This window comes from Tympanuchus pallidicinctus, unplaced genomic scaffold, assembly GCF_026119805.1.
Source record: "Tympanuchus pallidicinctus isolate F22 unplaced genomic scaffold, pur_lepc_1.0 scaffold25, whole genome shotgun sequence".
NCBI lineage: Eukaryota > Metazoa > Chordata > Aves > Galliformes > Phasianidae > Tympanuchus > Tympanuchus pallidicinctus.
Window position 1 is genome coordinate 7,206,584 of NW_026294742.1, and position 71,876 is coordinate 7,278,459.

General features: G+C 41.7%; 1 protein-coding gene across 4 annotated transcripts; it reads left to right on the top strand.

Annotated features, from left to right (window-relative positions):
• Positions 1 to 1,574: 1,574 nt before the first annotated feature.
• Positions 1,575 to 46,190, top strand: LOC128083779 (core histone macro-H2A.1). Of its 4 annotated transcripts, none has more exons than XM_052689326.1 (9): positions 1,575 to 1,714; positions 9,534 to 9,734; positions 23,038 to 23,144; positions 24,638 to 24,835; positions 27,175 to 27,282; positions 33,486 to 33,576; positions 37,374 to 37,463; positions 40,316 to 40,490; positions 45,472 to 46,190. In XM_052689326.1, exons 2-9 carry the CDS (start codon positions 9,563 to 9,565, stop codon positions 45,635 to 45,637), a joined length of 1,107 nt encoding a protein of 368 aa, XP_052545286.1. In that variant the 5' UTR covers positions 1,575 to 1,714; positions 9,534 to 9,562; the 3' UTR covers positions 45,638 to 46,190. The 4 variants fall into 4 exon arrangements, with proteins under 4 accessions (XP_052545286.1, XP_052545283.1, XP_052545285.1 ...); XM_052689323.1 differs by lacking the exon at positions 33,486 to 33,576 and adding an exon at positions 31,944 to 32,043 and having other exon boundaries at positions 1,576 to 1,714; positions 27,172 to 27,282; XM_052689325.1 differs by having other exon boundaries at positions 1,576 to 1,714; positions 27,172 to 27,282.
• Positions 46,191 to 71,876: the final 25,686 nt, after the last annotated feature.

A 71,876-nucleotide genomic window follows, 5' to 3' on the forward strand; every position in this document is an offset into this window, starting at 1 on the left:
ACACAGACCTTTGCAGCTTTTTCTGACAACAGAGATATTTGGGTGTCTTTGGTTGGTTTGGTTTTTAGTAACATTTGTGTGGGTGACAACAAAATGGGGTGGGGTGAGGCAAGCACCGCAGGAGCTGTTCTGCTCTGTGCTCTTGCAGCCTGCAGGAAGAGTTCTGTGTGGGCAAGGGAAGGGAGTGGAGCTTGGCTGCAGTGTGAATGCAGAGGAGGAGGTGGGAGATGGAGCATGATGGGAACATGGGGAAAGCAATGTGCATCCTCAGCTGTGTGCAATGATCCCATGGTAGATGGCCTAATAAGGAATGTAGTCACATCTTTAAGTGAAGGGCAGACAGGGTCTGCTCAGTGCTTTACTCAGCAGAGAGTCTTTGTTTAGCAAATCTACAGGCATTTCATTCAGCCTGCAGTGAGTGCTCAGGGCACACAGTCACACCATGCCTGCATTTGACTGCATGCTGCACTGAAATGTAATGAGGGATGTCTTGGGAGACCAGGAGTTTAGCTGCACTAAAAAGCAGACCAATCCTGGCCATTTGTACAAATGAGAACAGTGAAATTGTAAGAACTGAGCTCACAGAACTGCACACAGCATGCTTTTGTAGGCCTGCTGTAGCACTGTGCACAGCTCAGCCTGTGCTACGCCTTCAGTCCCTTTGTTTCAGAAGCTTCTTCTGAGTGATGTTTCTCAAACCAGGTGCAATGCTAACCTACATCTCTTTAGTACGATCTGCCTTCTGCCCCTGAATTTTTTACTTCCTTGTGCCACCCTTTTTCTTTCTGCTTTTCTTTTGACATGACCAAGTAATAATAAGGAGAGCTGGAGTGTGAGTAGATGAGACAAACCCCTTCCCTCTCCCAGCTGCCCCTCAGCCCTTCTCGCCAAAGGTTTAATAGCAATGACGCTGTGTCACAGTGCTGCTGTCACCTGCCACAGCTCCAGCCTGCAAAGAACAGGAAGGAGCACCGGGAAAGGCTGCAGGCTGCGTTGCAGAGCGGCAGCAGAAGAGCCTGGGAGCAGCTGGGTGAGGACAGGAGCGTGCTGAGGGGACAGCGGGCCCTGTGCTCTGTGACTGTGTGCTCCCAGCACAGCAAGGTGTGCTCAAGGACATCTGTGCCTCCACAGCATAAATTCCTCCCAAAGCTCCATCTGGGGCCTCTGCAAAATGGCAGCAAGCCATTTTTGTACAGCGCGAGGAGCAGAGTGAGCAATCCAGTCAGGGCTTCTCATCCCCTCAAACGCCGCTCAGGGAAAGAACGCGGCCTTAACCCTCCGCTTTGTCCGCTTCACCCTGTGAGGATTTAGGAGCAGAACACATTTGCGAGAGAGGAGCGGCTGTAGATGCAGGAGCCTGACTGCCCCCAGGGCTGCTTGCAGCTACGGGAAGCCTCCCAGAGTCACCGGGCTGCTGCTTGGGGAGAGGGGGAAGCGGGGCCGGAGCCCCGAGGAGGAGGCGAGGCGGAGGGCGGGGCTGCGTAGGGGGCGACCGTTACAGCATCGGGCCGAGGCGGGGGGGCAGAGCCGTGGTGAAGGAGGAGGAGGAGGAGGAGGACTGGAGGGATGTGACGCCAGGCAGCGCTCGGCATTGTGGGAGCGCGCCGCCAGCCCGTCCAGCCGTTCCCGTTGGCCCCGCGGGCGGAGCGCAGGCAGCGGGAGCGGGGCCGCCGCCGCCGGGAGACATCTTGGTGCCGCCGCCGGGAGCCACGCTGTAAGTGGGCGCCGCCCGCCTTTCGCAGCGGCCGTTCTCCGTGCTGAGAGCTGAGCGGGGCGGGGGGCGCTGAAGGGAGAGGGGTCCCGGCTGCCGCCTGGCTGAGGGAAAGGCGGAGCGGAGGGAGCTGTCTGCCTTTTTTTTTTTTTTTTTCTTTTTTTTTTTCTTTTTTTTGTCGTAGTGGCAGCGGGGTGTTGTTTGTGCTCGGAGTGTGCGGCGAGGGGTTGGAAGGAAGCCCGAGAGCGGCCGGCTCCTGCAGCCAGCCTGCCTGCCTTCCTCCTGGCGGGGAGCAGCGGGGTGCGCTGTCAGCGCGGCGCCCAAGTTCGTGCCAGACGGTAAACGGCTCCGGGAAACAAAGCCCGACGGCGGGTTGAGAACCGTTGGCAGAGCTGTACGAAGCATCCTGGGATGGTGAAGATGAGCTTTAAAAAAAAAAAAGAAAGAAAAGAAAAGGGAGGGGGTCTTGGTTGTGGTAGAGCTGTCAGCCTGCGGTGTGTCTGCCTGCAGGGCCGGGGACAGCCGTAGTGCAGGGCGGGGGATGCGGTGTCCTCCAGCTGCGGGCAGGCAAACGCGGCTGTGCCGGCAGGAGAGGCGCTAAGGGAGCCTCTGCTCCTGTAACTTGTCCCGTCTGGAGTCCTTGGGTTCCCTTGTATCTTCAGGAGCCAGGGGCAGAAGGCTGCATCTGGAGTTGGCGTGGTAGCAGAGGTGCTTTGCTGGTGTTGGTGGAAGGAGACGCTGCTGTGAGGTGTCTGCAAGAGGCTTGTTTATTTCTTGACTGCAGAAGTGAATGATCGTCTTTCCCCCAGAACTGTGTGAGGCTGTGACTTAGCAACAGGTCTGTGGGGAACTTTGAGGATCCGCCACCTCTCCCCCAGTCCTAAGAGTCAACAGAAATAAATGAACTGAGGAGTAGGGAGGCAATTATTGAAAGCAGAACCTGGGATTGTAAGCGCAACAGGGAGCAGAAAGAATTAGGCATAAGCAAGACCACTGCAATTGCTTTGACAAACATGAGTGCTGTTGATTGATGTATTTTGTATCGAGCAGCCTTTAGCCAAATCCTGGTTGTATCTTTAGAAGTTGTCTGAAAGAGTTATACTGTGTTTTTCCCAGGCAGCAGCTTCAGGTTGTTCTGATGCAGTGTTGTTGTTTTTGTTTGTTGTTTTTTTTTTTTTTTTTTTTTTTCCAGGTAGTGTTGGAGGCTGTTTTGCTGTGTTATGTGTCACAATCTGCCACACCAATGTTTTCTTGACCCATTATGGTCCTGCAGAGTAACTCTGTTTTGTTACTGAGAGTTTTTTTGTTGCAGAACTGAGGCATACACTTCTGATCACCAGTAAAACCAGTGCATAACTCTTGATATCCATAAATGATTTAGAAATTCATAGCTAAGACTAGAATTTGGCTTAATGACAGTAAGATAGGAAGAGTACTTAAGCACTGCTTATTTCATAAATCAGCATTAACGAAAAGAAAAACCCCAACTGCAAACTCGCAACGTAGGGATAAAGGAGCAGAAAGATATCATTGATGCCACGGGAGAAAAAGGAGCCTCTAGAGAGAGCCTCCCTTGGGAGAAAGGTTATTGACCCAGCAGCCAGTTCAGGGAGCATCAGGTTTTGTCAGCTCCTTGCTTCCTTGAGGTAGATTTGGGGGAAAAGTGTGCTAGATGCAGTATATGTAGGAAAGTGCACTGAGGGGATGCATGCAGAGAGGCTTGGGTGCCTTAACTAGAAGAGATGGTGTTCAGGATTCAGCTTGTACTACTTTACTTGTTCCTAAAACAGCGACGCAGTGATGCTCAAAGCACATCATTCAAGGCAGTGGGCTGAGTTCTTGCACTCTCTTCCATCAGCAGTACAACATCCATAGTACACTTCTGAATTTTCCATTGGAAGCATCTGCCTGAATTCTTTGTATTTTTGCTGTTGTCCAAAATGCCAAGCAGAAAACAAGTTCTCAAAGTATTCTTTGAAACAGTTTTTCTTCTGAATTTATAAAACAGCCTCATGGCTTGTATCGAATCCTGTGCTTCCTACCTAACATACAGAAAGCTGCAACACATAAATGTGTTATTTTCATGCTAGTGCTCCCAACTGGTCAGCAAAGACAACTGTATTTACATTTTCCTGTCTATTGGTGGCAGGGTGCCCAGCTAAAACTTCTGTCATCTCCCATCACTGTTCATAGTGGGGGCTTGCACATTAAGGAGGTATTTGTTTCGGAGTTTTGGTCCCATTGTGGGAGGAAGGGACTTCTGCCAGCTGAATAAAATTGGGCAATAGTATCCTCTTCTGCACATGGGTTTGATGAAAATATTATTTCTCTTTTCACATTGCCATGATGGGAGTTCTAGTCTCCCTCACCTTCAGTAAAAAGGACATCTGTAAGGCATTTGTAGATGAGGAATATTCTTTGATTTGTTGGAGTGAAAATAAATGTATACTGCTGCCTTTCCAGATAAGAAATCGATGTAGTGCCAGAGCAGCTGGTTTGCAACCAGTTTCACTCCTCTTTTTCAGACCACAAAGAATTACTGCTTTGATAAAGTGCTTAAGCTAAAACTTGAAATCACACCAGACCAAATGATTGCTGAGTTGCTCTTCTTGTATTACTGTAGTACCTGGAAACCCTGGTCACAGACTGAGACACTGTTGTGTTGGACAGGCGTTAATAAAGACAGTTTAATGCTGACTCTATAAGCAGTGAACTTTATAAATATGTCAAACAAAGTTTCTGATCAGCCAAGAAGAGAGCAAATGAGTTGTCAAAGCAAATTCAAGCGCATCTTTTCAAAATGAGTTCAGTGAGCAGCTATTATTATGGTACATAAATAGATTTTAGATGGAGTGGCAGCTCTTGCTTGTTAATCTTTTGGAGCAGTGAAAAGAAAATAGCATTGCTGGTAAGCTCCTGTGATACAAAAGTGAACTTTTCAGCTTAGTCTTCCTCCTGGAAAGAGGAGGAAAGGAATTGCTCAGTGTTAGCATTTTTCCTATTGTAGTAATGGTGTACTGCATTCCACTGTACTTACAGATGTGATCTTGTACATCTAAGTGCAGTTAATGCACTCAGGTAACCCTGGTGAGAGCAATCCCTATCTGACAGCAGTAGAACTTTCAGTAGTTTGTTAAGTTGTTAAGAATTGGTACCTGAAAGCTGTTAGTACTGTTGTTTTTAATTATTACTACTGTTTGATAAAAGAGTCACACTGACTGAGCTAATGAAGTGCTGGCATTTGAGCTATTGGAGATGAGATATTTTACCAGGATGTGTGGTCAAGGACTCCAGAACTGTATGATGTTAAGCTTTTTGGAAGAGCAGATGCCTATGATCGCTTTAGGAAAATGGCATTTAAAAGTAGAGTATCTATCTTTGTACAGAAAGCTGTGGCCAACAGCCAATTTCAACCAGGAAAATATCAATTACGTTGATTTCGTTGCTATACCTGATCATTATTTTGTTTCTTGGAATACCTATTCCTGGCTTGCAAAGATCTGACAGCAGGCCTTGTAGTTTGAATCTGCACTGTGAGTGAATATACCATGGCATTCTCATTTCTGTGAATCTGGGAGCATCAGAAAGCAGTGTGAATCTTGCTGCAGTCCTGGAGAGCTTTTCAAAAGGCCACGAATCTGGTGCTGCAGATAGGGCAATCTGTGGCCCAGCACGTACGTATACAAAGTGTGTGTGTGTGTATATATATATACACATACATATGCACTTTTAAATACATTGAGAGTATTTTTCAGTAATTTTCTTGCCAAGGCAAAAGAGGAGTAAGAAAGAAAAAGACGGACTGTGATTTTCTTTTTGTTTTGTTTTTCCTCCTGCCCGAATGCAGTCTGAACTATGGTAGATGTGATAAAGTTCCCTTTGGTGAGCACTGCCTTCCTCATCTGCAGGCTTGCAGTGACTCAGCAGACAGCTCTGGTTCATTAACATTGGCCGTGATCCAGAGTTCCTGGTGTTACAAAGATAAACCATTTGAGAACATGTAAGGCACACAGTTTTCTTTGGTTTTTGATCTGTTGCCATGCTCTTTACATCTAACTTCAATACATTTCTTTGTGTTTGCTGCAAGTGACATCCATGTTCTTTCTGTACCTTTTGCCGTGTAGAGAACCAGAACTAAAGAAGACACTGAGAGCTCCTTGGGCCATCCAACCCTTTCTCAAAGGCAGGACAGGCAGGTTCTCTAAAGTAATGATCCTGAATCCATAGTTAAACCCCAAGAACTCCCATTCCAGGTTTTCTTTGCCCCTTCTCAGTAAGGTGATCAGCAAAATGAAAAGTGGTACTTAAAACTTAATTAGACTTCCCTCCTTCCCCCCAACATCTAAATTTCTGTGTGTTATAAGAATGGGATCCTCGAGACAAGAAGCCCTGAAACACATTTTATCACATTTACTCGTTACGTTAAAGTTGCAGAAGTGCTTGCTTTGTTCAACATTTGAGACTCCACCTTTCTGGTTTAGATAAGTTTTCCCTCATAAATAAGATAAATGTGACAAGCAGTACGAAATAAAGGGGGGAAATGAACCTCTTAGACATTGCAGAAGTGGTAAAGTAAGCTTATGTGAAAATGCACCCTTTTATATATGTGAGATAATTCCAGATGACAGAAGGTTTGAAGTTATCCATTGGAAGGCAGGATGTTAAAGGGAAGAACATCTCCCGAGCGCCAAATCAAAGATGCTGCAAAGGAACAGCCAAGTGTGTGCTGATAAGGGAGGATGGTTGGTTGAGCATGGCCACAGCAATAGGCAGCGTGTCAACAGCAGAGCTAGCACTGCTTTGTGATACAAAGCCAGAGACAGTGATACACAGTACCCGTTTGTTTCTGCAGATGAAGGAACCATTTCCCTTACTGCACTGTGAACAGTCGCTTCCTTAGGACTAAAAATAAAAGGGCAGTGCTCTTTCATCTCTTTCTGTTGTCAGCTACAGCACGGCCATTCCATTTGGGCCTTTAGATTGGCAAGCTGTATTTACTTCAGATTCTTCAAAGCTGCTTTGGTAATGATTCTGCATTGCCACATATTTTACTCATGCTTTGATCCAAATTTTGTAGCAGAATACGGCTTTCCTGGAGGGGAATAAAAACAGTCAGGAGATAAGAACTTCCATATTCTCTTCCATTCTATTCTGACCATCCCATATTCAGTGACCTGGATTTCATAGGTGATGACCACAGCTATCTGCAGAGGTGTTTTGTGGGAGCTCAGAGCTGCACTGCTCCCAGGGAGGGCTTGATCCAGCAAGGTGTTCCTTAGGCTCTCTTCCCCCTTCCCTTTGACTGCGTTGCCCAGCATGGGGAAGCAGGGATGGGCTTAGAACTTTTCCAGGGAATTTCAAAGTTATTTACTTCCCTTTCCTACTCTACTCTTATCTTCCTTTGATGTGGAATGTGCAACTTTGTGTTCTGACTTTGTAGAAAAATGCAGCCCAGAATGAATACAATCCCATTTGAACAGTTCTCCTGAATATAATCATTTCTTCCCTTTTTTTCTCTTTCTTCCTTTTTGCTGGGAGTGCAAAGTAGTCTGTTGAATTGCTCCCATCCCAATGATTAGACTCAAACCAGTTAGAAGGTAAGATCTGTAATTAACACAGAGCATCCAGTTTCAACTTTTGGTTCCCCACACCATCCTGCTCAGCGTCAGTATCCTTGCTACAGCTGCGGAAAGTAAATTGATTTTCGGGGGAATTAATTACCTGCTTTTAGAAGTGTTGTGTACTACAAAATGCACCTTATTGTGACAGTTAAAATCCAGTTTTTGTCTTATAGAGACACTTCATTATGAAATGCTTAATTTAGCATTCAGTGTAACGCACTTGATATGCGGATTACTAAGATTTCTCCGTATCAATAAAGAACCTAATTTTTTTTTTTCCTATTAATGAAGTTTGCAAGCTACCTGAGATTCTCACAAGTTGCTATTTATATATGCTAGCATAGAGCAATGAAGGTGTATCTGAATGGGACTTGCGTTCTGGCTTACATGGCATCCAAAAAGAGAGCCTTGACCATTTAGGCAAACAGTTCATACAATTCTACCATTTAAGTGTTGCAGGTTTTCCATGGAAAAAAATCTGGATTTCATCATTCTGATCAGTTACACAACAGAGGAATGAAGGGGGAAGCTAGAAGCATGGATATTTCTTGTGTGTGCTCTCGTGCTTAAATTCAGTGAAATTCTTAATGAGATTAAACATCTGTGGCAATGATGACAATGGAGTGCAGCCTATGAGAATATTTGCAGGCAGAAAGCCCATAGCCAATTGAAAACCACACCCAGCCATCTTCCTAACAGTGACAGAGCTCAGATGGAAGGCTGGAGCTACATTGGAGGGTTTTAAAATCAGTTGTGCCTTTCATTTCCTCAAGGGAGGAAAGTGGGCATTTGTCTTCTTCGCAGTGTGGCTGCAGAGCTGAGCTCACAGCGAGGAGAGGGAAAGCAGTGCTTTCAGTGGCTCCCCTTCCAATTTCCTGTCTGTTTGTTGATATCACTTTCATAAATGTGGTCTGACTTTTGTCTGGCTAAAAAAAAAACTGGGATTGTTTTGTTTACCTGTAACAATCAATAAGCCAGCTGACATTCTCTCGCTTAACGAGTTACACACTTACAGAATGTTTGATGAGCATGGAATGGAAGTGGAAAGGAAAAGAAATGGCTGGTTTTTGAGTTTCTTTAGGTATCCTGAATGGTCCTCGTTTGATAGTTACATAGTCTGTATCTCAGGGACTCATTGGGGTTTAAAAGACATCAGGACACGTCGGTGCAGATCAGAAGTTAGAGCAGAATTTGTGAAAGTAGAGTTGGTGAACCTGTTTGGCCTAATTCTGAGCTCACTCAGTCATGGAATCAGGTGTTAATAAACACAGTCAAATTCATAAGGAGAAGGAGAGAATTCAGTATGGACATGAGAGAAAGATAAAAGGGAAATGGAGAACTGGTATGATGGGAAATGAAGCTTAAAGAGCTTCTGTTGAGGAGTATATAATCACATTAATGACTTTGCATTCTCCTCAGTTAGGGTTTAGATATGTAGAAAAGTGCTAGGATGTACCAGTGATGCATACTTCTGGTTTCTCTGGAGCTCAGACATGATGAAGGGAGGGAGGGAACATTTGGACAGTCTCCTTTCCCCCAAGTTAATTTTAAAACCCATTGCATGATGCTGAAAGCCTGCAAACTCTCTTCCTCTTTGGATTTGCCAGCTCATATTTACAGCCTAAGTAGAACTCAAAGAGAAAAAAAAAATCTATTTGACAGCTGAATTAGCAGGAGGTTTTTTCACGGAGATGAACAGAGATACAATCGTCAGAGGGCTGCTGGATGTTTAGACCACTGTTATGTCATGGAAGGGTTGAAGGCTTCTGATGGGCTTCAGTGTGAGCAGAGCTGGCTGCTGGCAGGTTCAAATTGCAGGGGGTTCATTTTGCTTCCTTTTGAAAGACACATTTAGTGTACAGGAGATGTAGTTTACCTTACGTAGGTCTGTGTTCTGTAAGTTCATTCACACTTGAAAATCCAGATTCTTAAGGGAGAGTAATAAAATGTACAAAAGCTCTAGTGACTTCAGTGCAGAAAGCAGGCTCTGCTTTCATGCTGAAACTCTTGTTTTACATGTTAGGTAGTTACCACACTTCACTCCACTAACGGTGCCAGTTTTAACATGTTAGGAATTCCAGATTAGTAATTTCAAAGCAGATCTATGTGAAATTACTTCCCCTATTACCACTTGAAATTATTTAAATGCTGTACTCCTTACTGATTAAATTTTTGTCTTTGTTTTTCCCCCTAATATACAGAGTGCTGTTCCAGACCCAATACAGACAAAATGTCCAGCAGGGGAGGGAAGAAGAAGTCAACCAAGACTTCACGCTCTGCAAAAGCTGGGGTTATATTCCCTGTTGGAAGAATGCTCCGTTACATTAAGAAAGGCCATCCGAAGTACAGAATTGGTGTTGGTGCTCCAGTGTACATGGCTGCTGTACTGGAATATCTGACTGGTAGGTATTGCAGAACAACATGAAACAGCAACAGCAATAGAAAGAAGACAAACTGAATTTGCACAGTGGAAAAGCTGTAGAAGATCCTTTGATTTATAGGAGGCTTTTGAATGAATAAAGAAGTTATGGCTTAAGTAACTGCTGTTGTTGACACATCTGAGCCAAAAGTAATATGCAATCATCCCCACTCTTGTCTCAGATAGCTTTTGTGCAGTTCAGTATTTGATTTGCTCTGACTCTTTCCATATAGGCAGTCAGAAGGATTCTTGCATCAGTGAGTATGGCTGGATCTCACATCACTGAACAGTAGGTTTTTTTTACCGTGCGTTTGTTTATGTTGGTGTTCGGTTGCAGCAGATGCAAATGTGCCCAGGGAACAGTGATCTTTAAGCCGTGATCCTGAGCTGATTCTCTGAGGAACAATTGAAGTTCGGTCTTCTATTTTTTCAATCTGAGGACAAAGTAGCAAAGCACGTGGTTTAACAAGTGCCCTGATTGACAACTATGATTATAGGCATTGAAGGCTATTTTAGATACAACTCATAATAGATATTGACAAGGAAGGACAGAAATAGGCTGATCTATTTTTCTTTTTTTTTTTTCCTATAAACCTTCCACCCCTAAAAATGAAGATTGGTAACAGAATAATTAAGTGCTTAATTTCTGTGAGGTACTCCTATTGCATAGCTGAATTTTCTGAGCCATTAAACTTCGTTATTTTCATTTGTTCATATTCACAGTTTTCCTTATTTGAACCTTTTCTTTAAAAGAATGCTTTTAAACTTCATAGATGGCCTTAAAAATTAACATTTCCTTCAATGGGTTTCCTGCTTAGAGCAATAACAACTCAAATAAAATGCCTCTTGACTGAATGGGGCTTTGAATGCTGCCCTTTTCAAGAAACAGAACAATACAGGTGAGCTCAAGATGCTGCTAATGAGCAGCACGTGTTGTTGGTTTACTGACTTAAAGGTTTTCTGAGGTAGTGGCAGTTTAGGCACAGAGTATAGGCTTGGGAAATAAGTGCTCCTTTAACTAACATGGATCCAAAGGTACTGGTTCAGATATTTTTTTTTTAAATGAATAATTGCACACACTGCTACTTTAAGTAATAATAAAAGAGGTGCAAAGGGGAGAAGGATGAAGGAGAGCTTAGGAGGAAAAGCATCTTTACCTCTCAGAATACCTGTAAAGCTTTTGTGTTGTTTTTTTCCCCCTCTGTATGTTGGTTAGCCCTCATGACATGTAAGTCAAGATTATCTTTATGAAGATAAATATGTCCCCAAAACAAAGATACTCTTTTCCTTCCCTTACTTAGTTTTGTTCTATGACTTTTTCAGCCTGATGACTTTTTTCCCCACTTTTCTGTAAGTTTTCTTGCACTCTCTAAGGCAAAGGTTTTTTTTAATAATTAATGATTAATATATTTTCTCAACTTCAAGTTTCATTGTTTTTCAGTATGATTCAGAAATCTCCTGGAATGGGAAGCAGAGAGATTTTTGTTCTGTGTGGTTTTTTTTTATTGCTTTTATCCTGTTGGCAGTTATTACATTACAAAATTGAAGTCTTGATTTATTTCTTGAGGCTCTTAAATATGTTCACATCTGAGACTAAGTGAAGTTTGAGCCATCTGAAAAAGCAAAGCAGGAACATGACATAATGGAGATACGACGATGATAAACTGCATAAGTCAGAAGACATCCAGGGAGGAGAGGAGAAAAGTAAAATATGAAACACAGTTACAGGAAAGAAAGTCTTCAGAAAAAAACTGAGATGAAATGGCAGAAATGTGAGCTAATGGGAAGGAACCTACTAAGGTTTGAAAACTAGTTCATGTGTGTGCAGCATCTCACTTCAGTCCTTTGGAAGATGAAGTGCTAAATTTTGCTGGCCTTTGTGAAAGTTCAACTCTGGATGTAAATCTGAAATTAGGCCATAACGTGATCAGATCTGGGATTTTTGATTTAGCTTGGGATTTAAACTTCCATAATGCTTCCAGCTGTTCAGACTTGCAATTCAGTTTTGGGTCCATCTGTAGTTATGACTTTATCTGCTTTTACTTTGAAGGTACCTGTTAAGATGTATGTGCTCATCAAAAAGTGAAAATTCTCTAACTACTTACAAATGGGCACATATGCTGTAATTTAAGCTCTTCTTCAGTCTGTGCTCAACAAAGTTCTTTTCAATTTACATTTGTGTTCTTCCCATGCTTTTCTATTGGGTTGTGTATCTGCTCTTAGCTCCAAGAGCAGGAACATAGGTGGTTTTAGCACACAGGTTACTCTGGCTGCTTCAGTTGCTGTGAACTAAATGCTGTGTGCATTTGCTGTGCTGATTTTCATTCTCTTGGCTTCTGATGGCTTCTTCTGCAGGAGCCAGAATACACCTTCCCTGTGCTCTTTATTGTAATGACTCTAAAAGTAATAATAAAACTTCCCATAATATTAGCAGCCAATAAAGTGATTTTCCTTATCTCACATTTCATCCTATTTTAGTATTAAAGAGTTGCAAATTTCTGTTATTACCTGTAAAAATATTATAATTCTCTCAACAGCACACCAAGTGTTCACAATTTGCTTTCTGTAGGCATATCACCTGCTTATTCTTTCCTCCTTTTTATCTAAGGAAATCCTATGCATCATCCACTGTAAACAGGGTGCAAGTGTGTGTGCAGAAGATATCACTGTGTTTTACCAATAATGAAGCAGTGGGTATACTTTCTTCTCTCTGGAGGAATAGTGTGGATGAGGAAGAACTGTAATTTATGGGTCTTATTTCTCTTGATTAATATCTGCTTAGCTGCAGAACTAATTTTAGGCATTATTAACTAGTTGGAGCTGTCAAGAAGTTTGATGTTACTAATTCCTTCTGTCATCTTTCCTTATTGTGGCTCTTTTGTTACAGTAATTTATTGCTTGTCTTCACACGAGTGGAAAGCTACTCTCCTCATTTCGTCTGCAACAATGTGCATCAGGATCAGTTTGTATCAAATAAAATACAGAGTCAGGCAACAAGGTTGCCTTTGGCTGGGGCATTGCAGCCACTCAGATGGCCTTGCGTGGTTTGCATTTGTCCAAACCCATCCAGCTGTATTTGTAAACAGTTGTTGTCTCTTTTGATCTGCAGCTTGCACAGGTTACAGCATGGTCCTTTGGTTACAGTGTTTGCCCTTGGAAAACACTTGCCCTTGGAAAGCCCTTGCCTTCATATATACATAAAAATCTCCTGAAGTGTGTTTAGAGGCAGCAAGAACGAGGCCTGCAAGCGATATCTGTTCCCCCTGCTCTCGTCATCTTCTCGTGTTGTAAACAAGTTTCAATTGCTAAAATGTCATAGCAAATGAGGGAAATAGGAAGTTTACAGAACAGGAATATGGAAGAAATAAGGCTTTGATTTATTCTTGTTCTGTACTTACTGAAGTAAGGTAGGAAAAAAAATGTCTGTTTTCTCCATTAGGGTTTTTCTTTTCCCCCCCGTGAGATTTTATTGCCCATTGTGTACTGTTGACCATGTATTTTGTTAAAATGTGCAGTAAGCACCTCTTCAATCCTAGGGCTAGAACTGCACCTGGGGCACTCTGCTGCTCACCTTAGGTTTTGTTCTCAGGCTTTCTGATGTCACCAGAATCCCTTAATGGAGGTTCACGTGCCAGAGTTCAGTTCATTGCGTTTTCACCTTGATTAATTTTCGATGTGGAAAACTTTCTCAAGCCAGCTGCTGATTGGCTGCAAAGGAGAAGTCCTTCCTGAAGGCACTGCGTTTAACCGCTCACTTCAGATGCTCACTTTCCAGAGTGCAAACTGATCAACTTGAACTGCTGGTCACCTCTCACGTTCTGCCTGCTGCTGAAAAATTTTACAGGGTCACAGAGGAAAACAATGATTTGCCCTGTTTGTTGAAGCAGAAGTACTGCTGAGCTTCTGCTTTGAGGCAGAGGGGTAGCTGAGAGGTCCACAATAAAAAAAGCATTAGGTTAAAAGCAGATTGAAGTTCCAGGCATTCTGAGACTGCCATAAATAATGATCCTCAGGGAATAATGAAATTTAAGAAGAGAATTAATTGACAGTATCTTTTTGATACAGTTGAGACGTATTCACTACTGTGATACGTTCCTTCTATTTAAGCAGACAGCTTCAGAAACACTAATCCCTATTACAGTGTTATGCCACAAACTGTGTCCCAGAAGAGGTTTAAGGTAAATTAAAGGGCTTGTAGGGCCTGTGCCTTATTAAAGCAAGCATGAAACTACCTCTTCAGCTCCAGTGTGCTTTTAAAATGGATTAATACGGGGCCTAAAACACATCACAGTTGTTTATGCAATAGCCTTGCAGGCAGAAGCCTTTAAAAAATAGCATCGCAGCAAAGCACTTTTGTAACGTTCTTCTTTTACATAAGGCTTCAGTCTTTTCCTTAACAGAAGTGAGATTGTCACAGCTAGAAAATGCAACTCTTTAAGAAGTGGCAACTTAGATTTGAAACTTGGCATCGTTATAAGTTGAGTGGCTAACATTCTTTGCGAATTAACACCGGCATGAATCAGTGTGCTTCAAATGTATGTAAATGAAGAGCTCTCTTTCATCGATTAGCCCTTCCTTGGCTCCTACCTTGTAAACCCTTAAGTGTGTTCCTGTCTTAACTTGTTGTCCCATGAGCTTCAGTGCAGCCCTCCTAGTTACAAACGCTAAGCTAATCAAAGCAACTTGCCAGATTGGCACTCTGCTGTATTCTGCAAGCCACGCAGATCAGGTTTGATGACAAACAGTAGAAGTGAAAGCATTTTCACGTGATAAAAGCCCTCACAACACTTACTGGTTGGTCTGTATTGATACCTACTTCAGAGGGGTACTTTTGTATCAAAATTTGCATTTGTGCCATTCTGAGATAATGTACAAAATGAGACGTTGGAGTTGTTGGTGCTCATTTGATTTTTGTTTTTACATCATGATTATCAAATTATTGTCTCTCACTGACAGCTGCTAAATTCAAGTTATATTTTAATACTCTTAATATAGAATTGTGTTTCCTCTTTATTCTAGTTATGTTCCATCTCTACTTGCCTGATTTACAAGTAAGCAACGACTTCTGTTATAAGTTGCTGTTCAATTTAATAGTCTTGAAAGTTTGGCTTAAAGGTCAATAATTATTAAGGGGAACAGCATTTCAGTAAATATATGATAGACTGAAGGATAGAGTAGCAGTTCTTTGTGAGTGCTGCTGTTCAGGTATTAGGTTCATAAAATTTCTTAGGGCTGTGCTTCATCACTGAATACCGTAGGCAATTTAAGCATCTGTTGGACTTTTTTTCTCTGAGAAATATGTATTGTTGTTTAGGTGAAAATAACTTGGGTTAAATCCCATGGTCCCATTAGACAAGAGAGCTGCTAGCATGATGGGTCACTGCTACAGGCCTTACTGCTCTCTCATAATAACCCTATTATCCCTGCCTTGCAGAACATGTGAAAGAATGCAGGACATCACTGGGGTAAGTTAGCAGTAATGGCACACTGTGGAAATATCAAACGTGGTATTTTTAACATTTCAGACACTGCAGCCCATGCATGTAAATGCTTTCATTACTTCAAATTATCAAATATTTTATCCTGTCCTCGGACTGAGGGCTGCATTTGTATTGTGTTCTTAAATGTCCATGGCCTGTAATAATGTTTCAATTGCAAGCAGGCCTGGTCTGCTTGTATGGGATTTGTATGGAGGGTTTTCCAGCAATTTGAAGTGATCCTGGCTCAGTGCTGCCAAAACAAATTTTCCACAATGTGTAGCAACAGGCTTTTATGAATTTTGATGGAGAGTTTAAAAGAGTAATATTAATTCTCACTTTAATATGTCAGATCTGTGCTTTGGGGAGGTTGTGTTTTTTTTATGACACCACTGATAAGAGCCAGTTTCTTTCCTCACATTTTGTCTGACATGAAGGGAAGAAAGCATTCTAACAGTGCTTTCCTTTATGCCATAAGGTTTGCTTAAGAATGCTTGAATTCTGGTTATGCAGTGTGTTTGCATTGGATCTTCAGTCTTTTTTTTTTTTTTCCACTCTACATTTATCCCTGATTTTCTTTCAAGGGTGAAATTCCTCACAGATTTTTAGGTGCAGCAGGATGAAATGCTTCATCCTCAATGTAAACTTCAGTGGGGAAGAAATAAATTGAGGGGACATGCAGTGAAACACAATATTCTTAAAATAAATAGGCAGTACTTTTCCTCCATTACAAAAATGTCTGGGTTGCAGTGACACTTGTTGCAAGATACGTGTTCCAGAAATTAGAGTAACTTCAGAAAACTATTTTGCACATCCACAGAAATAAAATCCATTGGGAGGCTAAATGGAAAGATGGCATTTCTAGCTTCAAAAGCCAGTCTGTAAGTTTCAAGTGGCTGGAATTGGAGGGAGTACTCTGGAAAAGCAGCATTTAAGTAGTGGGAAGAGTATTTCAAGCAGTAATCCTCTGGAATGCTTGTTGTTGGGCATCGGTTGGGGACAGAATATCAGTTAAAACGTGGTTTTTTGCTCTGATGAAATTGTAGCTACTCTTTAAATTAGACTACTGCTGAATACCCAAAATAATAGAACTTCTTGCACAGTGTGTTCTGCAGACAGATTTTAAACTAAAGCAAAAAGTGCTGAATGTCTACTAGCCTCTCCATAACTGCCTCTGTAAAGTAGCAGTTTGTATTTGTAAATACATTTACAAAATTCTTTGTAAAAATGTTTCTAAATGTTTTTCTTCTAAACAATAACAATTGTGTTTGCCTACAGACACCTGTATTTATTATGGCTTTCATTGCAATCTTAGTGCTAAAAAGGACTCGGAGTTGTAGAAAGACTTAGAGACAACAGTAATTTAATGAGTCATGATGTTTTCAGCAATAAATTCGGAATCCTGCTTGCTTTGCTGTCAGAGGTGGTAGCTGATAAAACCATTATTGCCATCTGCCAGATCTTTAGAAATGAGCGTGCTACAAAAACGAGAGCACAGCGTGCATGGATTGTGCATGGATTGCATCAGGTCATTGTTCAGCAAAGGCTGTGCTGTAACCTGTGTGCTTTGCTTCTCTCTACGTGGGCATGGCTGCAATGTCCTTGAGATACACCTCTATTTCCTCTTTCTGCCCAAGTTTTGGAGTCACTTCAGCAAACTGTAGAATTTCAGTACGAAGTCATCTCCTCGTTTTCCTTGGTTAATCATGTTATGAATGTTTACTGAGTTTCAGTAGATGATTGGCATCTGCCACTTGACTTCTTTGATGTTTGGACGTGCAAGTTTCTAATGTGCCTACAGAGGTCAAAGACTGAGTAGGACAAGTCAAAGGACATCAGCAGTCTCCTGCCCTCTGTAACAGCCAGACCAAAGCACACATGCTGCACTTGATCAAGTAATGTCTGGCAGCAGTTAAATTAATCATGTCAGAGTGTATTTCTAAAGCATATGTAAACTGTTAGGAGTAAGAGCAGAGTGTAAACTGCTGGGTAGGGAAAGCTCCAAAGGAAGAGAAGAAAACAGGCAGAGTTAGATGGGAGTCTTTAAGTCAGTGGAGGAGAAATAGGGGATCACTTTTGAAATTAGTACTTGCAGTGTGACTGTGGTAATAAGTAACATTTTAGATTTCAGAAAGTTCCCTCCTAAGTGTCACCATGAAGTGAATTCATATACATTTTATTGACAAAGTTTAACCTGAAAATTTACCCAAAAAGTAGTGCGTTAAATAGCATTGCATCTCCTAAAGGAAAGGAGAAACAAAAAAAGCGAAAAGTTTCATATGAAGTGTGGAAATATAAAAGGAGGAAATGAAAAAAGAGCTGAAGAGCAGTGTGAGTCAGATCAGAAGGCTCTAAGTGGAAGTGGCTTTTGTGGCCTGAACTCGAATTCTATGTAAACAGCAGTTTGTCATCTGCCTCACAGAAACACAAAACTTAGAATAACTTGGCAAAGCCCGCAGTTTCTCCTCTAAGGGGCCTAGTTTTGATACAGCTCAGAGACTGAAGCCTGAAAGTTTTTTATCGCATCCTAAGAGAATGATTGCCCTGCTGAGAGTTGAGGTTTCACCAAAGCTTGTTCATGGCAGTAAAATATCTTGAATTGATTTTCACTGCATCGAATTTCCATGACTTTGAACCAGGGCTGAGAACTGTTTTACTGGAATGCATAAGAGGGAAAGTGCTGTTAAATGATTCTGCTTCCACTGCTGGGACGGTGGATTCCAGGGGGATTGGGTGGAATACACAGAAAGAAGAATGCAGGAAGCTCGTAATAATCTTTGATGATTGGGGTTGATTGGGTTAAAACCTTCCGGAATGGTGCAAGATGATTCTGAAGTCAATAAATTGCTGATAGAAGATTGATTAATTTAAAATACAATGAACAGACTCCTTGTCATATAGCTGGCTCTGTAGCCAATACGCTTTTTCTCAATGGAATTGTGTCAGCATTCATTTTTCTTTCATTTCTGGATATTGTTCTCCAATATTTTATTGTAAGGAGAGGCTTTGAAATTTCTTTTGGAAAAAGTTCCTTGTTGGAGCTCCAGCCTTCAGAAGTTGGCTTCATGTCAACGCATCACCTGTTAGTTGTTAAGAGTTTAATTTTCAAAGCTATGATTTCATCTCCCTGAAGAGAAGGCAGACAAAAGGATTCAATGCAACAGCAGATTTTGAGTTTGAGACATAAACAACAAGAAAAAAAAACAAAACCAAACCCAAAGCACTTTTGGGATGAACTCAGACATGATTAAATCGAATATTTACATTTAGAAAGTACGACAGCCTGAATGCATGCTAAGCTAAAGGCTTTGTCATTTAAGCTCTAAAGGAGTTTTAGTCAATAATGACCGGTAATACTTCATTAGGGTAAATGAGCTGGTGGGAGTGGGAGAAACACACACTTAATTTTGTTTATATCCAGGTCTATAGTTACTACTGTGCCTGATTTGCTTATGTCCAATAGTGATTTGTTTTATTTGAACCTCGGTGCTGAGTTCTTGTTTCAAAATCTGCAAGTGTTATGAAATACCCAAGGCCTGGTACTCAATGAGCAGCAGTGAAATAAATGCAGGTAATGGAACTGGGAACTTTGTAGGATGTCCAAGAGAGGATCAGAGCAGAGAGGTCTCTGCAAGTGAAGGATGAGGAACTTACTCTGGCAGCTTGCTCCAGGATGAGGTTTCTGTAGAGACTTCTAGCAATTTTTGATAGTGTTTGAATAGGAAAAGCCTCGAGAGCAGCCTTTCCTGTGGTCTTATCTCAGGCTTAAGTACAAAGATATACAACCTGTTTTCTTTTCTCCTTTTAAAATGTTGAACTGAACTTTAGAAACCTCAAGAGGGAGAAAAAATAAAAACTAACCAAAAAATAAAAAAACCCTGGTGCTTTTCTTTGAGTGCTGAGAACAGGCTTAGACTAGTTTTCATTACCAATATCCATTTGCCTAGTTGCAAGCATTGCAAAAGATTTTTTCACTTGTATAAATTCAATGAAACTGTTAAGAAAAGAAAAAATTTCCCAACTTAAGACTTTCTTAAATTGTGCATTTTGAATCAAACCAATGTGTTCATGCTGTAGTCTGACTCCTAACACACCCACTGCTACAGAAAGTAGTTCATACATCAGTGTATCACATGCAGGCATTCCTATTTAGTTTTTTCTTTCACAATTGTTTGCTTTCTTCCACTTTTTACTGGTAATGTGTGTTGTTCTTGTTTTTTTTTTGTTTGTTTGATTGGTTGGTTTTTTGTCATTTGAAATGCATTTAAAAGCACGGGGAAAATCATAAGCCAACCAGAAAGAGCATCTCTTCCTAGTAACCTAAATTCCAATATACGAAAATTGAAGAATTATATCTTTGAAAGCTTGTCATGATGAACAACTTGTATACTTCCCTCATGTTAAAAAAAAAATACATTAAAAAAGCTCCTTTTATAAAGTATGTGTCATAGTTGCCTTTGCCTGAGTGGTGGCCATGGAATTATTCTCTAGGGTGGAAATAACTTGGGTAAATATATGGCAGAAGCGGAGCAGACATTATGCAACCTACTTTCCTCCTTTCTGTGAGCCCTCATTTTTGCAAAGTGATCTTGCTTTGTTCTTCTGGCTGGATATGTGTGCCTGGTGAGTCTGATATGGAAGCTCGTAGGACTTTATTTATTTTGCCTCAGCCAAAGTGAAGCTTTACATCTTGATTCTGTTGAATTGCATGGATATTCCTGAACATTCATTTGATGAGAGCTCTCATAGATGATCATTATTTATTTACTTGTTCACATGCTCAGGCAGACTTTGATTGCTTTGTGTTCACAAATGAAAAATTTAGATGTAATTAAATCATTAAAACCTTTACAGTATTAAAAAAAAATAAAAAGTATATATCTGTGCATTAGGCCCTTCATTTGGTTGCCTGTGTTCCAGCTCCATGGTGCTCTCTGTAGGGATGCTGCACATCATTAGAATGTTACCTTTAATGAAGCAGAGCTTTTCGGTGACTCAGCCCCTTGAAGCTGATAGATGGGTGCTTCCAACATTGCCCCAAAGAAGGATCTGACTGCAGAATGGGAATCAAACCACAGTTTTAATTACCTTTTCCCACCTACTGCTCTTTCACCACATGCCTAAATTCGGAGAGATTGTTCTGGAAGTGTGAATCGGCTCCCTTACTGACAAGGCTGGATTTTGCCTTTAAGATCAGCTTAAAACATGGGATGAAACACCCTTTAAATCTTACAGATTCAGAGTAGGATAAAGCAGCTATGAAAGGAAAAATGGCTGCAAGCAGAATCCAGCCACGTATTTTGGATCCCATCTGGATCCAGAAGGTCTCCATTTCCAGGAGGATGTGTAAGGGCACTGATCTGCTGGCTTTGGATTGGGTTTGTCTCTGTCAGTTCTAAATCAAGAAGTTGTTCTCTGTATTGGCCCCATCCCCTTTGAGGGTCTCCTCTTTCTGGCCCTGTGCGCACAGCAGGGTTGTGCAGCTCCCTGTGCTGCAGGCTCTCTGCATGTGCAAGCAATGCCCGATTATGGCTGGAGCTGTTAGGAGAAGGTCAAAAGAAGAAATCCACCCTCCATGCCCTCCTCCTCTCCCTGAGCTCCTCTTTTGAGGTCCTCAGCAGCAGTGCAAAGCGTTCTGTTCCCAAAAAGGAAGCGGGGTACCTCAACTTCCCTAAAGGACCATTAGAAAACTGTAATTTCAAAATGAGTTTCCTGTCCAAGGAAGAGGGCTTAGCACTTGCAAGAACAGTTCTCCACTGTACAGGGCAGACATTTGAGTTTTATGAGGAACAAATAAAACATTCCTCTGTGCTTTACAGGCATAACACTTTCTTAGACTCTTTAGTTACAAAATGACCTGCCTGCATAGCTATGCTGATGGGTTGCAGAGAATAACACGGCCCAACTGTTCAGCAGTGCCTGACGCAGTAAAGGAGCGGAGGTGGGGGAAGTTTGTTTTTTTGGCAAACCAAAAAGCATCCTGCTGCTTGCAGCCGTGCTTTTCAGCCAGTAGTAAACTCTGAGATACAAACCAAACGATTCCTGCTCTGGAGAGGTGGAGGTGGTGGCATTGCAGTGCCGAAGAATCTTATTGAGGTCAGTGGGAATGCGCAGGGTGTAACCAAGAGCACAGCTTGCCCTTTGGAATGTGATACAGGTCCTCTGTTACAACAGGCAAGGCAGGCTAAACCACAAATGTCTGAGCTGTGGCTTATGAGAAGTACGTGGAATGGATTATGCCAGCTTAATTCTGTTCTTTGGAGGTGTGGAAAGCATAGCCAGGTTGACCTTACCCTGCTAATCCTGCTTTAAAAATAAATTAATTGTTGTCAGCATGAGATGTTATAAGAGTTCCTTTCCAGGGCTTAAACTTTGTGTTCTGTCTTGCCCTATAAAAAAGTAAATTGCCCACTTTAAAGAACACAAAAGTGGTGAAAGTCCACCAAAATCCTTGATGAAACTTCACTGCGGAAGCAGCTGTACGTTTTCCTGTGGATGTCATTGTTAGCTGCTTATGGGGCTTGTGATGAAAAATGGTGGAGAATCACGTTCAGTCTAATGAAAAGCCAGTCTGTGCTATGTGGTATTGCTTAACAGTTACTGTGTGCTACAGTAAAGGCATGTGGTCACGCGACCCTTGATTTTGATCTTTTTCATGTTAGGATTACAATCTTAATTTACTTCTATTTGCCTCTAAAGCAAGTTTATGGGAGTGCTTTCTTGATATAGTTTCTCATTAAATAGGAAAGTACTCTGATACACAGGTTCTAATGTTAAATTTTAGCATGTTTTCTTGTTCTAGGTGTATAAAAGGCATTTTTTTCTTTTGTTTCCCTCCTAACACTTCCAGGTTTTAAAGAGGGTAGCATTCCAAAAGCAGTATGAAACAGTCTGTGCACAGGGAGCTGAAAGTTTGGATAATGAAAGTATGGATAATGAAGACAGTCATAGCTTGTAACTGCAAAATCAGATAAACATATGATATTTTTTTTCTTGTTCCCCTGGCATTGTTTTAATTTATGATGTTCTTTGCCTAAGGCTTGTTGAGAGGAAGACAGAGAAGTTAGCAGGTAAGGCTCCTGCCCTGCACTTCATGGATCTTTATAGGAAAGCAAGTTAATCTTTCCTAATTCCAATAAAGGTCATCATAGGCACAGCTGTTAAGTGTAATTTGTAAGGGCTGGAAATTTCTTTTAAGAGGATGATCTACTAGGAGCAAACAAACATCATTTATCAGTTACCTTTTCTGGCCAACTTCTTAAAGAGACAAAAAAAAAATAATCATTAAGTGTAGCATCTGCATAGCTTGTATTTGCAGTATCCTAACTTGGATGTGTGCTTATATGCTTCCATAGCATTACAGGTAAGGAACTGAGAATAGCAGTTTCTCCAGTAATTAAAAAAGTGGAAGCCATGCAAACCAGAAATCATATTTGTGACAGGTTTTAGAAAAATCTACCTTTGTGCATCTGGTCCTGTGCCACCTTATAGAAAAGGGAACTGGGGGAAATAAACACACAATAAACTTGAGAAGGACACAGAAAAGTTGAGAACTTTATGAGGACGACGAAGTAAATATAGTTTAGACCACAGGTCTTCAAATGTGCATTCTGCCTTCAGTGACTGCACCTAGGAAAGCATACAGTGATTTTAGGCGTAGATGTTGAGGTTATATGACAACAGTCAGGAATAACATTGTAGTGTTCACATTTATTTATTTATATATATTTTAATGGATGCTAAATAATACGTTGTGGTCATTAAGAACAATCACTACGTAATTAAAAGGGGCTTACTTTTTTTTCCCAGCGGAAATTCTGGAGCTGGCTGGAAATGCAGCAAGGGACAACAAGAAGGGTCGAGTCACTCCGAGACACATCCTGTTGGCTGTAGCAAATGATGAGGAATTAAATCAGGTAAGAAAAAACCCCACCGTGTGAGGGCCAGGATTTCCTTCAGGGCTTTTAGAATTGTCTTTCCATATAGCTGAACTGTAATTCAAGACCTCTGCTTCTTGAACAGCCCACCACGAAACAACCAATTCGCTCACCAGCACACCGGCTGTGTAACAAAAAGCACTCAGCTTAATTATGTATTTCAGGATACTTCCAATGTGTGAAAATACACAGGAAATGTGGTGTGACATTTGCTTGCCCTGTTGCAGTCACTGCTGTTGAAGACAAGAGCATTATCACAAACTCTCAGAGGGCTTTTTTGTTCGTTTATTTTTTGTCTTCCCCCATAACAAGCTTAGGACTCCATGGGACTTATCCTGTCCCCATTGAAGTCTGTCTTGGCAACCCCAGCATGAAGAGCTCTGGAACTCTTGCAAGTCTTTACAGGTTTCAAGATGTCTAATTTAGCAAAAAAATAATTGGGCATTGTTATTACAGTGTTGTGGTGTCAGCCAGAGGCACTGGCCACAGTTAACGTCCCTTTTTTGGAGGTGCTGTAAAACAACATCTGATAAGATATTGTTCCAACCCTGTGTGTCGTGATAGAACCGAAAAGAAATCATCCTCCTTCTGTTTTTGTGTGGGAGTAAATAATGCTTTACTTTTTAATAATATCTCCTTTTGTAAGCTGAGAGCCCCGCTGGGTTGTGGTTGGGGAGCAGTAAATGTGAATCAGAAAGTGGGAAATACCTGAGAGACTTTGATGTCACTGTTTCTATCTTCCCTAATACTTAATTAGTCCCAGTAAGGTGTTAAGAAAAAATAAAAGGTTTAAGTGGCTTTAAATACAGACCACGATTTATTTCACCTCTGCTTTTAAAGGCCTGAATGAACTGCACGCTTTTGAGTATTGATCTGCTTTTCTTCAACTACATAAAGATTTTTCTGAAGAAAGACTTCCAGGTATAGAGATTTGTACAGATGTTACCCTCCATTGGAAGTTCCTTTTTCTAAAAAATAATTTCTGTTTAAAAAAATGTCTGCCGATGGAAATTCAGCAATGGAGACACACGTTGTGTCTCACACAGCGTGGTAATTATTGCAGTCCTGTATCATGGACTTTGGGGTCCCATTCCTCGAAAAACAAAGAATCCCCAGCCACAGACATGAGGGCTTTGCAGGGCAGCCTGGTTTCTGGTAGCTGGGTAGCAGCCTTCATTGCATGGCTTCACAGCTTAATGAAGAAACAGCTCTTGTGAGAGCTCAAGTGACATTCACAGTAACAGCGTATGTGCAAGAAGAATACGTACTCCCTTTACAGTCACACTTCAGTATATGATTAACTTCAGATCTTTCATGTGCTTCGTGTTGTCTTATTCAAGATACATGTTGAAAAACATAGCAGAATCGGTTAAAACTCAAGACAGTGTATGAAGTTTGCAGTAAAAGCCATTTTCTATTGTTGGTGTGTAAATGCTGGAATTTGTCATCTGCAAATTTATTTTTCTTATTAGCTGTTGAAAGGGGTCACCATAGCCAGTGGTGGAGTATTGCCCAATATTCACCCAGAGCTGTTGGCAAAGAAGCGAGGCTCAAAAGGAAAACTGGAAGCCATCATCACTCCACCTCCAGCAAAGAAGGCAAAGTCTCCATCACAGAAAAAAACTGTATCAAAGAAAACAGGTGGAAAGAAAGGAGCAAGGAAATCCAAGGTAGAGTATTCCATTTATTTTCAACCCAAACAAGCTGTAGGGAACATCACCTAGAGAAGTTTAGCATGTGGTTAAAGATAGTGATTTCAGTACTAGCACGAGCAAATGCTGAGGGAAGAGTGCTGCCCAGTCCCTGCAGTATGTGGAAGAAGTGGCAGGCAGGCAAGTGATGAGTGCTTTAGTCTTTGTCAGGTTGTTGGGTGAACACTGCTGGAGGCACCAGCAGGCAGAAGTGGGATCTCACATAGCAACTGTAGGGATCCCTTTGCTGTGATTGCACAAGTGTCTGCATTGCATTAGACAGAGTCAACTTGGTTGGACTTTGAGTATATTCTAAAGTTGTAAATGCTGAAGAAAAACAGTACTCTAGGTCGCTTGCATTGTAATAATGTCAGCAGCTATTAACGTGTCCGTTGTGTTTTCAGATGTTGTTTTTTTCTGTGGTTTCTGGATTAATCTTTTTGCTCCAGGTTAATATAAGACTCCTCTTACTGCAGTTCATTTGCTGAAATTCAGACAGGGTGAAATAGTCCTTCTGAAGTAGGATGCAATTCTCCTGGAGCAGGTAGTTCAGGCTTCTGCAGCATCAGAGAAATTGCATTAATTGTGGTCACACACGATTTCTTTGGCTCAGCTGAAGACTCACAGTGTCCACCTGTTAGTATGTTATAAATGAGATTCTTCCATGTTTACACTTAGTGTTTTACCAATGAATTTAATTTAAGAAATTAACTCAAAAGGAAGGTGGAGGAAGGTTGAGGGGAAGAACAAGAGGTCCAAAATATGATTTTCTTATGCTAGGAAGCCAAGAAAAACATGTAGCTGCCTTTTTTCCAATTTTAGTTTCAGTTTGCAGGAGTAGGGAGTCTTTCTAATGTGTGCATGTGCAACCAAGGAAGTTTTTTTCTGCAAAATAACCATTGTAAATCAATAGATAATGGAAGTAGGAGGAAAAGTACACACACACATTTTCCTGAAATAGACAGTGCATTTGAAAATGTACCTTTCTGAGTCAAACAGAGCTTCTGTATTCATCCTGTGTGTCTCTCTTGTTTACTTGGTCACTGTCTTTACCATTTCACTGTGTTTTGAACTGCTGAATTTAATTCTCCCTATTAGAACACCTACTAGCTGACATTTCAAGTGCAATGCTTCTTATAACTGTGCACTAATAATTTTTCTAAATCTGGGTTGTTTTTTCTGCTTGATTACAAAAGCAGGAAGTCTGTTGCGGGTTTCTGTTTTTCTTCCACACAATAAATTGTATGGTCTCCTTTCTACATTGGTATTCAGTTAACAGTAAACTCTAGGGGAACTGAAATGGGACCCATGAAAATGTAATTTTCAAAACATTTGTGTAAAGAAAAGCATGGCAACAGCTTCTAGAAGCACAAATACACCTTTGTATCAGTCGTCTTAGTTGTTCAGCTGCAGATTTAGTTTATATGCTTTGGGAAGGAGTGATAGGAGAAAGGTGGCTGCCTAGTGTTCCATGTGTGCTTTCAGCTTCAGCATTTGTAGTGCTGAGGCAACAAAGATTTAAATGAGCTCACAAGTAGTAATTCAGTTACAATATGAAATGATTCTTGGTACCAGTTGAGTCGATAGCTGCAGCAGTCAATTCACTGTCCTCATGAAGCATCCTTTTCAAAGTGTTCTTAATTCTCTTTTTTTATTCAGTAAGTCAATTATGTCCTGCAACTTATCATTTTACTTCAGTCATATAATTGAAAGGAAGGAATAGTGATTGAGGAAACTGCCTCTCCATAGTTTTACTGGAGCTGAAGAAAAATGACCAGACAAGACAAAGACAAGTTCAGCCTATTCCTTATGGGTATGCAGGCAGAAAGCACGATGTACTTCTCTGCACTGTCCCTAAGGGAAGATGCATTTCAAAACAATATTTCTAAAAGGTCTCCTGAAACCTTTGATGACAGTCCTTCACAGAGACAAAATGTGCTCTCTGACTAGCCAGTTTTTACCTTAAAATGAATGTCTGCCTACACATCAATAGAAACAGAATTTTTGCACACAAACCATTAGAAAGCTATTAAAAGTTCATTTTATCTTTCATCATTTAATGCATTCGTCCCCTCAATTGTGTGCAATCATAGGCAAAAGAAGAACATAAAGATATGCAGACATTGAGGTCATTTTTGCTGTGATTCTTTCAGCTTTTATCAGGCCACTGCAGACTCACAGATAAAATCCAAACGCCAATGTTTGTAGTAGCATTTTATTGCTGGTAAGCATTTGTGTGTGTCATATTTGTTAGTGTTATTAAACGCTGTTTTACCCTGAGTCTTGAGTTAATTAATTAACTCTGTTTTTGGAAGAAGAAGCAGGGAGAAGTGAGCAAATCAGCCAGTGCTGACAGCACAACAGAGGGAACTCCTGCAGATGGCTTCACGGTCCTGTCTACAAAAAGTCTGTTTCTTGGCCAGAAGGTATGCTCATGCATTTGTGTAGATGAATTCTTATTTGTCTGTGCTGCTTAGGGAACAGCCCTCCCACCACCTCCTACCCCCAGAACATCCAGGTACAATTGACATTTCTCCACTGTGCGTGTGGAGGTGTATGAAATCAGTTTACAAACACAGAAATTCTCTGAAACAACTTCTAGAACGTTTTAAAAATACATAAACGAGTCTTCATAAGCCTACATAATTAAATATTCAAATAGAAAGAAAGCCTGTGTGCTTGTAATCTATCATGCCTTACCCACAGACAGCACAATTGCCACAGCTAAGCTTTTGCCAAAGACAAAACTACTGTAAGAATAAAATGGCTTTTCTGAAGGGCATCCCACTTCGTTGCTGTTGTGGAGGATGTGCAGTTCTTAATCAAAACCTCTTTTAGACCTTTGTTTATAATAGATGCCTCGTGTTCTGTTCTATTTTTTTTATTTTTTGCGATAGTTAATGCTGTGTAATAATGAATGATGCTTTTATGAAAAGCTGGAAGTCCATGATCTTTTTTTCTCTGCGAATATGCTCTGGGACATGGGGTGGTTTGATACAAACACATCTGTTTAAAAAGACAATTCATTTGAAGAGACAGTTGAATAAGTTAATTTGGTCTTTTATCTTGGAACCTGCCTTTAGTTTGCAATACTAAATTTTATTAAGTAAAACTGCATCTTTCTTCTATCATTCAGTAATCAGATCATTGTGTTGTAAGTCATAAAAGATGAACCATTATTGTCCATTGTGGGATGTATCCTCTGACCCGTTTTTATTTCATATTGAGGATGTTCTCCATTTATCCTTCCACAATGTGTTCGCTAATTTTAACGTGCATGAAAGTAACATTATTTCTTGTAAGACTTGTTTTCCACTGTTAATTGTACACTGAGAGCCAGATTATGAGATCAGTAGGGGTTTTTTTTGTTAGGTTTTTTGTTCTTTGACTACCTCTAGGGGAGTGGTTTACAGTGTAATTTTAAAGACTTGCAGATGACTGAATTAGAACCCAAAACTTACAGACTAAGTTGCTGTATGAAGAAGGCTAAGAGTGTAAGGCTTTTGGGTCTGACTCTGAGCTCCTTGTAGTTACCATCAGAAATCTGTAATAGGAAGTGATGTCGTGTTCTAACAAGACTGGCCCTGCAGATCAAGGGGGCTTTGTGACGGGGCTCAGAGGAAGAGAGTTGTGAACTCCAGAACTGCTTTAAAGCAGTGATGAGCAAAGCCTCTGTCTGTTGTGGACTTTCCAGCAGTACCTTGTATGGGAAATGGGCTTTTTGGCTTGCTCATACTCTTGTGAATGCAGCTCCAGATCACTGGTGCTTTGTATCCATCCTCACACTGGTTCTTCACCTGTTAGTGCTGCATTTTTTACCACTGACACTTCTAACAAATGTAAGAATGGTCAGTATCTTGTTATGTGTCACTGCAAAATGAAGCTCTTTGATGCTCTGATGTACCCCCAAAATAGCATGTTTAGACCAACCTGAATTCTTTCAAGCACTCTTGTTAAGAATGAAAAAGAGAGAGCCTAGAATACAAAATCCTTGCCCTGTGGTGATCAGACATCTTATTTAGCACACAAACCAAAAGACATTCCTATTACGCTGGCTTATTCCTAGAAGTATTTTAAAAGTATTCTACAGAATACTGTGCACGACAATAATAATTGGGAAAATTATTCTCCAAAGATGCATCTTCCATATGATCAAAATATTTGTTTTCTAGTGATTTTAAAAAAGAGCAAAGATAAAATATTCAGCCATGGAATCAGTGGGACTGCATTGCTCCCTGTCCCCTAAACTTGGGCTGGGCCAGAGCATCTGCTGCCATGCAGGTCTGGCAGTCTGGGGTCTCACTGCCAGTTGTGGGGCTTTATAATTATTTCTGACGTGGAAATCCCAGATAATTGCTTATTTATTTTGGAAATTTAGAAATGAAATGTAGCAATTATCTTTAAAAACAGCCGTGACATTGAATCAATTAAATGCTTCTATGTAGCCACTGCTATATGCAGCTGATGTTTAAAAAGATAACATAGACTTTAAAATGCCTTAAATTAATGCCACATGATTATTCATAAGCGTAACGACGAGAATTTTCCTCAATAGCTGTTGTAGATGACAGTGCTGTGGTTTGATTCCTTAGGCTCCTGCATGGTGCTTATTTTGGGAGCGTGTGAGGACAACAGGTGACTGCCTGGTTGCAGGATGACCACTCAACATAACCTCACTGCTAAACAGCATTTTGAGGGAGGGAAAAGCTTCTGGCCCCTCTGGGGTCCAGAAGACACCAGGTGGTTCAGATCAAGGCCTGGGATATAGGAGTCCTGGCTTCTGGATTTGGCCAGCTAAGAGACACAATGAATCACCTCTTCTCTCCCTGTTGCTTTCCTCATTTATGGAATGGAGATACAACTACACTCCTGACACGGATGGTAGAAAAGCTTAATGTGTTAAAACATTTTGAGCTGTTCAATTTGAAAGTAAAAATATTCCTTCTGATCATAGCTGGTTAATTAGTCTTGTATTTCTGTTCTGTGTGTTCTTAATGGGAAAGTGAGCTACAGCGCGAAGTGTCAGACCTCAAGCCTGAGCATCAGAGTTTGGGCTTTCAGAAAAACAGCAGCATGTTGGGCTGCAAAATCCATCCTCACTTTGCACTATGAAACTCATCCTAGGAAAACTTCCAGTCATTTGAAAGTTGCACATGGATGTGCAAGTAGGTTTTTTTAAGGGTGGCCCTTTAGAGATTTGTTTCTTCTGTCTCAGATAAATGCTTCATACTGTTAAAAAGTAAAATTAAGCAATTGCTCTGTTTAGTTCTATGGGAAAAGTTTAATTTGTGCTGTACTGTTTGACAATCGGCTAACATTGCATTGAACAGCACGTGCAGAATTGAACAAATAACACTTAGCTGCAAACAAGAGTCATCAGTAATGGGCAGCTTTGTAAGCATTTCATTGTTCCTGTTAAGTTGAAACTTTAAGTAGCAGCTGGTTGCTCTGTAAATCCCTTCTGTAAGTAGGTGCAGAGATAATTTAAGGTCTGAAACCAGCACACTGCACAGCTGATAAACCTGGGGTACAAAAATTTGTAGAACTTGATTAGGGATCAAAAAGATTCACCTATAAAATGGATGAAATGTGCTTAGGAACATACTAAAATCTCCACAAAACAGTCTTTTGGTGTGTGCATGTATTTTGTTTTTGGATATTTTTTATTATTACGATTTCAAAATTCATAGTTTATTTAATATTTTGGTTTGGTTTTATTTGACTTCCTTTTCTTTTTTTTTTTTTTTCTAAACAGCAGTTGCTTGTAGTCAAACTCAAGACTCAAACTCCAGTATGAATAACTCACCAGGTGTGAAGTATTAAAGGACTCTCAGCTATTTGGAAAGCAAGCTTGCTTCGATTTTTATTACAGACTCCCAGACAGACCCATACTTAAAACAGGGCTGAATTACACTCATTTTTAACCAGAATCACCCTATTTTGATGGAATGCAGTTTACTCAAGGAACATATGCAAATTATATCAAATTGCTGACTTTTAAAAAGAGAAAGAAGGTCAATTCATACAATCACATGAATGAAACGGAAATGTTTTCTTCAGAAAACTTAAATGGATGAATGTTGGCCTCCTTGAACGACCCATTCATTTGTATTGGTTTCATGAATTGATTCATGTTCCCTATTAATAAAATCACATAGACGTGGAGAAGACACAAAGAGTTAAGTTTACAGAATGAGGGTTACAAACCAAGAGATGAAATTCGGTTTTTGATGAGATTAATTGCCATGTTTGACTGTATGTCTTATGTTTCATATGTTGAGGATGTGGGCTTTGAGTTAGAAGGAAAGCCTCCCTTAATTTCAGTTGGCTTGAAGACTTACATAAATGAATAAGAACTTATTTTTTGTAGTTGCTTTCCATGTGCCCCAATTAGCTGGCAAAGCAATCATTTTAAAGGTGTATACATATTGTAGATATAAGTTATGATGCAGTTGTTCTATTTGACGTAACAGTGCCTGTTTACAATACTGGATCGGGATGGCACCAGCAGAACTGTGTGTGAAGGCCAAAGTGAGTGCAAGGCAGGAGATGGTGACAGGAGCATGGAAAGAAAAAAGAAGTGCAGCCTTTTATTAGGGTGGAGTTGTCTCTAAAGACAAGCGCCTCCTTTCCTAAAGACGTGCTCAGGCTCACTGGCTTCAGTAAAGAGAAGCTGTGCCTTTCATCCAGTTTGAGAGCTGAACAGCCACGGCACATCCCTACAATGGGTGCATGAGAGATGATCAGGGTGTCTTTCATCTGTCCTCCAAGAAGAGACAAATACCTTTTTTATGATGCTGAAATAAGAACCTCCAATAGAACTCAGCACAAAGCCAAAATAGGGCCTTGTTGGTAGGTACATTTATTTCCTTACAGTGTCAACAGTGTTTGAGTCTTGGGCTTGATGTTTTCAATTGTTTAATTATTTTTTTTTTTATAACAGCCCTCCTTTATGACTTGCCTTTTATTTTGCATATTTGTTTGCAGTGATGCTATCTCCATCTGTGTTGCAAAGCTCACTTTTCTGCAGCTTCTCTGTGATTTCCCAGCTGTCCTGTTATTTCCCACCTCATGCTTTTCTTTTCAGCTGAACCTTATTCACAGTGAAATCAGTAATTTAGCCGGCTTCGAGGTGGAGGCCATTATCAATCCTACCAATGCTGACATTGACCTTAAAGATGACCTAGGTAAATGGGGCATGGGTTGACACAACTAATGGTCACATGGAAATTATGGAACCCAGAATTTACTCTCTAGGGCTTCATTCATGAAATAAGAGCCAAAATTCTAATCTTCCAGGTTCTCTCTTGTTGAAGAACTGTATTCAAAAGACATTTTCACCAAATCTGAAAACTTGCAACAACTGCTAGCCTTCAAGTTGAATTCAATTTAAAAAATCATTTAAATTCTTTTCCATAATGATCATATGTGACTGTTAGCTATTCTGGGGGGTTTTTATGTGGCTTCTTTGAGGACTAAAATACTTTTTTTGTCAGGTTGTTTTCAAAATAAGCAGTTTCTCCATTCTGACTGCAATCTCTGATGTTATCCCTTTTTCTGATACTCAGAGTAGGCATAACGCTTCTCAAAGAGGAATGATTAAACTAGACCCAAATTTTCTGTATCTTAATTTCATGTGTGATTCAGTCAAATTATTTGTTTCAATTCTGTTTAGGTTGCTCCCCATCCCAATCACATTCAGCTGAAAACAAAAACTGATAGTATACCAATGCTGAACTTGCAGATACTATCATTGATGTTGTATCGCTTTTAAACCTCCTCCTGTTCCAGATTCATCAACTGTCTGTTCTTCAGCAAGCATAAAAGAAAAATTGACTTTCCACACATTATGTACTGCACTCTACTGTTATTTGATTATACCTGCAGTTGTTTTTTAAATGGAATGCAACCCATAATTCTGCTGCTGCATTTCCTGTATGTAATTTAACAAGAAAAAGATTCAAGAAGGGTCATTTAAAACCAGTCTTTCTCAGGTACATGTATGTTTTCACACCTGTGTCTCATCCTTTGCAACACATAATTCGAAAATAGGCTTTACCTTTAAAACATAAACTCAATCATTTACACATTTGAAATCAAATTCAGTAAAATCCTGCCATACATTGCTTCCTACATATGAAGGAAAACGTCGGTTTTAGTAACCAAGTAATGAATTGCTATGCATATGAAGATGAGTTCCTGTCAGCTTATTGATGCTGACAAAATGGAGAAACTAGTTATTTTGTTTGGCTTGACAATCATGAATTTCTTTTTTTAAACAGATTCCATGTTTTAGTGTCATGCTCTGTGGGGAACTAGTTGTTCTAGGATGCTGCCAAGTGAAATGGGGTGTTAGCTGATCTTAAATCTTTGGAAATGATCTCGTGTGATTGCTCTGACTTGTCATTTTAACATCTATTTGATCATGTCGTACTCAATATTCCTCCTCCTGTTCCCTACACCCCTTTCTCTACACACACCTGCACACACCACTCAGCATTACTCCTTTGGCGCAAGGTTTGGAGATGTGAAGGTAGGAAAATAATGGACGTTGGTACATGTGTAAATGTAGAGCCTGTGCTGGGTCTCTGTCCAACGTGGTTGATATACATCTGTTTACCTGTTGTAGTTGCAAGTTGTACAGGCTGACATTGCCACGATCGACAGTGATGCTGTCGTTCACCCGACAAACTCTGACTTCTACACCGGTGGTGAAGTAGGTAATGGAAAGTTCAGTGCTGCGGAGTTTGTATGTGTGTGCATGGTCAATCAGCAGCCACAAGCTTGTTGTAGCTATGCAGATTTGCATTTATTTCTCACTTCCAGCAGTCCTGACTGATAACAAAAAGCAATGAGTTGTTGCAAACTCAGTAGGCATTCCTGATTTTTATCACCAAATCAGACTTTCAAAAGTAACGATAGAACGCACTGCCAAAATTTGAAGTGCAAGAACAGCATATGTACAATGCAGGCATGCCACCAAGGAAAATGAACTACAACACTGTATGACATGGAATACAGCTTATGCCTTGATCTTTAGAATTCTGGCCAGTTCCAGTACACTCTCTCCATGCCAAGTTTCAGATGTTCACATCTGACATGCTGGATCTAGCCCACCTTATTTTCTGAGCACTTTTATGATGGATTTGCTTTTTCATGTTTTAACTCGTGGACCAATTAGCTTGTAGCCCTGCTCAGTGGTTGCCTGTGTCACCAGCATATGGATAGACACACCAGGCACATTTTTCATACAGTTAGTCATCTAAGCTGCACTGATGAGTTAAGGTTTTACATATTACAGACGTCTTCAGTAGTTATCTCTGCTTTGCCCTGAGTAACTCCTCTCTTGGTTATACCTTTAATTGAAGGATGTTACATACAGGTAGCCATGCTTTACCTGATCTGCCTTAGTAATTTGAGAAGGCAAAATCAGAATTGGGCTGAATGTGGAAGTTGCTGATTAGGGCGATGACACCACACTTAAATAAATCAACTGCACGATCCCAGCCTCTTACATTTCCATCAGCCTCATCATCACTGCACAAAGGGTCTCCCCTGTGGAGGCCCCTTGTCCCACTGCAGGTCAGCAAGCCTTGCAACACCCACTGTTTCTTAAGGAGCTCCGTTCTGAGTAAGGCACAGAAGAACGCAGCCCTTTGTGGCCTGTTAGAGCGGGAACAGCTGCGACTTGGCTGGCTAAACGTTATGCAGAGACATGAAAAGAAGAGTGTCATAACTCCCTTTATCTGAAGAATACGTTTCTAAAGCCTGTCAGGCTCATTTAGACAAGGTGCTCGTGTCCTGCCCTTTGTCAGAGAAACGCTCAAGAAGCTGCTCTACAAAGACAATTTTCTCTCAGAGCTGCGCTGCTCGTACCTTAGCGTAGGTTCCTGTTGCCTCTGACTGCTGTAAGAAAGAATAGAAGTGCACAAATGCCTAGCTTCCAGTGATTAACTTTTACCCATCTAAATTCATTTATTTTTTAATTATTTTTTTTGTTGTTGTTGTTTTTTTTCCCCTAACAATGTAAGTGTACTGGGGGCTTACCCTGAGAATTTTAGAGCCTAAATTTCTGCTAACGCTGTTTTCAACACTGATACCAATGCCTGCTTCAAAAGCATGAGATAATGACCTTATTCTCATGGGAGTGGCACATATTTATGCCTGTGAGCAAATAAGCTACTAACCTTAAAGCTCTGAAGCGAGACTTCCGTTCCAGAAAGTTGCTAATGTAGTGGAAAATGATTCAAGGCAGTGTGTTCTTTCCCATTGACAACATAGTCCTGAAATATCATTTCAATATAAAATGAAAGATGATTTCAGTATAAATCCTCACTATTAATCGGAAGCACGTAACTGAGAAGTAAGTGCAGAAAACACCACTGATAGCACATATGTTCTTCTTTCAACCATATCTGCAGGAGCTCAGTGAGATGAGCTGACAGGGTTGTTCGTTGCTTTTAATTATAAATTAATTCCCAGTAGAAGGGAAAAAGCTGATCCTTTTAGATTGAATTAGAAAAAAGTAGGCTAAATTCCATTAAATGTACAACAGCTTTGCAATGGCAAAGAGATGACCCAGTTAATAGATCTTTTCTGTTCCTAGGTTCTGTTCAAGGCTTAATTATGTTTCCCCTTGAAACAAGAAAATCTAAGGATTATGAATGTCATGGGTTTAAGGACTGATCTGAGTTCATGGACTCAAGGGGAATATAACTGGAATGCATATACAGATCTGAGCAGAAGGGATGAAATACATACAGCAGAAATACAACTAGAATGGAAAACTCTTTCCCTCCCTATCCCTTCCCTGTCAGAGGGGTTTTACAGATCGCTCATGTCAGCCACATCAGGTAAATGGGTTCAGCCACGGCTGCTGTAAAGGCAGTGCTCCTCTGAGCCACCAGTCCTGGCCACAGCTCTCTTCATAGCCTGCTCTCCTAGGACACCTTGCTGCTGCAGAGGAGCCATTGCTGTCTCATCTAAGAGATTTGCTAGATGGTGCCTTGTACACAGTTGCACAGCTAACTGAATTTCATGAAAGTCTTAGTGTGGAGTTTGTCTAAAGTTTAGACCAAAGTATTTACATAAAAAAAAGCTTAACTGAGTCCAAGGAGCAAAATTACACTCTGACTTACCCAGTCTGATCTTGCAATTCTGAATTAGTTATGAAAAAAGCAAAACATGAGACGTACACTTCTAAATTATGCTCAGCTTTTGTATCCCAAAAGCAACAAACCAGTAGGAAAATAGAGGCAGGGTCAGTTTTTGAATGAGCAAACAAACGCCTTCTTGTTTTCAAGAAACTTCTAATAGTCATTTTGGAAGAAATTTAGCAACGAGGTCGAAACGAAAGCATCTGGCAGTCCTCTTAGTTCTCAGAGCTATAACTCTTATTTATTAAGCTGAACCTTGGAGGAGGGGCTCTGCTTCATGGAGCATACAGTATGTGCACTTCCATCAGAAAAATGAGTTTTTTCTTTCTCCATCAGTGAAAGTAAGGGGCTTCACTAAATAAAAGCCTAAATCTTTAGAGATCCTAGTTCTGAATTTTTGGAAATCAGTTTGGGAAGTAATATGTGAAATCAGAGCCTTTATGATACCACTGCTTTTTACTTACCTGCCTTAATAATTAATATGCACAGCGCAGAATTATTTGGGATGCTTATGTAGTTAGGAAACTGCTTTCTTGGGCTGTTTTTTTCTTATACATATATTTATACCTAAAACTAGAGCTGCAAAATAAGATCTAAACCATTTAGTGATGGACTGCCTTTGGTAAAAGCATACCTTTTGGTTGCCTTGAAACACTGCACAGCTCTTCTCCTCCCAAAATGACTTTGTCCAGCTCCTTAGCTGTAGTCAGAGAAGTTCATTGGAGGAATATGTTCCTTAGAGATTCTCCTTATTTCTGAGGCTCTTCCTCTTGGTTAAAGGTGGCTCAACAAGCTGGGCAGTTACCAAGTAAAGCAGCCCGCTGCACTCACGAGACTGTTTCATTCCTGGTGCCACCTGTTGGGGTCAGGGACCAAGATCAGGTGAGTTTCAAATTCTTATTGTGGCAAATGGCTCTTTAAAAACATTTATAAGAGAGAGGGGAAATGAATCTTAAGGGAAGGAATTATGGAATTTCAATCACTTTTGAGCTAGCACATTCTTCTGCAGCATTTCACATTGACAGATGCTCATGATAAGGAAGGAGACAGGGATGTCATGTCAGATGTTTTGACATTAAAATCAGTCTGAGGATGTTAGCAAGGGATACAGATGGAAGGTTTTGGGGTTCTTAGGGTTGTCTTTTTGTTGTTGTTTTTTTTTCGTTGTTGTTGTTGTTATCATTGTTGTTTTTAATGAATAGCTAACTCTGAAGTCCCAAAAGGTTTAGATCTTACTTTGCAGTCCCCAAAAAAAATGTTTGGGCAGAAATACGTAGAGCGATGTAATCACAAATAATGATAAGTCTTCTCTGCTGTGGGAACCTGAGATGAGAGGAATAAAATAACAATTCTCTGTTCAGGAAGCACTTTGGAAAAGAAAGGTGGCAAGGAGTTTGTGGAAGCTGTCATTGAGCTTCGGAAAAAGAACGGGCCCTTGGACATAGCTGGAGGTGAGGCTCTGCGCTTCGGAACCACGTGGCTCCACCAGCCACACATCCTGCACTCTGCTTGGGTTCCTGCTGTCCCCAGGCATCACTGCTGGTTGCACTGTGAGCTGTGCTCTCCAGAGTTATAATGCACCTTAAGTAGCCATTATCAAAGTAACCAGAAAACGGCACAGTGATGTAATATTACAACTAACAGCAGGCTGTTCACAGATGCACACATACATGAGGAGAGTTGATCATCAAGGGTACTCTTCATAAAAGCAATTAATTGGATACTTATTAATCAGAGTGGTTGAATTCAACTCTATTAAATGTCTGCTTTGCCAAGATGCCACTGACTTTCACCAAACTTAAGCACGTGCTTAAAGTCAAGCACCCGCTTAATACTTCATTTCATCAGTGCCAGCATCATCACTGTAGAAGCTTATGATTTTTTGATGTGTAGTTATCAAATTTTAAGCAATATTTGAGAAAAATCTACCGTAAGAGTACTAACATTTGGTAATGGCAATTTGACACCATCTGTGATGTTGCTGATAGGTGCTGGTTCATATAGAATGTTGGTTCTGCCATCTGTGTTTGTGCTATAAAAATAAATACAGTACCCGCAGTTTTGTAAGCCAGTTTTGACTAAAGCTGAGGGAGAGATGAAAGACTTCAGCTATGACAGAAGGAGTTGTGACTGTTTGCTTCTGGTGCTTCACACAGATTTCTTCCTTGCTTTTTAAAAACATTACTCAGTTTTTCCTTGGAATTTTTGTTTTGCTAAAATATTTGGAACCTCTCTTTTTTTCCCTTATCTGCATTACTCCTTATCTGCTCACCAATGAACAAGACAAACTGTGCTCACAAACAGATTGCAATTTGGAGGGGAAAAAAAGAAGATGTTTCTCTCAGACAGCAGTGCACCCCTCAGATCTGAGCATTGCATGGCAGTCTCACCCTGTGGAGAGACACATTCTACCCCAGAGAACCTGACTGATAGAAAAGATTGGACAAAAGTCAACGTCCCCATTAATGGATATGCAGTTTTCAGATTTCTCAGTAATATGGGTTTCCCTTTTCATAAAATAACCAGGACCCTTACCTGGACCATGACTGTAACTAGCACAGAACGATGCAGTGGTTCTCTTTGTTTGTTTCTATAGCAAAACTTATTTCCCCTTTCAGAACATTTGCATTTCAAGAAAGGGACAGCTGCTCTGGGTAATTAACAGCTGTCTTCAACAGAATCCTAATTGAGTTAATGACTACTCTCTGTCACTCCCTGTCTGAGGAACACTAAAGTTGGTGATGTATATCAATATGGCATTTTATCCTTTCAGTGTGAAGGAATTACCAGCATTTCACATCTGACTTGAGATATGTCAGCTGCTTTGATGAGATTTCTCTTGGATTTATGATGTAGTCTGGAGCTGCCAACATTTTAGTTGCCTTTAAGGACAAGTTAAAGTTGCCTGGAGTTGAAGCTATGGATTCGTAGATTCTCAACACATTGAATAAGAGCATCAGCCCTTGTGCTTCCATTGTCCTTTCAAATGTATTCTTTTGATGAGTCACTCAGAATGTCACATGGCAAAGTCTATTTTATGTGATAGTAGCACCCAAAGTTCTCAACTGTATTTAAATTAAAAAAACCACTTCATAAAGATTCCAGAATGAAGTAGAGGATGCCTGGCCTCTCAGCACCTTTACAAATCTGATTTTTGTCAAGGTTCCTGGTATTTTTCCTACTGTTTTGGAAGATGCAAGCTTTGGTTTTTAACCTGTGTTTTTGCAGTCTTATATTTTTGTATCCCATAGTCTGTTAGAGGGCTGAATCTTGGCCAAGGTTCAATGCCTGGTCCTGTAAGACAGTGACAAGTTTCTAATTGCAGCTGCAGACCTGCGAGTTCAGCTGCCATTTCTGATGCTCTTACCCAGCTTTCTGGAGACTCACTGGCTGTCAGTGGGCAGCAGGCAGTGCTCCTTTGCCTTGGTAATCCTTCTGTGTCCCTGCCAGCATCCCGGTGATAGCATGCAGCTGGTGTGGTTAAAGTTCCCTGTACATACAAGGCTTCACCTGTTGGTGTATAAACAGTGTGAATCCAATTTTGTAAAACCATTACTGCATCCTGTCCAACTGTCTGTCAAAACTGTGGAAAAAAGAGTCACTTCAAAGTGGCATTGTGTAAGCAGTCTCAGATGAGCCATTCACAAAAAAACTTGAATAGAGCTGGGCCCAAAGTTATGAAATGGCACAAAATATCTTCTCTACAATTACTCAGAAACAAAGCTGGAAGGAAAAGCTTTAATTTACCTTTTTTCCAGCCTTCCTTACCAATTTGTGGAACACTACAAGCTCCAAACTGATCCAATTTGGGTTTCATTATTATCAGAGGCTAGCTGGAAAAAAAAAAGTTTAGCAAGAGTAGCTGAAGGTCACACAAGTCATAATTCCAGCTGGGCAGCGTCCTAATACTTATTGTAGCTCTGCTTTAAACTCTGAACCAAAGCAAGATCATCCCTAGAACGGATTTACATTCTAAGAGATTACTGCCTTTCTTCTCAGACATTACACAGATTTCCACAGTCCCCAGTATAAATGTATTTCCTTTGATGTCAGTCATGAATTCTTGCTCTCCAAAATAAGCTCTATTATAGTTATGATGTATAAATTACCGTGGCAAAGTACAGCTGGAAATAGGAAAGTCTCTGTAATCATGTTGTTATATTTTAAAACTGTGTGATTTCTAATCTGAAACACTCAGAGGGGATAAAGGAATATCTGTCAATTGTTTGTTATTTTAATCACATATGCATTCTTTGAATGCTATGAGAGGAAAGAGTCATGTTTCACTTTCGTTTCTTACTAGCTGTTGTCAGTGCTGGCCATGGATTGCCTGCAAAATTTGTGATCCACTGTAACAGCCCAGGCTGGGGCTCAGACAAATGTGAGGAGCTGCTGGAAAAGACAGTGAAGAACTGTTTGGCTCTGGCTGATGAAAAGAAGCTGAAATCAATTGCGTTTCCTTCAATTGGCAGTGGCAGGTAAGGCTGTTACACAAGCCTGATGCTTGATACTGACCACGTTTTCTATGTGTTATCATTCCTGTCTCTTCTTACATACAAAACTCATTTCTACCATGCTAACTTCATTCTTGTTCATTCATTTGAGTTCCCCAAATTAAGTGTTTCTTCTAGGTTCCTTCAAGCTGCACGTGGAGCCTGTAGTGTTTTCCCAACTGTGGCACATCTAGCATAATCCCTGCAGTCTTAAAGCATACAAACAGATTAAAGAGCAAAAGTGCCTTTGAACAGTGCATCAATTTGAGATATAGAGGAGAGCATGAAGAAATAAAGTCTATTTTACCTGGCTTTAGCACGTAACTAAACCTACTACAGTTTTGGGATGGCTAAAAGACATCTTAGCATTTGTGTAAGCAGCAGACCTGAGGAGTCTTGATTCTCAGGATTTGCAGGGTCACTTCAAGCTTTCACCCCAAATCCATAAACTAAACTCCACAAAGTTTACATCGTGGGGCTCTTCCAGAAAAAAAGTTATCTTAAAAGTCGTTGCCAAGATTTTTAAAGCCTAAGTCTAAAGTTCAGTTCTGTAGTTTTGTGCAGGATGCTCAGTGCCATTAGGAAGTTGAACAACGTCCTTAAGAATCTAAACGTAGACTAGAATTCTGATGAACTTGGATTTGAGAAGGGAGGTTTGAATCATATGGCCTTTGCTGGCTCACTGTGAAGACCTAATCTATGCTGAATTACACAGCAGTATATTTAACCCTAAACAACTGCCACTTTCAAAGTTGTCATGAAAGAAGTTGGCTGATCTGCAAGAATGACCTTCCCATCTTGTAATGCTGAATTCACCTGTGCTGTTCTTTGTAGAGCAGAAAACACCGCTTGAGCTTTAGGGTGAAGAGCTATGGAGAAGCAGAAGTTTCACTAGGATGGTTAATACAAGTGTCTTGCATCAGAAAAAGCTGCAAATATGGCTGTTTCGAGTGGGTGTCATTTTACAAAGTTTGCTTCTGTTACTTCCTTAAAACCGTGCTACAGTGGAGGATCCATACTGACCCATTGAACTGATAGCTGTTGGTTGAAAGGCTACTCAGTGAAATGAAAAGTTTTCTGCAGAATAATCCAAAGTCCACAAGCTAGGCTGTTCTGTGAACTGCCCTTCTGGAGAAACTGTGCTGTTCCACAGACTGTAGAGTAGCTAAGGAATTCAGTATGTAGGTGCCTAAAAGTGAGGCTATGAGAAGTGTGTTCCACAGAGCTCTCTTTTCTGGAGAGCTCCCATTTCAGACTGTTGTTGCAAAGCAGTTAATTGATAGTGGGAGATGATGAAGCCCTGAATAATCATAAGATCCACGTTCTGTTATGAAATCCAGTTACTGACAGGCAAGATCCGCAGCTGTGTTAACTTGGCGCATGCATGTTGCTCTCACTCAAGCCAATTGAAGTGGTGCTTTTAAAACATGGAGAGAAATCAACTGGCATGGAGAAACATATGTTGTTTATTTTCCCTTTTTTCTTTAATTAGAAATATTCAAGCATAAATTAGTTTTTGAGAAAACAGAGTATATTCTGCCAGTACTCTTTACTTATTTTTTTATGAAGTCAGAAGTGTTAAAAAAGTAAAGCTTTCAAAGACAGCAAATACCAAAGACACCACATGTATGCAGCTGTTCTAGTACAGACATCTGTCAAGCAGACATCACCCAATAAATCCACATAAACAGTTTCATTCTCTTTTATAGTTGAGGAATGGGATTACATGAGGGCAGTTCAAATAAATCATGGGGGAAAATAAAATAGCATACTTGTAGCATTCAGTGGGCCAGATGCACAGAAACAGCCAACTCGTGGCAAGCACAAACTGAGTGCTGTACAAAGGTAGCCTGGAGTTCAGTCTGGTAGGGCCAGCAGTAGAACAGAGAAAGAAGAGTTTGAAATTGAAAATAAAATAATCCTGAAAGTGGGGATTTCATTCTGAGGCTCTAATTTTGGACAGAATTGACACCAGCTTGGCTGAATTCTCAAACAGCCTTTTCACAACACCGTAACTCAGACCAGGGGGTCATTGTAAGAGGCTTCTGTTTCACCTTGCAGCCCATATGTGGCCACTGGTCAGCATCCTACTTCTGATTTCCCCCCCCCCCTCCATTTATTTCCCCTACAGTGGTCCTGAACAACTCATTTTATTCAGCTCCCCTGTGTGCATGCCTCCCTTTGAGGAGTCTCCTCTCTTTCACCTGTTGCGACCACTTTGCAGGAGCATCAAGAAGCTGTGTGACTTCAGAATCCACTTTAAACAATTCAGAAACAGGGTATACCTTGATTTTTGTGTTCTCCTTCATGACTGGTCCTTCTTAGGAGCAGAATTCCTCAGATGTCTGCTCTCTATATATGCCAGAATGCAGCATTCATAATTAACTAGCAGACAATCAGATGTGGAGGCATACTGACTCCATGCCCTTTTCTCTGAGTAAGCCAACAGTAGGAAGTAGCTCTGGTGTCAAAACTGCTGTCAGATCACACAACTTATTCTCACCAGCCAACTCAGTCAGCTTTGGAAATGTACAAATGTTTTCAGAATGTTTTTTTTTCCCCCTTCTTCTGCTCCAATAAGGAAAAAAAAAACAAATAAGAGTTTTTTTTCAGAAAAGAAAGAAGCAGATGTACTATTCCATGTAATCATTCCTGAAATATCACATGTACTGTCTTCAGGTGGCATGAATAACATCACATTATAGGCAGCAGTACTACAGAACTCCTCATGGAGTGTATTTTGTGGTAAGGTAATGTGCAGTGAACTGTCCACGACGTAGGCAATTGCCTTTCTCATTTTATGTCCTACTGCCTATAATGTTTTATTATCAGTTTGGTGCTTCAGTGGGCAAATACTAAGTCACGATGCACCTGTTAATGGCAGAGGTGAATTGAACCCAGCTTCTATTCTATGTTTCTTTAAGGTTTTGAGGAAACTGAGAAATCCATCTGTGTGATCTGTATGTTATTAATATTGCCCTATGTTATGTGTCAGTATAACACACCTCAGTTGGCTCAAATGAAAGACTGCATTAAAGGTCATCAGCATTCTCTATTTTACTTAACTTTCTAAAGCTTTCTGCAATAGAGAAATGTGATTTTTTTTAATTTTTTTTGCTGTTTGTTCTCCCTTGGAGACTCCTCACACACTGCTTGAATTCAGCAGCAGAGCTTCTGCTGACAGAAGAGTTTAAATTCTGGAATTCTCTTAAGTTGTACCATTCCTATCATTACCACATTCCAATAGCATGATGAGTGCTGAAAGAAAGATACATCTCTGAAAGCTGCTAATCGCTGTAATGCATGTAACGTGATAAAAATCACAGCAGTGACAGCAGAGCAACAAGATCCCTAACTGCAAGTGAGGATTCACTCCAACACAACAGCAGTAAGCACAGAAAGAAGAGAAAGCAGCTGCTTGCTTTCAGAAGGACTCAGGCACACAGGGACCTCCAGAGAGATACCCTTACTTCCAGTGCCAGCACTTAAATGAGGTCTGGGAAGAGGTGGATCCTGGCTCCAGCTCTTCCATCACTCAGGTACACTGCATGCACCTCAGCTCCCCTGTGTTGGCCCTGCCTTCCCACCAGGTGCTCCATCTCTGCTTCAAGACATGACCTAGCATTTCCACTACAGATGTAGCTATATGGTTATGCCTCTTTAGAGATAGGCTGAATAGATGGGGCTGTGGGACTTGTACAGAAGTAGTTTCTGTGAAGATATTGTTCTTAATTGTAATGAAGAAAGGAGAAAGATGTGATTTGTAGTAAGGCAAAAGATTGGTAGTGATCTGTAGAGAAACAAAAGAGGGTGATGTGCTTGGAAAGTACAGTCTTCACAATTGAGGAAAACATGTAATTTCTTCATCCCTTCCTCTGCTCCTTGCACGCCTGTTTTTATTGATTGCATCATTAAATTAATTCTGTTGCTGTATTGTTTGTGTACATAACTCTCAGAAAAATGAATCACGCTTATCAAACCTGTCACAGACGTGTTTGCACTGTGATTTCAAGCATCCATATCATCCAGTGCTATGCTGCTGCTGTTTCCACGGCTCCCCTCGTGGCAGCACTAATTTCATGATGTCCTCCAGTTTGAGCTTCCATGAGGATGCTGGCTCATACTGTTTCCAGGTAACCAGTAGCACAGTGGGGTCACTGGATAAGCCTGATAGTACTTCCATAGGGCTTGCTCTGCCCCCTGTCACTGATGCTGACTGAGCCCTCTCTCTTCGTCTTTCTAAGCACGTGCAGCAGGAATTTTCCCTTGTCGTGTGTAATTGTAAGCAACACACACACTTGGAAGAAATAATACAAAGAAAATAATTCGTTCCATAGGCTGCCATACTGTGACACCAGCTGCATTCTGCTGACTTCCAGGTGGCTGTGGTTCTAGTCAGAAACAGCTATTGGTTTTTTCTTCGTCAAAAAATAACGACAATAAATTTGGAAAGAAAAAACAAAACACACTGACTTAAGGAATAACAAGGAATAAAAAGGAAAAAAATCTCGCTGTTATCAAAATTACAACTGTTACCACCCACCTCCATTTCTGTATTGAAAATTCATCTGAGAATGGTTTTAGTACATCCTTATCACTGTTTGCCTAAGAAAGATTTGAGTAAATACACACTTTATAGCAGTATTGACTGTCATACCTGTAAGTGCATGGTTTAGCTGCCTGCTGGATGAGAACAATGCAGCCAGCAGATATTGAAGGGTTCGACCCATTAAGTGTGGACTCTGCATTCCTATTTTGGGAATGCTTTCTTCTGTTTGAGCATTTAAGTCTTGCCTAAACAAACAACTTTGTAGCTTCTAATTCAGATGGTAAACACTGGCTTTGTAGCCTTATTTACTGTGCTGCTTAGGAAAAAGCCTGAGCATTCCGTGCAAGTTTACACTATCAAAGTCTTTTTCAGCAGGGCTTGATTTTCTGTCTTCTCTTTTTTTGTCTCTCCTACCAGAAACGGTTTCCCAAAGCAAACGGCTGCGCAGCTGATCCTGAAAGCCATCTCCAGCTACTTTGTGTCAACAATGTCCTCCTCAATCAAGACGGTGTACTTTGTGCTCTTTGACAGTGAGAGTATAGGGATATACGTGCAGGAAATGGCCAAACTAGATGCCAACTGAGCACAGAAAGCTGCAGTACCAGCCCCTTCCTACCCTTCCTCTTCTCCAAAACCTTAACTCATTGTGAAGCAGAGCATCCCTTATTTTAAATTTTGCTCATCTAGGGAAATAAAGGTGGTTTTTTGGATTTATTTTAGTTTTGTTTTTTTACTTTCTAAGATGTTTTATGTTGGCACTGATAGTTGGCATTACTGCTGTTAATGCACTGTATCCCAGGCATTGTCTGAACTTAGTGTAATCTAGGAGATTTTATAGTTTTATTTTAATGAAGTATGGATCGAAGCAGGAAGCTGTTAGGAAAATGTAGTCTTTTACTTGTGAAAGAAACAGGCCGACCCTATTTTGTAACTGTGTTGTGGTGCTTTATCAATACATCGAGTGGCGTTCCTTTCATTTTTTAAAAGAACAGATGCTATAAACCTAATTTGTGTTTGTTTATTGTCTTAATGATAAATCTGGAAAAAAAAAAAAAGATACAGAGACCCTCTTGTCCTTAATTATATTTACAATTTTGAAATCGTGTGAATTGATTTAGTAAAATGTTCAAACTGTTGCTGTTGGTGTAGTGGAATTTTTCTCTTAAGTCTTCATTTTTTGAATTCAGGGCAGTTAGCTGTGAGAATTGCAGCAGATTTCAATTAGCAGCCTGGAATCTGGTCTGGAGACGCTGGGCATCTTGTATGCACTGAGTGGATGTCTGCACACTCCGTCACTCTCACAACTGACCCTTTCTTCTGTGAGCATTCAGACTTTCCAGTTGCTGCTTCAGATCTCCCGTAGAAGAAGCTGACTTAATTGGCTGCTTAGTGTGAGAGGTCCCAGCCTTTCAAATCAAGTAAGGCCTAGGGTTTTTTTGAACTAGTTCCAGTCGTTGAATATTGGGTCGTTTGAAGCCATTCTGTATGATTTCCACATCTTTATGAGCCCAGTTTGCACTGGTTGCCATATCGCTTGCACAGCTGAAATCCATACCAACAAAAACCTTACGGAAGCCACTTGTTTTTGTACTTTGAGAAAGGAAAGGTTACACATTCAAAAGCATATGAATGCTCTCTGAAGAGGAAGCCCTTCCTTTGAAGTCTTTAGCCTGCTTTCTAGATAGTAGGCATACGTTTTCCATTGCTATTAAAAACTTCATTTGCTGATGAAAGAGTGCTGCACATCCCTCCTGAGTTGATCCAGGGCAATGAATGGAGCATATCTGGCTGCTTTCAGTAAACTCAGTACAGGTATTAAAAGCAGGTAAGCTTAAGCTCTGTCAAGGGTTTGGGTTTTTTTTTGTTGTCTTTTTTTTGCATAGGATTGTGAATACTTTCACCATTTGAGTGCTGTAGAAGATCAACAGTGACAACTCTGGAAGGCAAAATTTAGAAAATGGTGCTGCTCCAAACAAGCAGACAGAGTTAGGAGCAGGGGGTGAATTAATTCTGTGCATCAAACACATAGGGCGTCTGGCCACACTGTGAAATCGAAGTGAAATGTGTTGAATTATAGCGCCAATCTTAAACAATAGCAGCTTCAGCAGCAGTAAGCAAGGTACCGTACCTTAGCACTGCATTGTGAATGGCACATTCCTGCCCTCGTGTTGGTCATCATACAGGCAACAGCAAGCTGCACTTTCCACAGATATCACTAGGTGTCACTGAAAGGATTGAAAAGCAGAGAAAAGCACAGCCAAGCGTGTGGGAGAGAGTCCTGAGACACCTGAGAAGGAGCCTTCCTTTTTCACTGCAGAAGGAACGCACGTCCCAACAAGAGTGTCCCCAGCAGATCCCAGCTCCTTGGTCTCTTTACACCTTATAGTACATTCTAAAGTGCAGTCTTTTTTCTTCCCTCCAAATCACATCAACAACAGAAAAAAAATGTATTTAAATACCGCTGGTGTTTTCAGAGGGGTTAAAAATACAGCCTGCAGTCATAGTTAACACATCTTTCACACTGCTATACAAGATGAACAGATGTCAACTTTGAACTGAGACGTTCTCAAGGCAAGCTGTGCCATAATTCAAATGACACGGGCTTGTTTCTTGTGGCCACGGATCTCATCCACTTCTTCAGCTGCTGTGAGTAGCTCACATCATTGCTTGTAATGCGCAAGGTTTGCTTTGTGTGAATTCAGCCCTTAATTCGCTATGGATCCATGAACATCTCCCACCTGATGAGGATCTGAGCTCTCAGCATCATGTTCCAGAGTAAACAGAAACAGTTATCAGTGCTTCTCACGTGGCTTTGAGCAGGGGAACGCCTTGCTTCTCACAGCAGGCAGAGCCCCAGCCTGAGAGCTGTAAGGTCTCCATCCTCGTTGTAACCCAGCTGTGGAACATCACTTGCAGCGAGCATCACTGTATTTTCCTTTTGTACCAATTCCAGAGCATCCTTCTCCTTCCTGGCACTCATACAGAAGCTCCTAAACCCTCGGTGTTTCCACTGACTTCGGTGGATCACCCACCTTCCCCACAGCCTGGAGAACGTAGCTCTCGAGTCCTGCAACCCAGCAGGCTGTGAGAGGAAAGCAGAAGCCAGAGATCCCAGAACAAGCCTGAACTCAGCCACGTGGTGCAGCCCCAGCAAGTTGTGGCATAGATTCAAAAACCTGAAAAGAAACATATCTGGTTACATGTATAACAAGAAAAACAGAAGAAATTGCTGCTAATGTGTACTGGGACCAAAACAACATCGCTTTGGGAGTTGTCTTCCCAGCATTTTTAACAGCTAAACGGACTAGTACCATATGTAAAAATAAATTTATCATTTAAGGAAGGCCGTACACTGAAAGTCTCAGTGAACTGGTCTTTGCTGCTTATTCTTTCGTTGCTGCAGTCCATTAGGACTCCATTATCTGAAAACAGTGGTTAAAATGAATGTTCTCTGAATACTTTAAGGCATTAAAAACATTGCAGCCAGCAGCATTTTCCATCCGCTGCCTCAAGTCTTGCTTTCCACTACTCTTCTGCTTTTACTCCCCTGACTTTCCCTCCTGTAGGTAATTCACTGTAATACTGTCCTTTGGGTGAATCAAAAATTGTGTTCCTTTAGCAGTTCCCCCTAATTCTGTAGGCTATCATCCTGCCAAAGCTTTTTTCATCCCAAGTTGTCAGCCACTATGATTAGTTGAGCAGGTATAATTATCCTACCACAGTCATGGTCAGGTTGCCAGGCTGGCTTTCAGAAGCAATTAGCTGCTGACAGAAGTGTTACTTTGCCCCAGAGAGGAAGTAAGCAAAAATGCAAATTTGGGGTCTCTCTCTTTTCCCCACACAAGGGGAAGAATTCATAATCGCGCTGCAGCTCATCTGCCTCTTTGAATCCTTCCTTCCTGAAGTCCTTCTTCCCCCTGAGAAATGGAAGCAATGAATAACAACATTTGTGCAACCTTTACTTTCCCAAAACAGTTGGAGGAGGGCAGAGTATTTGGTAACCGCAGTGCAGATGTGTCTTGTGGATGATTAGTGCTGTGATGGACAGGTTAGACTTTCAGTCTCACGTTACATTCCGCTGGAATCAGCCCTCCATCCTTCACGATTAATTTAAGATTCAGTAACAAATCTTGCTGCATCTCCTTCAGCTCTCTTCTAGATCTCGACTTATTGGAAGTTTGGATTTAGCATTTTGGCAGATGCTGAGGTACAAGCAGGCTCCTAACATCCACATCTGTCCTGCAACCCTGACTGAGATCTGCACCCTGTTTTTAGATGTGCCCTGGGCAGAAGTCTGGGAACAAGCCTGTCTGCTTCAACTCTTCCTGCTTCTCTGCCTCCTTGGGAATCCAGCGCTGTGCAGAGATTGAGGCATCTGGGAAAGTAAAGCATCCATAACCACAGGTGCCAGGAGGCACAGAAATACAGTAGGGGCTGTCCTTATTCTGATCCCTGCTTTCAATCCGAGGGTACAAATATCTCTGAGTGGTATTATAACCACAAATATCTGCTACAGAACACACAGCGTCGCTTTTCAATCCCACATTCTGGTTCTCCTGCGGTGCTTTTCCCCAGATACTGCTCATCCTTTCCATAGCTTCATAGATTCATTAACATTCTGATCATCCATTAGATGATATCTCTTCTCTGCTACAGACTGTGAGGGCATTGCACAGGCTCCATCTTTAACTGTCACACGGTAGAAGGACAACATGCAGCAAAGTGATGAATGCACCTGATGGGACAGCACCTGAACGTCTGCTCTCCAGAGATTTGTCATGAACAAATGCTTCCATGTACAAGATTTCGTAACTGTAAAATATCATTTTATGATTCGTTAGCAGAAGCATCGTGATTGTAATTACTGTATGAAAACATGAAGGGATGGATATCGACAGCAAGATGTGAGGGCTTCTGATCTTTCAGTCTGCAGCCTTGCTGCAGTGAAGGCAGTAAAACAGCCAAGTGTTTGTACAAGTGCGAGGAGGCTGGAATCTGACTCACTAAGCATGAGCAAAGCACTCTTAGAAATGCTCGCTTTCCAGTAAAAAGGAATCAAGAACTCTTTGGTCTGTGAGCTCTCCAAAGCCAAAATACATACATCCAATGAATCTGAGAAATTAAGAATTCAGAGAAAGCACACCAGAAGGTAAAAAACACAGATGGAATGTAGGTAGCACATATGGGCTGACAAGGTGAGAGCATCCCTCGTTAGCCAAACAAACAGAAGTCTGCAGTGAAATCAGGCTCTAATTTCCCTATGTTTGTTAACCTCAAGTTTTTGTGAGCTCGTTTCCCCTTGATCCCAGCTAAAATTGGCTTTCTAGCCTGAAAAACAGCGCTGACAGGAGCTGCAGTTGCCTGGCCACTCAAAGATCAGGTCTGCAGCCCGTGGTAAATAGTCACATTCTCTGCTCTGTGATGGTTTTGCAGAGGACAGTAATGCCTACAGTTGTAACAGCAACTCAGAGGGAGCAGCATAATTGATAGGCCTGAAGAGCGCAGGTAAGTAGAAAGATTGTATTTATATCCCTGGTGTGAAACCCAATGGGAACCAGACTATTGCACACTGGCTAAAGTGCTTGAAAATTGCCACCAATTCCTTTTTGTGTTGAGTTCTACAGAGATTTAGTTCATTCCTCCATAGAATCCCACTTAATGCCTCCACAACTCATGTTTAACCATTATCACTAGCACCCAGCTCATAAATGCTTCTTCCTTGTCAGACTCCACGCACAGGAATCAAGGGGAGATGATGCTGCTGTTTCCTAATGCAAAGCCAGGACAACATTTCACAACATACATAGCCTACAAAATCCCAACTCTTCCTTTTTCCTTTTTTTTTTTTTTTTTTTTCCTTTTACCAGCCTGGTTAACAGGAGAAATGTGATATTTCTGTACCTTGAAATGACCAGCCTCCTTCGGCTTCAGAGAATAAATTAAAGTGGAGCCAAAGTATACCTCAGCTGCAGCGATGGGCAGATTGATTTGCTTTCCATCTGGGAGATTAAATTCCACTGCCAAAAAAAAAAATGGCACCAGCATAATTAGCTGTCAGTCAAGTTGCAAAGAGACAGACTATGTGGGATAATTGAAAGCCCTGCAGCTTCTCATTACATACTACAGTAGCCCTATTTGCAAATTTCCACCTTGAGGAGGTTCCCCTAACATTGTCAGGTTTGTACTTACTCCTCCTGGCACATTCTTCTGAAGTGAAACAGGAACACTGGGCAGGGATGGATTAATTTTAAGTAATTTTTGCTTAACGTAAGTTGCTGATAATATATTTGTCAACAGCCCCTGACAGCTCCACTAGGCTTTAATTGCACACAGATCCGAACCACCAGAAGGACGTGGTAGGTCTTCACACTGCTTATGCCCAGGAGATGCTTTTATAGGCATAGAAATCACCTTCCTGCCTTTTTCTTTCTTTGCTCTCCATGCAGCATCCCTCCCTCGTGGATTCTCTTATTCAGCGAATTGTAACTCATAATGAACCTATCAGCATTAGGTATTAGAAATATAAATTTCATATAAAAATAACCAACCTTCCCCCTCCCCCATTTCTTGCATTTTGAGCATGGTTTGGCAATTGCTGAGTGTACATAAAGCACTGGGAGAGCCCAGCAGCACTCTAGTGATCACAGCAAAGACTGAGGGCTCTTCTTGGTCCTCCTAAAAGCATAGGAGTACACAAAACATCCTACTTCTGAGCATAGCAGGGGCCAGCATGGACCAAAGTCTTCCTTTTGGCTGGGTGTGTGTACTTTCTGTCACCCTTCCCCAGTAACTTCCTTGTTCACCAATAAAACAAGGAGGATCAGATCCATCGTACTCGCCAGTATTCCACTTTTTAACAGGAAACAATGACAGCCAGCTCTGGCTGAGGGCTTAAGCCATCCTTCACTCCCGCAGGGAAGAGGCAGGGCTGCGTCACCTGCCTTACAGCTGGCCGTTCTCTCGTCACGTCTGCACTGATACACTTTCATGCCCATTGAAGCAGATTCGTTGTGGGAGGGGGTGGGAGAGCTGTGGGCTTTGCCTGCCTTTGGCAGCTTCTGAGTTCTCCGATCCAGGGAGGTTACTGCTTCCCACAGAAGAGGGAGCCAGTGTCACACCTCCCACACGGCTCCGAAACCTCTGAGCTAATAAAGCCTGGTCTAATACACTAATAACTCTTAAACCAGAGCTTTCATTATAAAGAGTAATTTATGTTCACCTTTAAGAGCGCCACAAACCTGAGCTCTCTTACAAGCACAGCTTTGGCTCTTTGCTCCCAGCTTTGAGGGAGTGCTGCAGGGAAGCTTTCCAGACCTGCTGGGGACTCATTGGTGGGAAGTGGGAGCCAGGCTGGGAACAGAACAGGTGCTCATAAACCGCTAACACTCGGGCCACTATCTCACTGCCGTGATGTGGGAGACTGGCTTGGCACAGAACAACGAGAGAGAAACTACAGAAAATGGTGTGAAACTATTTCTGATGATTCCAGCTCTATCAGAAACATAAATGCACCAATCTACCCCATGTCCAGAGGGAGCGAGTTAGGATTTGGCTTATCCTCACCTATGGTGGAAAAGGAAAAATTGCCCCTCTTGTCTGTGTACAATGGCCCTTTATGATTTATGAGACAGTCCTCCTTCTTTTTGCCTCAATTACTCACTTCAAAAGGGGGTGGAAATGGGACATTCCTAGCCCTAATACTAAATGCATGTAGTCAATAAAAAAGCAAAAACTCTGAAAAATATTTAAAGGGAGGGTGCTTAAGTTATTGCAGCCCTTGGGAGCATTAATGTATGTGCCAACAAGTTACTGTATGGGGCTTTAACATGCTTATTTATTCTGCTGTGCTATAAAACTCTGTCTTAAATATTGCCAAAACCTGTTTGCCATGGCAACCCCTCATCACACATGTGTTCCAGTACTACTTACAAGCACCTTCTTAAAGAGAAATACACAGCAGGATGAATGGCTCGTGACCTCCAGGGCATTTTACAAAGTTTTAAGCACCCAAGTAAATATTACTTTGGGCTGAAATATTTCTCCCATGTATTTCCTTCCCCCTCACATCCCTTTTTGAGTAGCTCCTTAAGCAGTAACACAAAGCCCGTTCTCCTGCTCACTTCTCTCCAAATGGAGCTCTAATGACCTGGACAAAGCACGTATCCTGATTTTTACCTTGCAGTGCTCAGGTGTTGCCAGAAGGCTGGGGAAGCATGGCACAAATCAGCTGGTCTTCTGTCTTTTTAGGGGCACCGCAGCTGTTCCTGATGTAATTAGTCATCCTTTGTATTAGCTAAAGAAAATAGATGTTTTCCCTCCTCCCATTCCCAATAAATTTTTGCTCAGCCAACCCACTGGCCTTTAAATTCAAGTATGCACATGTTTGTTATAAAGCCACACAATGTTAATGTTACGCCAGCAGTGCTGCAAGCACTCAGCCCGAGGGAGAGTTGAACTCAGGGTCCTTTATCCACTGCTTACTTCGTGCTGTGACTTAAGCTGCAGAGAAAAGCTCATTTCCCACAGCACAGAGAAGATGCATCTCAGCAGCAAGTTCTGTCGAGTAGCTGGAGGATAGGCTGCTAGATGGTCCTCCAGATACAGCACTCTGCTGTGTGGGAATCCCAGCAGGAAACTGGGCCCCTCGGATTGCTTTTTCCAATGTGTGTCACCACTGTATCTCAGTTACGTATAGCTCTGCGTGAAGAACAACTTCCCCAGCCTTTCTGGGTACAAATCCCACTGGCTCAGCACACAAAGCTTGACTGATAGTGGACTTTAAAGAAAAACTGTTACTGTTAGTTGTTCCACCAATGCCTGTGCTGTAGCTCAGGAACAAGTCCATGAGGCTCCAGGCAGGTTCTGCCCTGAGCAGGGCTGCCTTTGGGTAGGCCTGCCTAGAAAGGGTTCCCTGCTTGCCCTTCCACCTGCCTTTCTTATCACCCACTTCTTCTGGAAGTGTTCGTGCTCCTTCTCTTCCCATTTGAAAGAGTCTTATTTCCTATTTCCTAATCTCACTGCATCTCAGTACACCTGTGCTGGATGCTGCACCTTTACTCCCCCTGTTTGGAGAGGGCAGAGCTGGGGGTGCAGCCCACTGCTCCACCTGGCCAGATACCACTGGGGGAGTCTCACCAGGGTCTGCGAGGACCCCCCTCATCTGCACAGCCCCCAGAAGGGATTCCCAGGAGGGCATCACCATCACCAAAATACCACATAGGTGGAAGCCCATGCCTGGGGCTTCCACAGACCTGCTGAACTCACTGGATTCTGTTCAGAAGATGTGTAGGAGGATCATAGAATAGAACCATAGAATATCAAACCAGAAGGGACACACAACAATCCTCCAATCTAACTCCTGGCTCCACAAAGTACTAACCTAAAAAATGACTACTTTAGGAAGGTTTGGGAGATATCTTAGTCCTCCCGTCACAGTGCCAAGAATTTCACCACAAGAAAGCTGTTTAATCCTTACAGAAAAGAATAGCTCTGAAGGCAAAGTGAACATGACCAGAACCGATCATAGCGACATCTCCTCTCATAGTCAGCTCCAGGGGGATCCTAGATCCTTCCAGCACCCGGTGGTGAAATCCTAGAAAGTACCAAAACGCAGTTGTTTGAAAAATAAATAGATGTATATAAAGCCAGAAAAGAAAACAGTGTATTCTTAATGCTCCATTATTAACGGTACTCAGTAAGGGATTTTCTGCTTTGCTGGAGCATGTAACAGGCTTAAATAAGAATCCCTATCAGAACATAACTTTGTAATTATGCAGATAACATTTTGCTACTGTAATGGCGACACAAATGCTCACAAACGGCGCTGGTTACACGTTTCTCTGAAAGGCAGAGATGTCTCTCAGCTTGCACTTCATTGAAGACCACAGGCGCGTCACCTTGACAAGCACTTCAGTCTCCAGGCATTTTGTTGTGTTGTCCTTTGCTTTTGGTGAGGAGTTCAGCTTCTGGTTCCTGGCACGCATCCCCACAGGAGTTGTGCCAGGGATGGATGCTGATTTCCCAGCCCCATGCTATTTGTTAACCATTTCCAGCCTGCATCAATAGCACATCCCAGCAAGAGCTCAGGTGCACCTGGTGCTCAGCAGGCACTTCTCAGAAGGAAAACCCTCAGGAGCTCCCAGTAAACACAGTGGTATTTTTGAGCTACGCTTTCCTGTTTTCACCACATTTGTTTGTAGAAAGTCTCTCCAAAGAGAGCTATCCAAACACTCCACTGTTGCTCTGCATCTCCCCAGAATAACGATACCACTCTGGGGGGGGTAGCAGATGAAACATTCTGTTGGTTTCCTTTTCTCAGTGACTGCTCGTGTCTGTGATCTCAGTGGCCATCATGGAATACAAACACAGCACTGAGATGCCTGCAAGTGTAAGTGACAGAATGCAACTCAAAATTTCCACTGTGTGGAAATGAAATGTAATAGTTACGCGCAGTAAACAATTCCTTCTGGTAAGCCACAACCTGCTTCTGTTCTATTGCAATGAGTGTGTTTTATTGCTCTGGCAGTGGGACCGAACCCTTCCAAAGCCAGTCTTGTAAACAGATACATCCCTTGCTGGAGAGCTGAAACGTCCTGATTACCAACACTTCCGCCATGTCTCACAGCTTCCTAAACCCCAACTGGAAACCATCTTGGTATTATACTGTGTCATCATAGTGTAAGAACGTATAAAGCCAAGTTTATTGAGTTGCCGAATTGCAGTGCATTTGCAAAATTCAGAAAATATGTTAATGTGCCATTTCTCCTAGAAGCAGACACTGAAAACACACACTGATCTACTCGTGCACGTGTTTACTGTTATTTCTGCCCATGACAGTGTCTAAATAGCTGTTAGAAAGATTTCCACACTAGAGCGTATATGTTCAGTTTTACTAAAATTCCCATAAATGCATATGAAATCTCTGCTGCCTGGAGACTTCTGAAAACATGGTTTTAACAGGAATCAAGTATCATGAGTGATGCCTGTTACAGCATCCTACCCACCTCCTCCATTAGAACTTGGAGACGTCGCACTATTTGCTGTCATTACATAGTGCTGGAGGCATGAAAACTCCCCAGGCTGATTAGCATCTTCATATTTCTCACTGCAAAGCACCTAATCCACCAGGAAGGACTGTTGGGTCTCGGCTGATCATTCATTTGTCTCATTGAAACCCTATGACTCCATTTTAAGAGCTTTTTTATAGACTCGTATAAAGGAGAAAGTGAACTTTTTAACATGTTTGCACTCCACTAAGTCAATACACATAAAAAGAAGTACAACTGGGGTTCTTACATGGATATATGGCCCAGAAGTGCTAAGCTGGTAAAGAGATACAGCTACCAGTTAGGCAAGAGATTAGCATTTGATTGCCTTTTCTTCACATTGCTAACCAATTCCTGGAAGCACCGGGCATCCAGAAACCAGTGGCAGCATGAGCCAGATCCCAAACTCCCCACACAGAGGTTCTGCCCAGAAAATTCCTATGTGTAATTTTTCCCTGCGTTATTCTCCCAGAACAGCACATCTTACTCTGGTTATTGGTTTGCTGTTGCCTACCTGTCCTTTCAGTGTCAGTCCAAAGCCAATGGAGCATGAAGGCCTCATGGCAGGAGTTAGAAAATAATCTCTGTTTGGACACACGCAGGAGTCCCATAGTACTCTTTCTAATGGACCTTACTGCTCAAGAAAAGATGCAACTTGAGAATAACAAATAGCTTCTGTCCCATCTCTGGTGCTTGTCTGTATCTTTCCCACGTTGATTAAAAAAAAGCTGAGTCAAGGGAGAGAGAAAGGAAAAGCAGCTTCTCTCCATTGGTGCTGTTGAAGACACCTGGCTCCTCTCTCTGATGCCTGGAAGATGGCAAGAGAAACATAGAGGAAGCAAGACAGAACGCTCTCAGCAGCTGCAAGATGCAGCAAATGAAAGGAACATGTTTTTAAATAGAAACCACCAGTACCAGTACATCTGTCAACTGTGCTTTGCCCCAAAAGTGAATTTTTATTAAGCTCTGTAAAAACTTCTAAATCTAGAACATTAAAAGCATTTTTTCCATATAAAACAAGAGTTGAAGACGGCAGATCTTTATTGAAAGTCGATGTTAAAGCAAGAGTTTTGCCAAGAGAATAGCTGAGATGAATGCTGCTATGAATTTTCATTTAACCATCTACTTCTTAGGCAACCTTTCACAAACTGTCTGAAGCTAATCAGGATCTCCCATCCAGATGGCTAATTAAATAGCATGAAATAAACACGTAGATATCAAGAGAAAAATGTTCACTGGTAAGTCTAAAATTTGCAAGAACCCAGCTGCATTGCCCTGCTCCAACACAGACTGTGCAAGTCACTTATTTTCATACCCATAACTGCATTAAGAGCCTAACTGCTGGAGCTTCAGTTATGATAGGCAATTTGACAACAATCTGAAATATGCCATACCCAAAATAAACTCTGACTCAAGCAGCACATACAGCGATGTCCATGCATTATGAGCTCGAACGTGTGGAGTAACATAAAATGAGAATTTGAAATGCTTCAAAACTTCATTACCTCAACCATCGCCGTGTTAATTATGCCTAATTTTAATCCACCAACTACCCTAATTTATTTGGGGCAGGTATGTCCTAACAAACCAGCGCAGAGTTACCTGCTAAGGAATGGTGGGAACCACACGGCACAGCCTCACTGCATTTATCCAAGGAGCAGCATTCCTGCTGTGCTTCTCATTCTGAACAGCTTTGTTGAAGATATGACAGGCAGTACAGTTTTACCTGGCTCTACTGGCGGTCCTGGGATCAGTTTCACCGTGTTTCTCGCAATGATGGGTTCCTCAAAGATCCTCCAGCTTTTTAAGCTGCTCATTTCAGAAAGCTAGATCACAATCCTACTCACATCTTGCAGAAAGGCCTTAACAGACTGGCCCTCCTGAACGCAACTCTTGGGCCAAAATACATGGATCTGTCCATATTGGTACAGTCCATCAAAAGACCAGCATCTCCCCTTAATTCTAAATGGCAACACTTCCAAGCAGCTATTTCCCTTTTTTCCTTTCTGTGTTCAGACAACCTGCTTTTCTTTAATTAAAAAAAGGCAGTACCCTCCTGAGAGATAAACAAAAGGGAGGGAGAACCACGGCCAAGTGAACAGGATCCACTCTCTGATATGCAGTTTGTGCGTGGTAATGGATGGTGGGCATTAATATTTCTTACCCTTTTGTCTGTGTTCACTGTAATAGAAACCCCTGTCTAGACTGAGTGGCTACTACAAGTAATCCCAGTAATATCCAGTAAAATCACTCTGAAATGTGATAGCTACAGTTATCAAGGAGCACCAGGATTAACTTGATTGATTGAACAATGGACTTCTGGTTTTTAACATGATCTATATATGTCCCAAAATAAAAAAATATACATACAGTTGTAAATCCTTCTATGCAAGGCAACTTATCATGGTCTGTAAATGTACCGACGCACCCTAAAAGGAGAAAGACTAGTGCTGCTCCAAAACCAAAGGGTAAATAGCAGTGGCCATAAAGGAATACTTTTACTGAGCAGCCATCGCTTCTGCAAGGACGGGACACATCAGCTGCCCTGCTGACAGCTAGGGAACAAACTACACAAAATTGGCTCAGCCTTTCCTTAAGAGGCCCACTCTTGAAAACAAATCACAGACAAAGATGTCGGTACTACGTTCAACCAGGAGAGACATCTCTATCCAGAGCAGCCTTTACAGGGACTCAGTAAACTGGCATTTCATTGGATAAGGAGAACTGGCTTCTACCCAGAGGTATAAAATTACTTGCAGTGCACTTGATGAACTTCAGTGGGTGGTAAAACTTCTGGGCCCAGGCGTAGAGTGTCATCCACTTCCACTATGAAATGGTTTTCTTGCTATCCTAGGCCTGCAAGGGTGCACCTGATACCTTTGCTTTGAGCTGAGATAATCTGGGGCGCTTAAGACTGACCTTTCCAAAGAGTGATTCACATCCACAAATAATTAATTAGTCAGAGATATAAGACCTGGAACCAGAACTTCTGCATCCATTTCTAGCTCGGTCCACAGTCCTCTTAATGAATGTGGTCAAATATGTGAGTTCTTTTTATGGATCTTTATGAGAAAAACTGTGTCTAGCAAAGTAAAGAGCGGATTATTTCTCATACCAGGAAAGCATCAGTGTTTAGAAAAGCCATACCTTGGATCCCTTTCATCCAAGGAACGACCACTTAAAAACAGTCCTGTATCTCCAATCCAAAAATCAATTCCTACTAACTTAAAAGGGAACCATGTCGATATATTTGCAACAGTGCCTTGTTATAAGAAAGGCACCTACAATTAAACACATGGATGATGAAGTTCTGGTACAGTAATCTTCCCTTTAATAACACATTTTGAAAGTGAAATGGGCTTTTCCTCTCATCTGTAACACACAGACAGGCAACATAATCACATAAAAATGGAAAACTATAAACCATAGTGAATTCTTCAGATGCTCGTATTAATGATCCCAGTCATGTAATAAGGCAGCATGTTTAGCCATCACGTTTTCTACCCCCACCACATACTGTAGCAAAGAGACAAGTTTCCTTCCCAAGCATCTCTACCTTCCTGTTGGTAACACACCTGTGCATCATAGTGCCTTTTGTTTCTGCATTAAAATGGAAGAACAGGTGGCTCACAAATTAAAGAACTCTCACTCTATTGCTAATTGTTCAGTAGCTCTCACTTATTTACCTGAGCCAAGTCTCCTGTAACAAGGTTGCTTGTTCTCTCTGTTTCTGTAAGTAATCCAGTCTGAATAGAGCAGAACAGGAAGGGAGTTTCACAGCAAGTCTCCAGTTTATTTAGCTTTAATTTTTCTGGTGAAGTGCTTTCACTTGCAGAGTGTGTTGCTGTAACCACTGCCCAGCCTTTCTCAAATGGTGGTAGAATCCAGCGTCTAAAGTGAGCAAGAGGTGCTTGACTTAAATTCTATCCACTCCATCAGCCTCTATGGGAGCTTTGACAGCCGAGGTGAGGGTATGTTCCATGTCTAACAAAACATGGTTAGAGAGCTCCCAGCACTGACCTGACATTGAACCTTTTGCTGAGCCATTCTCACTGAAGGAAAATATTTATTATAGCCCTGCAGAACTCATCCAAGCCCAGATATTCAGATTAAGACCAAATGCGGTAAGCTTGCATTAGGTGAAGCCATGAGAAATTTGTATTTGGGATTTTATCTGTACTTCTTTTGTAGATGTTAGTGATTTGAAAGGGCACAAAACAAAAGAACCGCTTCAGAATAGTTCACGCGACACCTTGTAGGTTCTTCTGGGGACTTTATGAAGGGGATCGCCCTTATCCTGTTTCAAATGTTGTTTTCAAAGGATTAGGTAACTAGTCTCCCTGAATCCAGAGAAATTCCTTTTACAAGAAAATTCATGAGGCTCTCCTGGCTGCCTGAGAAACGTCAAGTCTGAAGTCCTGGCTTACATCCATTCTCTGCACATCACAGCCTGAAGGCCTCTCCAGACCCTGCTCAGTAACGGCTCCAACCATCCCAACAGCAACAAGGAGGTGAAGGAAGGAACTCCCAGCACCAACTGGAAAGGCGTCAAGCAATAGAGAGCTCTTAGTGCATGCGTGTCACCAGGCTTAGCCCAGATTTGATCTTGGGAATTCTGAAAAATGACAGAAGGGACCTGGGAAAATGACAGAAGGGATCTGACCTCCGCTGAGGCTTCAGCCTGGGATGAACGGTGAGACACTCAAGAAACACACGTTCCTGATTTTCACTGCATTAATGGCTGTTCCGATGGCAGTGAAAGAACTGAAATCTCCTTGGGTTAGACACTGATGAAACCTTTAAAGAGTTTTCTCACCAGAGTTTGTAAGTAATCCACGTTCTCATGGTAACAGCAAAATTCCTGGTAAAATATAGTTGCAAATATCCTGTTTCTTTTTATGGCTGAGCTGATATATCAGACCTGGGATATGAGATATATGATATTTCCATTACAACCATAATGTCTCCTTGGGACCTATATGGTGTCACCAGACTTCAAAAGTGATCTTGAATACGAGGATTTTATTTACTAAAATATCACATGCATCAGTTCCTCATTCATCTATTGTAATACAAGGATAATGAAAAATAATGGAAAATAAAAGCATATTCCAATATTTTAAAGCCCAAAAGAAACTTTCAGATTTAGATGGTGTGGTAGGCAGAGAAAAATAATGTGAAATATTACAAAAGTTCTGTTCGTGACCATGAGAGAAACACCAAACAAATGCCATGAGCTTTTATTAGTGTCTCTGGACTTGTTTCTGTAACTGTGTGAAAGAAACCTTTATAAAGGAAGTGTTATTAGGAGACACCCTCCTCCCCCTCCCAGGTTTTAATACTATTTGCTGAAAATGTAACGATATATATCACTAATACTGAAACTGAGATCAGCCACAGTGTGATCTATCTGAGCTATTTGGAAGTAGCTTGAGACACAAGGAAGGGTGGTGAGATGCAGATGTTATCAATTAGCCAAAGAAGTTAGCAAAACAACTTCCAACTGCAACAATTGTTCCAGTTGAGAAGTCTGAGGTATGAAATGGGTGTTTAGCTGTTGCTGTGTGCTCACTTCTGTATGCACTGATAGGAAGTCAGTCAGACCACAGCTGTGAAATCCCAGCTTTGGGAACCAGATCCTTCCCATCAAATTCAAGAGGCAGCAGGCAAGTCTGGCATCACAAAAGATGCCCAGTCCCAAGGCACAAGCCACAACTGAAACGCAGCAGGTCTTGTAAAATAGCATTTGATAGACAGTAAGTGATAAAAGTAAAGCCTCTTCTGTCAGAGGCAAAGCTGGCAGTAACACAAAGGTTATGAGAATTGCTGTTAAAAGGCATTCGCCCAGGTCACGGTAAATAAGGAAAATATTTGGGAACCAATGATCAAGGCTAGGAATAAACTGGAATTTTGTTTGTTCTTTGCCTTGAAGTGCTATCACCTGACTGAGCTGCAGTAGAACAGGAGCATGCGGGGTTTTGCACGTACTTCATCTCACAAAGAAGAAAGCACAAACTGAAAACAGTTTGAATGCAAAGCCGAGTTGTCCTAGCCTTGATTGTGACAAGACCTTTGATAATGTCCGTGGCCCAAGGTCTTGGGTGAGAGATAGAAATATACCACAGTGCTCAGCAAATAAGGCTCGCTGGTGACCAACCAGGCAGCGACCATGGGTAATGGTGTTGGGAGAATAAGGAGACCAAAATGATGGAGAACAGCTGAGTAATTGCACTTAGCACATTTGATTAAAGAGCCATGTGATTGAAAAGAGTGCAGCCAGAGGTTTATAAGACAAAATGTGCTGTGGTTTACTAGAAATAACAGCAAGAATTGTTACACACTCTGATGTTGAAGTGACAAGAGAGAAACTGTAAAAAGTGGAGAGGGAAGAGATTTCTGCCTTGGAGCAGAAGTCTCCCTTTCCTACCATGAGTCCTGCAGGACATGGCCACTAGCCCAGTGCTGTTGCTATTTGTGGTGTGTCATTTGGATTGCATCTGCTGTAGTCTTGTCTAAAGCAAAGCACTAACATCACTGATTTTGTTTCCAAGTCCTTGCCCCAGTGCACAGGCGGTTTGAGCAGGGTCTGAGTCATGCATCTGTGGCACCTGGGACGCCAGTCCTTACATAAAATAGGACTGAGAGAGGCCTCTTGGGCCACTGCGCCTTGTCTCCTGCTATCACAGGCACCGTGTAGTATAATCCCCTTCATAAACACAGCAGCAGCTGTGGGAGAAAAGCCTGGAATGGCTCAGGATGCTGAATGTGAGGTGTGAGAGGGTCCTGAGTCAGGGGGATTTGAAGTATGCAAAGAATGCAGCTTTGTGCTGTTTAGAAGAGCAAAATAATATTTTATTAACAAAACTGGAGAGTCATACATCCAGGGAAACACCCAAGACCTTAATTATGCCGGAGAGGCACGTTGGTAATGAAGTATTTGCTTTCTACCTCTGGCCCTGAGTTCAGAGAATTCTTTCTTTTCTGTTTCAACATTTGGCTGAGCACAACACACCAGCGAGAGAGGAAAAAACCCAACGCACTGGTTTCCACTCCTGTAAGCACCATGTCTGTATTAAATCATGAGAGAGACTTCTAACGAGGCTGATTCATATCATGATGTATTTTACAAGCTATTCTCAGCAGATTCGCTGCAATATGTCATCCTTTATGTACCATGAGAGATATATGAGCACACAAGCTTGCAAAGGGTGGGGAAGTCTCTCTGAGAAACAGACGAGTTTTGCACCTCGTGCTGAGGAAGGAAAGAATTGGAAGTTCACATATTGCTTCCAAGTCCTCCAGACCTCAGGTCAGCTGTGAGCTCCACTCCAATAAACGTGAGCCTTACAAGAGCTGTGTCTTAAAACTGATTTCCAAGGAAGTGTCTCATTTTATTGCAGCACGAAAAAGAGACTCTAAGGTAATATTTACTTTCTTTTACATTTCATAAAAAAAAAAAAGAAGAATACTGTAATTTCATGGAGGCTCTAACAGGAATTCCTCTTTCCATCCAAGCGGAAGAAATTGTGTTCAGGACCTTTCCCCAAGGGCACGAGGAAAGCACTTGAACATGGAAACTCCCACTCCACTTTATTTGTGAGTCAGTCTTGCAGGAGGATGAGGCTGGAATTGAGACGCTATAACTGGACTAAGTGGCCAAAGCCTGTGACATTAAGGAGTAGGCAAGGATGCTGAGAGGATAATCTCAGAGATGCAGCTCTGCAGCTGATGAAAATCAGAAGAGCCAGATAATCACTGAGAGGGATTCCCACTTAGAAAGAAGGCAATTGCAGAGGCTTTAAGAAAAAGGGTGCAGTAGTGACTCCAGTTCTGCCTGTCACTCCGGCATCGCTGCCTTTCCCAGCACTGTCTCTTAAGATGCTGGAGGAGGGGCTGAGGCCCTTTTAATGAAGTGAAAGGATGAGTGGGAGGCCTGTCCAGAACAGCAGTGGAAAGAGCAAAGACACATGCCGAGAGCCCTGTGCACGGGGAAACCTGAGCCACAGTTTGTTCCAGACCCCGGAGCCTCTGAAGCACAGATGTCTCCAGGAAATCTCCACGCTTCACCCCAGCAGAGCTCTGGCCAGGTGAGAGAGTGAGTCACAGGCACACGTGGCTGTGGGCAAGGCAGTGTGGGACCTGGGGCTCTGCTAAACTCCAGCCAGCAACGTCTGCCCTGCAGCGCCTGGCCCCTGGGGCTGCTCGCTGAGGGATGGGCAGCCTTCTGACCGCTGAGTCCTACCTGGTCTGGGCTTCTCCACTGCATCTCCATGCAAGCTTGATGTCTGTGCTACATTGAAGGGGCCTGCTTTCACCTTTTTCTTGCTGCAACTTGATTTCTGGCTAGCAGAGCTGGCAGCTATTTCCCTGCATTGCTGCCAATATACCTTCTCTTTCTGGCCCAAGGGGCCACCAGAGAGCAATACAGGCTGTTGCCAACTCTGTCTGCCTGGGAACAAGGGACCCGGCGTGGAGCCCAGATCTTAGTGCTTCCCTGCTGCTAGCCCCCAGACCAGCCATGCTGGATTTCTTGAAGGCAGGCTGACTTTACTTACTAATAATCTTAATTTTTTGTGGCCTTGTCAGTGACTTTGCCATAACACCGGGGTCAGCTGCCAGCTGCTGTCTATTCCCACGGTATAACCTGCCCACTTCACTGTCTTTCCTTAAATGTAATACGTGGTGCATTTGTGTCTGGTACTTTCTCTTGTTTCTGCAACTGAAATTTTATCCGTTCATGGAGTGCCCGAAATTCTGCAGAGACACTTGGCCTGAATGCTCATTTCGTTGTTGAAAGCCAATACTGCTTTAACAGATGCAATAAAACGGTGAGAATCTAAAGTTCGCTTTTCTGCTTTAACTACCACAGACGTAAGAAGTTCACTCCACACAGCCAAATGCCTCTCCTGCTTGCTGGCACATTAGCTTTAAAGGTGTTCTGGTAGTTTTCAGTCCTCTGTGTTTCCTAAATACTTTAGTCCAGATTCTCAGCTGGAGTAGATGGATGCAGTTATGCTGCAGTCAGCAGAACTATGCTGATTTATAGCACCAGGCTTGTTTTTTATATGTAGATATCCTTAGAAAGCAATCATCAAGCTCCCTCAAGCTGATTCCACATGACTTGCAACTGCAGTTTTGAGAGCAATGGCATTACCAAAGCATCAGCGCTCCTTGCATCATGTTCTCTTTTTGTGTAGGCATCTGTCTAGAGTACAGCAGAGTCCAGACCAACACCAGTGGCAAGCTCCCAGCCTCCACTTCAAGTATCATTCATCCCTAGACATGGTTAACTTATAATTATTCTATCACCCTGGACAGTTGCAAACAATGATATAATGCTACAGAAATCTCCAGACCAAGTTGTCAAATCATTTTCATTGCAAAAAAAAAAACTTTTAAAATTATAGATCTTGTCAGTTCTTCACCTTTGGGAAACAGGGATGCAACAGCTCAAAGCAGTGGCAGGGCACGCTCTGTCTAAACCCAATGTCTTTAGCTTCTCTTTCAGAATCAGTTCTGCCCTGTGAGTTAAACCAGTGCCTATGAGCTCCCTTCTGCATCTGTGGCCTCTGAACATCCTGTGGAGATGTTAGGCTCTGTTTAGTGTACAGGACTCACAGACCTGAGCTGCATGGCTATCTGCATTCAGCAACACAGCTCCTCTGTTCTCCGCCGACCTCGCAGGTTTGTCACCATTTGAAAACAATTATTTTCCTCTGACTTGGCATTTTTGGCTGCTGCCCAACTGCTTGCAGGCACTTCGAGATTCCAAGTTACAGCCCCTCAAAGGAATACTTATCTTCAAAGTTGAAACTGTTTCCGAGTGGCTAGAATGTATCTTTCAGCTGAGTTTTGTTTCAGAATCGCTTCCTCTGGGCCTAACCAATTGCTTCTAATGCAATGGATCGACTGCAGGTAGTGAGAGCCTGTGCAGAGGGAAGAGGCTGATGGACTTTAAAATAGTTGTATCATTTGCTTCTCTTTTGAGATGTTTCATCTTGTGGACAATATGAATCAGATCTTCTGATTAGAATGACTTCTTTTGAAGAAATTAGATAGAATAGAGTAACTTGGCAAGTAAGCAAAACTAATAAGAATTTTAAATATTAACTCAAGAAGGAGGGAGGAAGATTCAAGGATAACAACTAGACCCAGCCTCCAGCAGAGTGCTTAGTGCCTAAAAGGAGTCTTTACACACCTGGGCACAAAGGTTCTAACAGTGGCAGCACATCTTCCACCATGCACTGTGCGACTGCATCACCAGTTGGGAACACTGGGTATGGGAGCTTAGAGTTACTTTATCTGTATTTGCCCCCCAGATTGCAAGTGGGGAATCTCAGCATCCCCGTGTGCTGCACAGTAATGGCAGTAACGGTGTGTAATCCAAACAGGCATTTGCATCTCAATTTCACTTTCCTAGCTAGCTTCAGCCACAGGGCAGCGCAAGCAAGCGCCTAACTCTGAATAGTAAAGAGTCTAACTCTGAGCAGGCAGAGCAGTATGTGCAAGAGAAATGAGATTCCAGACCCAGAATTGGCACCATTTCCCTAGCAGAAATTTTCCAAAATAGAAATAAAGCAAAAGACCTCAGAGAGTTTTCTGTCCCGCTGTTGGCTCTTAGTCTTGGTTATGAGCCACTCGCAAGCACGTTAACCTAAGTAGATAGATGGGTAGGTCCATGTTTCTGCTGTAAGGAATTCTTCTTTCCTGGGGCTTTTCTCTAGCAATTCATGCAGTTCATGCTTTTGGTAACCTTGGAAGGAAAGATGTTAAACTGGGTTTTGAAACTGTGCTTTGATCCCTAACTATGCAATACGAGAGGATACTGCATGTGAAACTTCCTACGGTCATCCTGGCAAACGCTACAGGTAACAGAAAGATTTGGATAGCCTCGGTCTGGCACACTTCAGACTTGCTGATTTCTGTAGTCACTAAAATAAAAATGAGAGATGCCACTACCAGCACTTTTGGAAGTGTCTGATACATCAGTCTGCACAGCTTGTTCATGGTGCAGTAAACTGGTGCAGTAAACTCATTCGTGACTCCAAGTAATGCTCCAACTCACATTTCTGCACTCTGTTACTCGTCACTTATTTAAAGAGGCACAAGGATTTTAGTCATCATCCAAGCCTCGGTTCTGCAGCTGCAATATCTTCCAGAAAAGTAGGCTTTCACCTGCTTACTAATTAAAGATGCAGATGGCTGCAGTAAATAAATGAAGTGAATCCATGCAGCTTTATGATGTTGAGAGAATGTCAGTTTTTGAGCATTGCTTCAGTACAAGATGGATTAACTGGAGTGCCAGTGCTATTTGTGCTGTTTGTTCTGCGGACAACAGTCATGAGTGATGCTGAGGAGCAACATCATGATGATGATCTCTGGAGGTCCCTTCCAACCCTTACAATTCTGTGATTCTGCGATCACTTCATCAGCAGAAGGACATAACAGGAAACCTACACAAGCTCCTGTATGGGCAGAAATCGAGTATTTACAGTATTATTTCCAATGTAAATAAAATAAATGAGCAACCATACTGAGTCAAAAAAGGATTTCGAGGCTCAGCCATTATATGATTCTATGCATCTGCAATTAAATGAGCCTCCTTTTCTTCCCATTCACACTAACATAACATCCCTGTAACAATTACAGCAAAAGTTATGTATAAAGATAACATTTAAATAGGCAGTTACATGGGCATATTATGTTATAACAGATGGACATGAAGAAGAAAGTCAGCACTGCTGGACTATAAGCTCCCTACTGCTTGCCAGCCTCCCACACATCTGTTATCTCAGAAAAAACTCACTTAAAATCAATCAGGAGAAGACATGGACATGACATAATGATGCCTCTGCTTTCTGCAAAGTACATGAACTTACACAGCATGCATCAAGTGGTAGAGCTGAGCCTGCCCATTTTACAAAGAAGCATCCTACCTTCATGGTAGTTTTGGCCATTCTTCATTCTCAGGAATAATTCCTGGCACTCCTTTTGACTATTTTTCAGTATACCAGTGCTCTACTGGAAGGCTCTTCTCACAGGCTGTGCTGCCCTTCCAGAATTTGGTTTCTGCCAGTGCTACCTGCATGCACTAATTTATTGGGAGCATCTGCAGTTCCTCAGGATTCCCTTCCCATCTGAGAGACCATGAAAAGCTGTTAGCAAACTCCATTTGCAAGTGGTTAAACCCGCTCCCTTAAAGAGAGGTGAAACCATGAGCAGGATCAGAGTCACGAGGAAAATTCTGAGCACCTGGAGTCTCACACACATTAGAATAAAATACAATGAATTTGCTTAGAGTGACAGCAGCACTTGGTAGGAATACACAACTTATCAAATACACTATTTATCAAAGCCACACTTTGCCTCGTAGCTTTATCAACCAGACTTCTTTGCAGAGCTTGACAACATCACCCTCTGAAAAGCTCAGACATAAAGGTGAAGTTCAATCTTACCTGCCTTCTCCCACCATGCATGCCCTCAATTTGCTCTGGCTTTCTGATGCCTTCATTCCTGGCAGAAAACAGCAAAATTTAGCTCTGAGTTTAGGAAATGCTCAAATTGCTTTCAACATCCAAAAAAGCTTAATTATTCAGGCTGTCTGGAATACATCAGCATCAATAGTGAATAGAATCTCCAAAGTCATCACATCAGGCCTGTTTTAGTAAATTTTTTCACTTATTAAGAACAACATAAACCACCCAAATGTATTTCTCTTTTCTTTTTTTAATAAGGAGTTCTTTAAAACAGTTCATAAATTCACAAGCCAGCGTATGCTGCAAAAATACAATAAAAAAGGAAAAAGCTCAGTGACGCATTTTTGCAGTTTATCTATCAGCTGAATCCACCCATCTCACACAAACCATTTCACATAAAGGCAGTCAATGAAGTCCTGCTAGGGTTAGAAAGCGATGCTTCATCTGCTTGATTAGCCCATGGCTAAACTGGTATCCCTGTTCTTGCCCAGGCAGATGATATTTAGAGGAGTACAAATGCAGACCCAATGAATCCACACTTCTGGAGGTTGGAGTTGTTCTCCTCTGGACACAGGTGAATACAGAAACCTGTTGTATGAACTCCCTGTGCCCTTGTATCCTGTACCATCCAGCATCAGGAAGAACCTCACTCAGAGCAGATGCCCTTTGACTTCTACTGGGGCCTACCCTCACTTGGAGGTGTGCAGGAAGACATGCAGGTCCAAACTCAGGCATTACCATTCTCTCCCCCAGAGAAGTGCAAATTGAAGTGCTTTGGTCACCGTGTTCTTAACTTGCTCGTCGTTCCAAAGAAACAGGCAGCAAATGGATGGTGAGTTCATTGTTATTGCAGGAGTGTCTTTTAGATGCTCCCCAGAGGCTGCCTTGAAGCTTCTGCTTGACAGCTGTATGTAACGCACCAAGATCCAGGGAGAAATCCTGTCTTGTCAGCTGAACTGAAAGTCAATGAACAGAAATGAGTTATGTTCATGAGAGAAGAGAGAGAACAATGAGAACACAGCTGGGGGTTTCACACGTGGATTAATTTACAACATCTCTAAGCGTTTGCCATTTCAGTACTTGGAAATCCTGTCACATTCTTTAAGAAAGCATGGATTATAAATTCTCACTAAATGCCTCACATATACAGCTGTTCTGGAAGTTAGTAGCCCACTTATTTCTCTTTCCATGTGTAACCAGAAAGAGAAAAGGAGTTGCAGCACAGCCCAGTTAACCCATTGCCTATAGTGGCAGTACTGCGGGTAGATGTTCTATTTACTATGCAGGAAGGTGTTCTCCTGTACTTAAATACAACTAAACAGAAAGAATTCTGATTTTTTTTACTATCATTTGGGCAGATCAACCTGTTGAATAAAGCCCATACCTCAGAATGCAGGCAATATAAAGAAATTCAGAACAGAATGCGATGTCATTTAAACTCACAGGCTGACATCTGAGAGGATCTTACTTTTCTTTCCACCAAAACAGAGTAACACCAACTGCACACTTCATAATAATGCTACAGAAAACAAGCACGATCACGCTGATGAGGTTTTATTAAATCAGAAGTGTGTATTTATGCAGCCCATAGAAATGTGCTGAGCTATCCAAGGAAGATTAGGTTTTCTCGTTGCCACACTGCCCTCTGGGCTTAAGAACAGCACTTCTGCTGCACAGCACTGCAGGTCTGTCCCAGGTTTTCAGCTGAAACTTTTGATAGGAAGAAAAGCAGAACAGGGATGTGCCTTAAGCTGAAGATTCCGTACAGATTCCTTCAAAATTGCTGTCTGAAAATCATATGTGCTTGAGAAAATATTAATGTTTTAATATGTTAATCAACTGTTTACTTTTGAAATAACCTGCACTACTCCAGTCTATGTCTTACATTGCTCACCATTTTTTCCACCTTGTGATAATTCAAGATGCTCTGTATTAATTTGGTATGAGTACTTTTTGTGAATTTGGCTGCATACAAGCACATATGGCACTGCAGCTCGTTTGGAAATACTATTCTTTATAGTTCTGTGTTTCTGTGGAGAGCCACAGTCCTTGTGCTGTCATTTTATCCTCCATGCACTGCACCCAGATATACAGAAGGGTAAGTAGAGGGATACGACATTCTGCATCAGCAGCTGTCACAAGCCTCAGTAATATTCATCAAGCTCAACATATTTATTGCTGCTGCATATGGTGTTGCAGTATTGCAATACGGGAGACAGACCTGACACAGTAAAGCCAATTTTTATTTAATTCCTAGAGGTACATTCCTCAGTCTGATTTCCTCCTGCCATCCCAGCCTCAGCCAGGCTGTGATAATGGAGAACAACTCTTATAAAATCTGTTCCATGCCGAACTGTCTGACTTCAGGATCCATTTTTTCCTCTTGCTGACTGCATCAGTAAGCAGTGATAACAGCTCTTTTCTCCTGGGCCACATTAAGCAGCTTCAGGGCAGACTTTTTTATGTTCTCTTTCTCATGCCATTATACGCAGGCTTCATGTCCAAAAAAATCATCTGTCACATTCAGTTCCTGCAGCATTATTCTGACAAAAATCAGTCACCAAGAAAGTCCTTGATGTCAGAGGTTTCGTCAAAGCAAAGTAATAAATACCGCAGCAGTCAGCTTGTCTTCAGAGACCTGGTGGCTTTGCCAGAAATCTCACTTACTCCTTCAACACTGTGTTGTCAAAAGAATTTCATTTGTTGGAGTTTCTATTTCCTTCCACTGCTTTTTATTCCCCTCCTCCCCTTTTCCTTTCCTTCTCTTCCCAAGGAAACAAGGGGCAAATACACGCGAGGCACCGTACCATCTTTATCACTCCACCATCTGCAAATGGTTTCATTCTTCTGACAATTTCACATGCAACCTTATAAAAAGACCTGGCTCACTTATGCTGCCGACTTCAAAGATGTACAAAGCCATGCTGGACCGGTCTATGCTGGTGGGGCAGATAGTAAGAGGCTGTGTTTGATTTCAGTGAGAATCTATCTCTGTGTCAAATGGCTAATGGGTGAGAAAACATTTCTTGCAGTGGTAGAACTCAATCTTTCTTCAAAACGAAGGCAGGGAAAAAATAGCAGCCAAGAGGCTAAGAAACCCCAGAAGGAAGGAATGAACCTCAGAATTTCCCCCACCACGCTGCAGAGAAGGCCACGAAAGCTCTTGGCAGCTCTGCAAAAATTTCAATGGTATTTAATACTGTTCTTTCTTCATTTTAATACTCTCTCTGTGCCAGAAGTTTTGTAAATCCCTGTTGGCAAAGCACCAAACTCAAGTCAACTGCACAGTGCCCATCTTTAC

Bases quoted from the DNA above. Each gene is read 5' to 3' on its own strand.
- LOC128083779 (XM_052689323.1), top strand. From the start codon at position 9,563: ATGTCCAGCAGGGGAGGGAAGAAGAAGTCAACCAAGACTTCACGCTCT. The intron at 24,836-27,171 runs GTAGAGTATTCC...TGTTTTTGGAAG, and splicing joins AAGGAGCAAGGAAATCCAAG to AAGAAGCAGGGAGAAGTGAG. The intron at 40,491-45,471 runs GTAAGGCTGTTA...CTCTCCTACCAG, and splicing joins CCTTCAATTGGCAGTGGCAG to AAACGGTTTCCCAAAGCAAA.